The sequence below is a fragment of the Rana temporaria genome, chromosome 9, assembly GCF_905171775.1.
Source record: "Rana temporaria chromosome 9, aRanTem1.1, whole genome shotgun sequence".
Classification (NCBI taxonomy): domain Eukaryota; kingdom Metazoa; phylum Chordata; class Amphibia; order Anura; family Ranidae; genus Rana; species Rana temporaria.
In genome coordinates this window covers 4473218-4544430 of record NC_053497.1, presented here as the reverse complement: position 1 = coordinate 4544430, position 71213 = coordinate 4473218, and the positions used below count along the sequence as shown (strand labels likewise).

The 71213-nt window shown below is 50.2% G+C and overlaps 2 protein-coding genes across 4 annotated transcripts in view; one reads left to right on the top strand and one right to left on the bottom strand.

The window, feature by feature from the left end:
* CCDC22 (coiled-coil domain containing 22) overlaps positions 1-10186 on the top strand; it is a 50807-nt gene extending 40621 nt beyond the window's left edge. For both annotated transcript variants that reach the window (XM_040322709.1, XM_040322710.1), the window contains exons 14-17: positions 1206-1301; positions 3812-3871; positions 6401-6475; positions 9635-10186. In XM_040322709.1, coding sequence (XP_040178643.1) covers positions 1206-1301; positions 3812-3871; positions 6401-6475; positions 9635-9757 — 354 coding nt within the window. In that variant the 3' untranslated portion in view covers positions 9758-10186. The remainder of the gene's footprint in view (positions 1-1205; positions 1302-3811; positions 3872-6400; positions 6476-9634) is intronic.
* A 4188-nt stretch (positions 10187-14374) lies between these two features.
* On the bottom strand, positions 14375-56426 carry FOXP3 (forkhead box P3). 2 transcript variants are annotated; one of them, XM_040322707.1, is made up of 12 exons: positions 56279-56426; positions 55902-56009; positions 52683-52745; positions 46942-47077; positions 45949-46117; positions 43394-43483; positions 40887-40974; positions 38230-38304; positions 30991-31150; positions 23023-23099; positions 17123-17224; positions 14375-14865 (listed from the first exon to the last, which is right to left on the bottom strand). In XM_040322707.1, the coding sequence occupies exons 1-12, from the start codon at positions 56411-56413 to the stop codon at positions 14740-14742; spliced, it is 1329 nt and encodes a 442-aa protein (XP_040178641.1). In that variant the 5' UTR covers positions 56414-56426; the 3' UTR covers positions 14375-14739. The 2 variants fall into 2 exon arrangements, with proteins under 2 accessions (XP_040178641.1, XP_040178642.1); XM_040322708.1 differs by lacking the exon at positions 52683-52745.
* Positions 56427-71213: the final 14787 nt, after the last annotated feature.

Genomic DNA, 71213 nt, shown 5'->3' with positions numbered 1-71213 from the left:
ATTTCGATAACTGGTATATGTATTAGCCACTGACTTGTACTGGTTAACCACTTCCCGACCGCCGCATGTAGCTATACGTCGGCAGAATGGCACGGACAGGCACATCAACGTACCTGTACGTGCCTGCCTAGACGTGGGTCGGGACCCCCCCCCCCCCGCTACACGCGGCGGTCGGGTTCCCTCGGGGAGCGATCCGGGACGACAGCGCGGCTATTTGTTTATAGCCGCTCCGTCGCGATCGCTCCCCGGAGCTGAAGAACGGGGAGAGCCGTATGTAAACACGGCTTCCCCGTGCTTCACTGTGGCGCTGCATCGATCGAGTGATCCCCTTTTATAGGGGAGACTCGATCGATGACGTCATTCCTACAGCCACACCCCCCTACAGTTGTAAACACACACTAAGTGTACACTAAATCCTACAGCGCCACCTGTGGTTAACTCCCAAACTGCAATTGTCATTTTCACAGTAAACAATGCGATTTAAATGCATTTTTTGCTGTGAAAAAGACAATGGTCCCAAAAATGTGTCAAAATTGTCCGAAGTGTCCGCCATAATGTCGCAGTCACGAAAAAAATCGCTGATCGCCGCCATTAGTATTAAAAAAAAAAAAAATAATAATAAAAATGCAATAAAACTATCCCCTGTTTTGTAAACGCTATAAATTTTGCGCAAACCAATCTTTAAACGCTTATTGCGATTTTTATTTTTTTTTTTTTTTTTTTTTTTTACCAAAAATAGGTAGAAGAATACGTATCGGCCTAAACTGAGGAAAAAAAAAATGTGTATATATATGTTTTTGGGGGCTATTTATTATAGCAAAAAGTAAAAAATATTGCATTTTTTTCAAAACTGTCGCTCTATTTTTGTTTATAGCGCAAAAAATAAAAACCGCAGAGGTGATCAAATACCACCAAAAGAAAGCTCTATTTGTGGTGAAAAAAGGACGCCAATTTTGTTTAGGAGCCACGTCGCACGACCGCGCAATTGTCTGTTAAATCGACGCAGTCCCGAACTGTAAAAACACCTTGGGTCTTTAGGCAGCATATTGGTCCGGGGCTTAAGTGGTTAAGAGGCGTGATCTTTTTGTCTGTGTTTTTGCTCTTTTTCAACTGTTTTTACACTTGTTGAGACTGCTCCGATGTTAAGGCCAATGGCAGTAAAAAAATATATAATCGTCATTTTTTTGCATTGCTGTGTTTTTCAGATCCTTTCAGACACGAAAGACCTGCAAAAGGAAATCAACAGTTTAACGGGAAAAGTGGACCGAACGTTTGTGGTCACCGATGAGCTTGTGTTTAAAGTTGAGTTTACATTTAATAGTGCAATGCAATAACTAATGGTTGCCTATAGCAACCAGATTCTGGCTGTCGTCAACTAATAATAATTGGGACAATCGGATGATTTTAGGGTGGTTCTGAAGCCTTAACGTTTTTCACCTTAATGGTTACTAAACCCTTGTGGGGTGTTTTTTTATTTTTATCGGAGTCGCCCCGATCCCCCTCATCAGCGCATAAAGGTTTTTCTCTTCCGTTCATGGACGGACACGGCAGCAATTGACCTTAGGGTTATTATCCTCCCTTTTAGGAGATTGACTAATCTGTTAAGTGTTAAACACTCCACACAGTACCTCCCAGGGGGCGGTTCCCCCGGGTAAATCCCCCACTCTCTGCTCTGCAGCCCCAGTTTTTTTCTGCCTAGCAAGGAGAATGACATGGCTCCTCTGGGCCCATGTGTTCTGGGGATATTTTTGCAATTTTCTTGCTTTTCTTTTTTTTGTTTCCTGCATTTTTGGATCCTGAGATCTACAATCAACTGCTGACTGGGTGACCAGCTGGATCCTCGATCCTTGTAGTCCCCCCAAGTTCGACCATCGAGCGTGTGCCGGCCTTTAGCTACGCGTTGGGCCGTCCCCGATGGGCCCCGTTGCGGGGTGGCCTGTGAGCTATACGCTCCAGGGCACACATATGACCGGGCTCTATGTCCGTGTCAGGGTGTGCCAGGCTGACAGCCATGCCGTAACTGCGCCGACGTTGGTTCTGTCCGGGATGCCTCCAGCCGGTGGTCGCAGGACGGGTAAGTAGCAGTCCCCTTGCTTTGGCAGGGTGGTGCGGCTGGTGAAATCCTGGGGAGGTCGATTGGAGGTCCGCCCTGCTTTCCTCTCTCTCCTTTCCCCACGTTCTGGGTGGCGGAGTCGGCCGTGAGGTTGGGGTTCCGCCTGGGGGGCTCCATCCAGTGGCTGAGTCTGCTTAAGGGGTGCTGTTTTGCTGCCGTGTGTGCGGGGGGGGGGGGGCCTGCCTGGGTGTCCTGGGTGTCACTGCTGTATGTGTGTTTTTTACTGCAATCGCGGCCGCCTTTATTGGAGATCGGCGGCCATTTTCTTGTAGCCCACATGCTCTTTTTGCATGTCGGCGGCCATTTTGGATTGAGTTTTTGCCTCTAGTGGCTAAAAAATTGTCGCAAACGGCTCCAGCACACTTCCTGAGGGACGGCACAGCACAGAGCAGCTCTCTGGGGTAAACAGCAGCAGTACAGGCCTGGTCGGGTGGGGGGTCCCCTGTTCTCTGCTGCGGCCTACAGGGTGGCCTGTGGGTCTTGCCTTGCATTCCAAGGGTGGCAAAAGGGTGGGTCAGCACGGCGTCCAAACCGGATGCTTCTCCCCCAGACACGACAGAGTTAACCCTTAGTGCCCCTGTTCCTGCGGCCTCGGTGGATGCTATGACGGCAGTCCTAGAGGTGTTTGTTGCCAGGATTGAAGCGGTGAGTGGCCAGAGGGGGGGGTAAAAAATGCCCCCGCCTTCTTCTGGGGATGTCTCTGACACAGAATCGGGCCCAGCTACTGCTCCCGGCCCTGGTTTTCCGAGGTGTCAGAGGATGCAGGCCTAGTCCACACGGACAGTGAGGATGACTCTGCTTCAGGGTCAGCGCATGATCGGGCGCTAGTGGGAGCTCTTATCACTGCGGTGCTGGATACTCAGAAAATGGAGGATTCGGCGGAGACATCAGAGATGTCGGTCCCTTTTTGGGTTCCGTAAGCCGCCCCGCACTCAGGGCTGGACTGGGACAAAAATTTGGCCCTGGACCTAATCCAGACTGGCCCACTTTGACAGGTCTCTCCCATGGCGGCCGGACAACTCCTGCACCCCTCCCCCCCCTCGGCCACACAAGCCCCCTCTCCCCCTTCACTAGCCGTTCTACTTTATTAGAGTAGAACGGCTGGTACTGGTACTCTTATAGGCAGTACCAGTGGGGAAGCTAGACATTATTTCACCCGGGCAAAGAATCAGTTCGGTGCCCCCCCCTTATTGGACAAGATTAGGCAGAAGTGAGAAACTCCCAGGCCATAGCTGTTGGGTCAGCTGTCTGTCCCCTCCCCCATGCTCCTCTGGTCCTCCCCCTGCTTCTTTGTTCCCCCCTCGTGAGCGCTGCGGGAAGGGAGAGAGGAGCGGAGGGGGGCGGCGGTCCGCTGTCACTGAAGCCGGCCCACTGAGCCATCGGCCCACCGGGAAACTCCCTGTAGTCCCAATGGCCAGTCCATCCCTGCCCGCACTGCAAAAGTGTTTCCTTGTTTTCTTTATCTGGAAAAAAATGTTGTACAAGGAATGTGATCGGCCGCAAAAGGTGTGTGTGTGTGTGTGTGTGTGTGTGTGTGTGTGTGTGTGTGTGTGTGTGTGTGTGTGTTTTTGTTTTTTTTTTTTTTTTTTTTTTTTACTCTTTCTTATGTTTTGAGTATACAGTGTTGTGTTTGGTCTTTTTATGCAGTATGTGGAATATTGTAACACCTGAAGGTGTGTTTTTTATTTTTTTGCATAGGATGCCAAGAAGGATGAACCGGTTCGAAAGGCCTACAAATACCTGGCTGCCTTACATGAGGTAAGAGACGGGCAATGGAAGGCCGGTATGTGCGATTCTGCACCCCACCCCATAGGTGGGAATGGGGCTATTTGGTTTAAGCCCCCCATCCCCATCCCCCCTCGCTCACACCAGTGCGACTTGTATTGGGATTTAACTGTTCTAAATCGCATGACAAGTCGCACCCCACTGCCGGCAATGGAAGCATTCACCGTGAAAAAATACGTCTCTGGGTCTGACTTTGTAGGCAAGATGGGCGAGAGTATATAGAAAAAATTATATATTTTATTAATAACGAATCGTTCACAAACAAATCGAGTATAGAAAGAGTTAAAAAAAAAAAAAAACGTACATTAACCGCGTTCTTTTTTTCCCACAAATAGAGCTTTCTTTTGGTGGTATTTGATCACCTCTGCGGTTTTTATTTTTTGCGCTATAAACAAAAATAGAGCGACAATTTTGAAAAAAATTCAATATTTTTTTCTTTTTGCTATAATAAATATCCCCCAAAAATATATAAAAAAAAAAATATTTCCTCAGTTTAGGCCGATACGTATTCTTCTACCTATTTTTGTAAAAAAGAATCGCAATAAGCGATTGGTTTGCGCCAAATTTTATAGCGTTTACAAAATAGGGGGATAGTTTTATTGCATTTTCATAAAAAAAAATTTACTACTAATGGCGGCGATCAGCAATTTTTTTTCGTGACTGCGACATTATGGCGGACACTTCGGACAATTTTGACACATTTTTGGGACCATTTTCACAGCAAAAAATGCATTAAAAATGCATTGTTTACTGTGAAAATTGCAGTTTGGGAGTTAACCACAGGGGGCGCTGAAGGGGTTAAGTGTGACCTCATATGTGTTTCTAACTGTAGGGGGGCGGGGCTGTAGGTGTGACGTCATTGATCGTGTGATCCCTTTTATAGGGAAACACAATCAATGACGACGCCACAGTGAAGAACGAGGAAGCTGTGTTTACATACAGCTCTCCCCGTTCTTCAGCTCCGGGACTCCAGCGGCGATCATGTCTGTGGTCACGGAGCTTCGGACCGGGTCGCGTGTACGCGCGACCCCACGGATGGGCTTAAAGGGCCACGTACGTGGATGTGCCATTCTGCCAACGTATATCGGTGTGAAGGGGTCCTTAAGTGGTTAAACGCAGAAAGATACATAAAACTATGATGTGAGCAGAAGGTTGACACCAAATGGACAGCAGTGAGTCGACGCGTTTCGCTATTTCGCTTCGTCAGAACACACTTGGGGATGATCGAAAAGAACAGGTCTCATTATCTATGATCAAACACATTCACCGTGATTTATGAAAAAGGTTCCTGTACTATTTTACTGATTATTTTTATTTATTTTTTCATTGAGACTTGAGTAGACTTTTGTTAACTTAAGGACCGCCTCCTGTAAATATACGTCAGCAGAATGGCACGGCTGGGCAGGTGTACGTCCTGTACATCTACCCAGCCGTGGGTCGCGGGCGTGCGACCCGGTCCGAAGCTGTGGGACCTGGTCGCCGCTGGAGTCCCGCGATCGCTCCCCGGAGCTGAAGAACGGGGAGAGCCGCGTGTAAACACAGCTTCCCCGTGCTTCACTGTGGCGGCGCATCGATCGAGTGATCCCTTTTATAGGGAGACACAATCGATGACGTCAGTCCTACAGCCACACCCCCCTACAGTTGTAAACACACACTAGGTGAAACATAACTCCTTCAGCGCCCCCTTGTGGTTAACTCCCAAACTGCAATTGTCATTTTCACAGTAATCAGTGCATTTTAAATGCATTTTTTGCTGTGAAAATGACGAGGGTCCCAAAGATGTGTCAAAATTGTCCGAAGTGTCCGCCATAATGTCGCAGTCACGAAAAAAATCGCTGATCGCCGCCATTAGTAGAAACAAAAATATTAATAAAAATGCAATAAAACTATCTCCTATTTTGTAAACGCTATAAATTTTGCGCAAACCAACCGAAAAAAACGCTTATTGCAATTTTTTTTTACCAAAAATAGGTAGAAGAATACGTATCGGCCTAAACTGAAGAAAATTTTTTTTTTTATATATGTTTTTGGGGGGATATTTATTATAGCAAAAAGTAAAAAAATGTGTATTTTTTTTTAAATTGCCGCTCTATTTTTGTTTATCGCGCAAAAAATAAAAACCGCAAAGGTGATCAAATACCACCAAAAGAAAGCTCTATTTGTGGGGAAAAAAAGGACGCCAATTTTGTTCGGGAGCCACGTCGCACGACCGCGAAATTGTCAGTTAAAGCGACGCAGTGCCGAATCGCAAAACCTGGCCTGGGCCTTTAGCTGCATTTTGGTCCGGGGCTTAAGTGGTTAATGCATGACAAAATATTCCGGTAGCACGAAGGGTTATCTAATTGGACAGCGGAATCACCTGCATTTTTGGCTCCCTTTGTCTGATTGATCCCTCAAATGGAGCCACCTGTAAGGGCTGATACTTGCTCTGTAAAAATGTTGACTTGAGCTATTGAGCTCTGTAAAAAAACAGGCTTTTTTTTTTTTCCCACCCCTTTTTAGAATTGTGGTCAGCTCATTCAGACCATCGAGGACACTGGAACCATTCTGAGGGAGGTCCGCGACTTGGAGGAGCAGGTAAATTTTGCAAAGAGCGTAGATGATATCTGCACTGACTGGGCCAATCGCAACAAAGCAATCCTGAATGAATAAATTTTTCACTAAAAGGCTTGCTTATAGTAATGAATTAAAAACTGCCTTTAGCAACACCTTTTTTAGTGAAACTACACTGAAGTGGAACCCTCCGTCAGGGTGTTGTCACTGCCTGATGGGTTATGCCTTTTTGCAGCCCACTCCGGTCATGTCATCCAGCTCCCCTGTGTCAGTCAGAAGCTGCTGCAGGGGGGAGGAGAGAGAGCAGACAATAGCTGGGACATGGGAGCCTATGGATGACTTCATCGCTCCAGAATTCCCAGGCGTTGTCGAGCACCCTTTATTCTCCCCTGCAGCTGCTGCTAACTGACACACGTGGCCAGACTGGATGGTAATAGACATGTCTGGTCATGTGATCACGTTTTCAGTTCGCAGACACTGCAGGGGAGAGGAGAGAGTGCAGACAATGGCTGGGACATGGGAGCATATGGGTGACATTGTCGCTTCCGTAAATCTCCCAATTGTTGTCAATCGCCCTCTCTTCTCCCCTGCAGCCGCTGCTAACTGACACATGGGATTATATGATCAGACTGGGTAAAAAATGGGCAAGTCTGGTCACGTAATCCGTGTGTCCAGTCAGTGGCTGCTGCAAGAGGAAAGAGAAGGCACTTGAGAATGGCTGGGAACTCCTGGAGTGGGTATGTCCCAGCCGTGGGCTCTAATGTCCCAGCCATTGTCTGCACTCCCTCCTCTCCCCTGTAGCTGCTACTGACTGACACAGGGGAGCTGGATCACATGACTGGACTAGAGTGGCCTGAGAAAAGTCAAAATACCTATTCTCAGCCCACTCCGGTCAGGTCCAGACAACGGCTGGAACATGGGAGCCTATGGGTGACATCGCCACTCCTGGAAATTCTCAGCTGTTGTTGATTCCCCCCCCCCCCCCCCCCCCCCCCCGCAGCTGCTTCTAATGACAGTCTGGTCACGTGATCCTGTGTCAGTCAGCAGACGCTGCAGGGGAGAGGAGAGAGTGCCAGCAATGGCTGGGACATGGGTGACGACATCACTCCAGGAATTCTCAGCTGTTGTTGATCAGTCCCTCCCCCCCCCCCCCTGCAGCTGCTGCCAACTGACACAGGAGATCAGATGACCAGACTGGGGGTGATAGGCACGTCCGGTCATGTAATGCTGTGTGTCAGTCAGCAGCCGCTGCAGGTGAGAGAGGAGAGAGAGAGAAAGGGCAGACAATGGCTGGGAAATGGGAGCCTATGGGTGACTTCACCACTTCTGGAATTCTCAGCTGTTGTTGATCACACTCTCCTCCGTCTGCTGCTAACTGACAGTCTGGTCACATGACCCTGTGTCAGTCAGCAGCCACTGCAGGGGAGAGAAGAGAGTGCAGACAATGGCTGGGACATGGGAGTCTATGGGACACGGGGGATCACGTGACCAGGCTGTGTGAAAATGGGCAAGTCTGGTGACATGATCCTGTGTCAGTCAGCAGCCGCAGATAATGGCTGGGACATTGGAGCATATGGGCGACATCACCGCTCCCGCAATTCCCAACCATTGTCGTTGAACCTTCTCCTCTCCCCTGCAGCCACTGCTAACTGACACAGGAGATCACATGACCAGACTGGGGGTGATAGGCACGTCCGGTCATGTAATGCTGTGTGTCAGTCAGTCAGCAGCTGCTGAGGAGAGGGAGAGGGCAGACAATGGCTGGGAAATGGGAGCCTATGGGTGACTTCACTACTTCTGAAATTCTCAGCCGTTGTTAAGCACCTTCTCCTCTCCCCTGCAGCCACTGCTAACTGACAGTCTGGTCACGTGATCCTGTGTCAGTCAGCAGCCGCTGTAGGGGAGAGGAGAGGGAGTGCAGACAAGGGCTGGGACATAGGAGCTTATGCGTGATATCGCCGCTCCTGGAATTCCAAGCACTTTCTCCCCTCTCCCCTGCAGCTGCTGCCAACTGACACGGGGGAATCGCGTGACCAGGCTGTGTGAAAATAGCCAAGTCTGGTGACATGATCCTGTGTCAGTCAGCAGCCGCAGACAATGGCTTGGACATTGGAGCATATGGGTGACATCACCACTCCCGCAACTCCCAACCGTTGTCGAGCACCTTCTCCTCTCCCCTGCAGCCACTGCTAAATGACACAGGAGATCACGTGACCAGACTGGGGGTGATGGGCACGTCCGGTCATGTAATGCTGTGCGTCAGTCAGCAGCCGCTGCAGGTGAGAGGAGAGAGAGAGGGCAGACAATGGCTGGGAAATGAGAGCCTATGGGTGACTTCACCACTTCTGGAATTCTCAGCCGTTGTTGTGCACCTTCTCCTCTCCCCTGCAGCCGCTGCTAACTGACACAGTCTGGGCATGTGATCCTGTGTTAGTCATCAGCCACTGCAGAGGAGAAGAAAGAGAGTGCAGACAATGGATTGAACATGGGAGCCTATGGGTGACATCACCACTCCTGGAATTTCTGAGCACGTTCTCCTCTCCCCTGCAGCTGCTGCCAACATACACAGGGGATCACGTGACCAGGCTGTGTGAAAATAGGCAAGTCTGGTGACATGATCCTGTGTCAGTCACGGCGCTCGACAACAACGGCCAGGAACTCCCGGGAGTGGTGAGGTCACCCATAGTCTCCCAGCCATTGCCTGCACTCCCTCCTCTCCCCTGCAGCTGCCACTAACACAGGGCAGCTGTGTCATGTGACCAGACTGAAATGCGCTGATAGGCAAGTATACACACACGTTTTTTTATTCAAGGGTAGTTGGTGTTGAGCAGGAATTCTACTTTAACCCTTTCCTGCTCTGCCCAGATGAATAATATGATCTTTTGTATCCCCTTGGAGTTTGTTTTCTTTCCTGTCCCGGTGACACAGGAAGTAATGGGGGGGGATAGCCCCTGGGGGGGGGGGGGAGCCCCCGAAGTGGGGTCACCTTGATGGACTCCATTCAAATGGAATCCTAGAATTAAAAAGTGCCAACGTTTACGAGTTTGTTGTGCTTTTCAGCTCTGGGCAGTTGCCGCGGAGCATGCTGGGAGCTGTAGCTGGCCCCTCCTCCTGTAGCTTACAAGCCAATTAAGGTGGACCTACGGCTGAGATCTTTTCTTCTTCTTCTTCCCTCTTTCACAGATCGAGACGGAGACGGTTAAGAAGACGTTGAGTAATCTACAGAAGATCTTGGAAGATTACAAGGCCATCAAACAGGAGAACGCGCTGCTGCTGGGCCGCGTGAGGGAGGCCGAGAGCGCCTGACGCTTTTTCTGGCCTTGCATCCAACAACGTGTATCGGCGGTCGTCTGACATAGACGGTGCATTTCCATAATACCATAAGCATATAGGTGACCAGAAGGAGACTTCTCCTCCCCCCCACGTGTTTGCACACATTTCCGCGCTATACAACGTCCAGCCTGCAGAGGGCAGTGCGGAGAAGACTGTCTGCCATATCTGTCCCATCCACCGGGGGGGGGGAGTGGGCGGTCCTGTGGGCCCAGTGTCTTCATGGTTAGCGCAGAGTACATAATGGGGAGGGTCGGAGATATATCCCCGCCCCCTTTTTTTTTTTATTTTTTTTTTATTTTTTCTTGTTCCTTCTTCTCCTGCTTTTACACAGGGAAAAAAAAAAAACAAGCATTTTGTAACATTCATAAATGAAAACATTTCTATAAAGAGATATTAAAGATGTATGTGGAGTGTTTTTTTGGCAGAGCGGTTCCTCGTTCAGCAACGATGCCGCTTTCGCCCCCATTTTCTCGACTCGGGCTTACTAAGCAAGTGCAGGTCACCCTCTCAGTCCATAGAGGGGGGGGGGGGACAGCATTTCATGACTATAGTGACGTTGCCCAAGCTTAGGTTATACTGCCACCTACAGGGGAGTTGGACGCTAAGCCTAACAACTGGAGACCAGTCTCTAGGGGCCCTTAACCACTTAAGCCCCAGACCTTTAGGCAGGTAAAGGACCTTGCCCCTTTTTGCGATTCGGCACTGCGTCGCTTTAACTGACAATTGCGCGGTCGTGCGACGTGGCTCCCAAACAAAATTGACGTCCTTTTTTCCCCACAAATAGAGCTTTCTTTTGGTGGTATTTGATCACCTCTGCGGTTTTTATTTTTTGCGTTATAAACAAAAATAGAGCGACAATTTTGAAAAAAATTCAATATTTTTTACTTTTTGCTATAATAAATATCCCTCAAAAACATATAATTTTTTTTCCCTCAGTTTAGGCCGATACGCATTCTTCTACCTATTTTTGGTAAAAAAAAATCGCAGTAAGCGTTATCGATTGGTTTGCGCCAAATTTATAGCGTTTAAATAGGGGATAGTTTTATTGCATTTTTTTTTTTTCTTCATTTCAATCATTTTGATCTGCTCTCATGTGTCAGCCAGTGGTGGCTGCAGGGGAGAGGAGGGAGCGCTGACAATGGATAGGCCATTGAAACCCATGGGTGATGTTGCGCTCCCAGACATTACAATCTGTTGTCAGAGCACTCTCTCCCATGCAGGGGCTGCTGGCTCCAGTCATGTGCTCTCTCCTCTCCCATGCAGTTGGTGCTGGCTCCAGTGCCATCATGTGATCCGCTCTACTATGTCAGCCAGTGGCGGCTGCAGAGGAGAGAAGGGAGAGCTGACAACGGATGAGCCTTTGAAGCCTATTTTATGCTCCTGGGAATTGCGAGCCATTGTTGAAGTGCTTTCTCCTCTCCCATGCGGTGGGTGCTGGCTCCAGTCTTGGTTGAGAATTTATGGTTTCTACCTGCAGCAGTTTGTTTGGTTTCCTCTAGAATTCCTTAGCCCTATGGTGTCGAGATACTACCGTACTTTCATAGTAAATACAACAGAGAACAAACCTTTCGATGGCCCTGCAAATACCAGTTGATCCTGCCAAAAATGCACTCTGCTCTTGATTCCGGTTGTGGGCTGCCAAACCCACAGCATTTTGTAGAGTGGTGTCAGCCCTGTCAAGTTGTCTATTGATAAACTACTAAATCCCCCACGCAACATAAGTGTGTGTTTGTTCCGTAATCTAAGATGAGAACTACAAGGGCTAATCAGACTTCTTTAGATAACACAGAAACTTCGGGCACAGGACAACTGGCAGGATCAGCAGGTATTTCTCTTTTTGAAGGACACAGAGAGATCATCATTTACAAGACCTGGTGGTGCCTGGCCGGGTCATTCACCTTGTCCAAGTGCTTCTTTTGTAAGCTATCCCTCGGAAGAGGCTTTTGTCAAGAAGAGGGCTCCTCTTTTTTGGAAAGTCTACAATGGGAGATACTGGCCAAGGGGACATTGTCCTGGGATTCATGGATCTGCACGTTCATCAAGACCTCCTCATGTAGAGACTATTCCCCTTGATCCAGGCTCTGACAGCTGGCATAGTTCTCTTGCCAGTTGTCCACTCCGGTAATGTGAAGTTCTAATAAGGCTGGGACATGACATTCTGCCCAATGGAGACTTTGAGACCCCTTCGGTGCCACCTTGGTGATTGATGTAGGCCACAGCCATGGATTTGTCCAACTGGATCCTGACCAGACAACCCTCAAAAAGAGCTGTTTGTTGAGATGGAGACAAATCTCCTGGAGCTCCAGGATTGCTTTTCTCCAAAGTACATCTACCTTGAACTGATGGGTGACCCATCAATCCCACCCACCTGAAGAGGCTGGCCTCCGTAGTGACAATTTGCCAGAAGCAACTTCCTGGACAACAGGAGAAGAGAGCGAATCCACCAAGACATTGACGACTCCTTTGGATGAAACAAACAAATGTGCCGGTCCAGGACCTTTCTCCACTTGTCCAGAACCTCCCGTTGTAGAGGTGCCAAAAAGGCGAGTGACCTTCTTGACTAAAACCTCTACAAAGCGCTAGTCTACAGAGAAGCGCTTGGGCAAGATGAACAGGAGATGAGAACGAATCCACCAAGATAGTGACACCTTCATAGGATGAGACAACCGAAAGTGCTGGTCCAGTGAGCCGAGGACCCTGTTCCACTTGACCAGAATATCTCGTTGTAGAGGTGCCAAAAAGACGCGCGACCTTCTCAACAGCCTCCTTCAAAGGGATAGTCTACATAGAAGTGTTTGGGCAAGTTGGAGAGGAGAGCAAGCTAATAAGATAGCGCAGGGGGCTAATGCTCCTTTGCAGCAGTCTGTGATTGCCTGTGTCCCAAGGGTTGCAGGTTCGATCCTGGCGGGATCGAGATGGTATACATAGAAGAGCTTGGGCAAGGTAAACAGGAGAGGAGAGCGAGTCTACTAAGACCTTGACTTTTTCATCAGACTAGACAAAGTGGCCTTTCATCCTTCCGAGGTCGGTAAAATGAGTACCATTGAGTTGGGTAATAATGACAACCATTATCAGCGCTTAGACACAGCGGCAACGCTGTAATTGGCGCTATACAAGTGTAAACATTATTATTATTAATATTATTATTATTACCAAGACATTAACTCCTCCTTCAGATGAGACAAAGGAATGTGCTGGTCAAGTGAGCCAAGGATCTTGTTCCACTTGGCCAGAATCGCCCGTTGTAGAGGTGCCAAAAAGACGAGTGACCTTCTCGATAGCCTCTTCAAAAGGATAGTCTAGAGAGAAGTGCTTGGGCAAGTTAGAGAGGAGTGCAAGTCCACCAAGACATTGACTCATCTTTCAGATGAGACAAAGGAATATGCCGGTCAAGTGAGCCAAGGATCTTGTTCCACTTGGCCAAATCTGCCCATTTGTAGAGGTGCCAAAATGACGAGTGACCTTTTGGCCAAAAAAAATCTTTAGAGATGGTATACAGAGAAGAGCTTGGGCAAGGTGAACAGGAGAGGAGAAGGAATCCACCAAGATAGTGACACCTTAAAGGATGAGACAACCGAATGTGCCGGTCCAGTAAGCCGAGGACCTTTGTTCCACTTGGCCATAATCGCCCGTTGTAGAGGTGCCAAAAAGACGAGTGACCTTCTCGACAGCCTCTTCAAAAGGATAGTCTAGAGAGAAGTGCTTGGGCAAGTTAGAGAGGAGAGCAAGTCCACCAAGACATTGATTGACTCATCTTTCTGATGAGACAAAGGAATGTGCCGGTCAAGTGAGCCAAGGATCTTGTTCCACTTGGCCAGAATCGCCCGTTGTAGAGGTGCCAAAAAGACGAGTGACCTTCTCGACAGCCTCTTCAAAAGGATAGTCTAGAGAGAAGTGCTTGGGCAAGTTAGAGAGGAGAGCAAGTCCACCAAGACATTGACTCATCTTTCTGATGAGACAAAGGAATGTGCCGGTCAAGTGAGCCAAGGATCTTGTTCCACTTGGCCAAAATCGCCCATTGTAGAGGTGCCAAAACGACGAGTGACCTTTTTGACAAAAAAAAACTCTTCAAAGAGATGGTATACATAGAAGAGCTTGGGCAAGGTAAACAGGAGAGGAGAGCGAGTCTACTAAGACCTTGACTTTTTCATCAGACTAGAAAAATGAATGTGCGGGTCCAGCGCTCCCGCTCCACTTGGCCAGACTCACCCATTGTAGAGGTGCCAAAAAGATGACTAAAGCCTCTTAAAAGTGATAAAATACAGAGAAGCGCTTGGGCAAGGTGAACAGGAGAGGAGAACGAATCCACCACAATTGTAACTCCTTCCTCAAATGAGAATAGTGAACGCGCCAGTTCTTTGTCGGACGAGACAAATGAATGTGCTGGTCCAACGATCTGAGGACCTTGTTCCTCTTGGCCCAAATCTCCCATTGCTGAGGTGCTAAAAATACGAGTGATCTTGATAACCGCCTCCTCAAAGGGATAGTCCACAAAGAAGTGCTTGGGCAGGGTGACCGACCTGGCTGGGTATGACCAGGTCTTGGAAATGAAGATTAGGATGTGTCCTTCAATGAACTTGGAGAAAAGGATTTAATGGTACAAAAATATCATTGTTTTATTATTGGCACTTAGTAAACAGATATAAAAAATGCTTTCACTGGAATATTAAATGGAACAAAAGGAAGCAAATTATTTTATTTTTCAACATCTAACATGAAAGCCTCATTCTGCTCTTCCAGCACCGTGGTGGTGACATTCATTCTGCTCTTCCAGCACCGTGGTGGTGACATTGGTTCCTATAGATGGGGTAAGAAGTCGTATTGGCAGAGGCAGACTCCCAACTCCTCCTATTTTATTAGCAGATCCGGATTTACCCGCCAGCAGCCTTGATAATGTTTTTATATATGTTCAGTCTACGAAGAAATTCCTGTACATCGGAGGAAAAGCAAGCCGCTCAGCGAGATCCCCGTACTGCCCTCTTCCTCTGGAACTCCAACTCGTCCACCATCCACACGGCCCCTTTAATGTTTTCCACTCGTACAAAACACTTGTGGAGGCTGAGGTTGTGTCGCACGGCATTCTGGGGGAGCAAAAAAGGAAAATTAAAACCCAACAAATTGGCCTGAAAGCAAATTGACATTGGTGGTCCAACTGATACATTCGAGACCTCTTATCCCTGACTGTAATACATTTTAGCTTTCAAGCTGAACTCTTAAGGGCCCGTTTTACACGAGTGGTTGAGGGGGGGTGGCAAAACCTTGCGAATGAGCTGTGGTTTTGCTGACCGCCCAACCGCTCCCTCTTTACCTGCAGAGATATCAGCTAGGAATGTACATATACTATGGGAGGAATTCTACCCCCCCCCCCTCCCCGTCACTTTTGGTGGCCTCCTGATCATGATCCATTCAAGGGAATGAGGCTGCTGTGCAACAGTGTGGGATCCAAGGAGTTAAAGCAGGCGGTGAGAAGGCTATACGCCTCCTTATCCTCCGTCAAATGCTCTCTGAAGAGTGATTCAAATGGCCCTCCCTCCCATGGCCATTGATATGGTGTTCCCTCCCTCCCATGGCCGTTGATATGGTGTTCCCTCCCTCCCATGGCCGTTGATATGGTGTTCCCTCCCTCCCATGGCCGTTGATATGGTGTTCCCTCCCTCCCATGGCCGTTGATATGGTGTTCCCTCCCTCCCATGGCCGTTGAAATGGAGTTGCCCACCCTCCCTTGGCCATTAAGATGGGAGTTGCTCCCTCCCATGCCAATTAATATGGAGGGCCCCCCTCCAATTGCTAGTGATATGGAGTTGCCCCTCTGCCATGGCTAATATGGTGTTTCCATCCCTACCATGTCTATTAAGATAGATTTGCCCCCTGGGCCAATAATATGGCATTGCTCCCCCTGCCATGGTCTTTAATATGACTTTCCTCCCTCCCATGGGCATTAATATGGTGTGTGTGTGTGTCCCCCTCCTGCGGTCATTAATATAGAGTTGCTCTATACCATGCCCAGTACTATGGTGTGTTCCCCTTCCATGGCAAGTAAGATGGGAGTTGCCCCCTCCCATAACCATTAAGATGGGAGTTGCCCCCTCCCATGCCAATTAATAAGGAGTGCACCCCTCCAATGACCATTGATATGGAGTTTCCCCTCTCCCATGGCTGGTTTTCATCCCTCCCATGTCTATTAAGATTGGAGTTGCCTGCCACCCCCCCCAGGCCAATAATATGGCATTACCCCCCTGCCATAGCTGGTTTCCATCCCTCCTATGTCTATTAAGATTGGAGTTGCCTGCCACCCCCCCCAGGCCAATAATATGGCATTACCCCCCTGCCATAGCCTTTAATATGACTTTCCTACCTCCCATGGGCATTAATATGGTGTGTCCCCCTCCTGTGGTCATTAATATAGAGTTGCTCTTTCCCATGCCCAGTACTATGGGGTGTTCCCCTCCCATGGCCATTAAGATGAAGTTGCCCCTTCCCATGCCAATTAATAAGGAGTGCCCCTCTCCAGTTGCCATTGATATGGAGTTGCCCCTCTCCCATGGCTGGTTTCCATCCCTTCCATGTCTATTAAGATGAAGTTGCCTGCCCCCCCCCCCGGCCAATAATATGGCATTACCCCCCTGCCATAGCCTTTAATATGACTTTCCTACCTCCCATGAGCATTAATATGGAGTGCCCCCCTCCTGTGGTCATTAATATAGAGTTGCTCTAACCCATGCCCAGTACTATAGGGTGTTTCTATTCCATGGCCATTAAGATGATGTTGCCCCCCCCCCCCCACCTCCCATAGCTATTAATATTGAATCCCCCCCCCCCCATGCTCATTAATATGGAGTGCCTCCCTCCCATGGCAATTAAAATGAAGTTGCCCCTTCCCATGCCAAATAATATGGAGTGCCCCTCTCCAATGGCCATTGATATGGAGTTTCCCCTCTCCCATGGCTGGTTTCCATCCCTCCCATGTCTATTAAGATGGAGTAGCCTGCCGCCCCCCCCCCCCCGGGCCAATAATATGGTATTGCTCCCCTGCCATGGCCTTTAATATGACCTTCCTCCCTCCCATGGGCATTAATATGGAGTTGCTCTATCCCATGCCCAGTACTATGGGGTGTTCCTATTCCATGGCCATTAAGATGATGTTGCCCCCCTCCCATAGCCATTAATATTGAATTTATGGAGTGCCTCCCCTCCCATGGCTATTTTTATTTCGTAAAAAAAATTTTAGGATGTTCCAGCTGAATTCTGTCACTGACCCGAAAATTATTTAAATAGTATTTTTTATTTTTTTTTGTCTTTTAATTAAAGCAAACGTAAGAGGCTTCTGAAACCCATTACCTTCCAAGTCACTTTGTTGAGCCGGAAGAACGCAAAGCGTTTGGTAAACCACTGATAGATCTCGTTCAACGCCAGCTGTTTTTGTGGTGTTTCCAAGATGGCCTAAAAAAAACACCAAAAAAATAAAGGAAACGATTGGGTTATATTAACCGTCCTGAATTAAAGGCCTACCACTGGGGGGAGCCAGACAACAAAACTTCAACCACGCGTTTGTAGCGACTACGGTATATAGAGCGATCGTTCGTTATCTAGGAAGACGATGAAACTGCAGGATCCCTAAAACATTTAGGAGCAGATCCACAGAGAGAGTACGCCGGCGTACTTTCAAATTTCCCGCGTCGTATCTTTAGTTTGAATCCTCAAAACAAAATATGACGGCATCTGGGTTAGATCCGACGGGCGTACGTCTTCGTACGCCTTCGGATCTTAGATGCAATTCTTCGGCGTCCGCTGGGTGGCGTTCCCGTCGTTTTCCGCGTCGAGTATGCAAATTAGGTATTTCCGACGATCCACAAACGTACGAGCGGCCGTCGCATTCTTTTACGTTGTCTCTAGTCGGCTTTTTTCGGCGTATAGTTAAAGCTGCTATCTGGTGGCGTACGCAATGTTAAGTATGGCCGTCGTTCCCGCGTATAATTAAAAAAAAAATTTTGTTTGCGTAAGTCGTCCGTGAATCGGGCTGGACGTAATTTACGTCCACGTCAAAACAATGACGTCCTTGCGACGTCATTTAGCGCAATGCACGGTGGGAAATTTAGGGACGGCGCATGCGCAGTTCGTTCGGCGCGGGGAAGCGCTTCATTTAAATGAAACGCGCCCCCTACTCGCCGCATTTGAATTGCGCGCCATTACGCTGCGAGAGATAGACTACGCCGCCGTAACTTACGGCGTGAATTCTTTGTGGATTCGAAGCTTCACAAAGTAAGTTACAGCGGCGTAGCGTATCTCACATACGCTGCGCCCATGCAATTCTACGAGGATCTGCCCCTTAGTCAGCAGCATTGCAACTTGGGCCCAGATTCTCAAAGGCGTTGCGACGGCGCAACACCATTTGCGCCGTCGTAAGTCCTAATCTGGGCCCGGGTATCTATGCGACTGATTCTTAGAATCAGTTACGCATAGATACCCATTAGATCCGACAGGTGTAAGGCTCTTACGCTGTCAGATCTTAAATGCAATTTTGTTTCCCGCTGCTAGGTGTCGCGGACGTCGTTTTCTCCGTCGCTTATGTAGATTAGTTAATTACGGCGATTCCCGAACGTACGCGCGCTCGACGCAGAGAATTTACGTTGTTTCCGTAGCCTTTCTGACGCTCAAAGTTGCCCCTGGGTCTATGAGGCGCAGCCAAGTATGGCCGTCGTTCCCGCATCGAAATGTCAAAAATCTACGTCGTTTGCGTAAGACGTCCGTGAATGGCGCTGGACGCCATTTACGTTAACGTCTAAGCAAATGACGTCGGTGCGACGTCATTTAGCGCAATGCACGTCGGGTAATTTACCCGACGGAGCATGCGCAGTACGCTCGGCGCGGGAGCGCGCCTAATTTAACTGGTGCCCGCCCCATTTGAATTGGGCGGGCTTGCGCTGAGCGATTTAACGATACACCGCCGCAAGTTTACAGGTAAGTGTTCTGAGAATCAGGCACTAACGCTGTAAACCTGCGGCGGTGTAACGTAAATCACATACGTTACGCCGCCCAGGAGCAACGTAATTGTATGAGAATCTGGGCCTATATCTTTAAATTACATCTAAAGCCAATTTTCTTTTTTCATTTTGAAAAATTCAAAGCTGGGGTGAGCCCTCCTCCCTTTTAGATGGCAAGGTTTGTTTATACTCTGGGAGGTTCAAAACTTAGAATACCTTTTTTTTATTCTCACTTCCACAGGCTTTCTCCCTGCCGTATGACCAAACCACAAAGCCACTTCTCTTTGCCGGGGGTTGTTTGCCTTGTTTCCCCTCCTCCTACAGTCTGCAGCTGGGAAGGGGCGGGTGGGTGTAGGTAGGTGGTCGGATACTACTATGGCCTATGACAGGGGCCTTCAAACTTTTCAAACAAAGGGCCACTTTATTGTCCTTCAGACCTTAGGAGGGCCGGATTATGGCCAGCAGGGGCAGAAAATGTCACGGGCCCAGCATCAGTGGCCCAGATTCAAGAAGCAATTGCGCCCGTGTAACCATGAGTTACACGGCGCAATTGCTTACTTGCTTCGGTGTAACGAGTGCTCCTGATTCAGGAACATCGTAACGCCGACTGCAGCCTAAAATCTGCGCGGCATAAGGCTCTTATGCCTCGCAGATTTTAGGCTGCATTCTTGCGGGGGCCGCTAGGGGGCGCTCCCATTGTGTATCAGCGTGTAGTATGCAAATTGCATACTACCAACTGATTCACAATCTTGCGCGGGCCCCGCGCAAGCCAGGTACGGAGTTTCCGTACGGCTACTTTAGCGCAAGGCTGCCCTTTCTAATAGCAGGGGCAGCCAGTGCTAAAGTATACCCCCGCTCCCGCGTCGCGACGTTCAAATGTTACGTCGTTTGCGTAAGTGCTTCGTGAATGGCGCTGGACGCCATTCACGTTCACTTTGAAGCAAATGACGTCCTTGCGATGTCATTTGCCGCAATGCACGTCGGGAAAGTTTCCCGACGGAGCATGCGCTGTAAGCTCGGGGCGGGAGCGCGCCTAATTTAAATGATTCCCGCCCCCGGCGGGATCATTTAACTTGCGCGCGCTTACGCCGGGCAAATTTGCCGGCGCGCCCTCGCAGTTCACGGAGCTACTGCTCCGTGAATCGAGGGCAGCGCAAAATATTTGCGGGGGCGCAGGGCAAAATCGTTGCTCTGCTCCCCCGCAAATATAGCGCAAGCTATGCTGAATCTGGGCCAGTGAGAATAAATATGGCCTCAGGGTTGGTGGTCAATAGGAGGAGGAGTATTCCACCTATTAGGAGGAATAGTATCCCATCATTGGTGTCCGTGGAAGATATAGTGTCCCATTGTTGGTGTCGGTGGGAGGAATAGTGTCCCATTGTTGGTGTCAGTGGGAGGAATAGTGCCTCATATCAATGGAAGGAATTTTGTCCCAAGGGCCGGAATAAAGCTAGCAAAGGGCCACATCCTGGCCCTCGGGCTGCAGTTTGGAGACCCCTGCTCTATGATATATAAAGGATGCAAGCTCCCCTAGTGGGGGGGGGTACAATAGGTGATAAAAACCTGACAGAGCTTCTAACTCTTCCCCACTCGATCCAAAGACATTTTTTGGTTTAGATACACTTTAAAGTGGAACTCCCAGCTGTTAGTAAATGCCACCGCCACCCCCAAAGCCCCCCCCCCCCCAGGGTAGTTTCCTGCAGTCTTCTAGCAGAGGGCAAGCAAAGCTTGAACATGGACATGGTAAGCAAAGCCTGGGCGTGGAGCGGGGTAAGCAAAGCCTGGGCGTGGAGAGGGCAAGCAAAGCCTGGGCGTGGAGAGGGCAAGCAAAGCCTAGGCGTGTAGCGTGGCAAGCAAAGCCTAGGCGTGTAGCGTGGCAAGCAAAGCCTGGGCGTGGAAAGGGCAAGCAAAGCCTGGGCGTGGAAAGGGCAAGCAAAGCCTGGGCGTGGAAAGGGCAAGCAAAGCCTGGGCGTGGAAAGGGCAAGCAAAGCCTGGGCGTGGAAAGGGCAAGCAAAGCCTGGGCGTGGAGAGGGCAAGCAAAGCCTGGGTTGTGGAGAGGGTAAGCAAAGCCTGGGCGTGGAGAGGGCAAGCCAAGCTTGGACTTGGAGAGGGCAAGTTAAACCTAGGCGTGGAGAGAGAAAGTTAGGCCTGGGCGTGTAGAGGGCAAGTTAAGCCTGGACGTGGAGAGGGCAAGCAAAGCCTGGGCGTGGAGCGGGAAAAGCAAAGCCTGGGCGTGGAGAGGGTAAGCAAAGCCTGGGCGTGGAGAGGGTAAGCAAAGCCTGGGCGTGGAGAGGGAAAGCAAAGCCTGGGCGTGGAGAGGGCAAGCAAAGCCTGGGTTGTGGAGAGGTTAAGCAAAGCCTGGACGTGGAGCGGGGAAAGCAAAGCCTTCGCGTGGAGAGGGCAAGCAAAGCCTGGGCATGGAGCGGGGCAAGCAAAGCCTGGACGTGGAGAGGGCAAGCAAAGCCTGGGCGTGGAGAGGGCAAGCTAAGCCTGGGCGTGGAGAGGGCAAGCTAAGCCTGGGCGTGGAGAGGGCAAGCTAAGCCTGGGCGTGGAGAGGGCAAGCTAAGCCTGGGCGTGGAGAGGGCAAGCTAAGCCTGGGCGTGGAGAGGGCAAGCTAAGCCTGGACGTGGAGAGGGCAAGCTAAGCCTGGGCATGGAGCGGGGCAAGCAAAGCCTAGGCATAGAGGGGGGAAAACAAAGCCTGGGCGTGGAGAGGGTAAGCAAAGCCTGGACGTGGAGAGGGAAAGCAAAGCCTGGACGTGGAGAGGGAAAGCAAAGCCTGGGCGTGGAGAGGGAAAGCAAAGCCTGGGCGTGGAGGGGGCAAGCAAAGCCTGGGCATGGAGAGGGCAAGCAAAGCCTGGGCATGGAGCGGGGTAAGCAAAGCCTGGGCGTGGAGAGGGTAAGCAAAGCCTGGGCGTGGAGAGGGTAAGCAAAGCCTGGACGTGGAGAGGGCAAGCAAAGCCTGGGCGTGGAGAGGGCAAGCAAAGCCTGGGTTGTGGAGAGGGTAAGCAAAGCCTGGGCGTGGAGAGGGCAAGCCAAGCTTGGACTTGGAGAGGGCAAGTTAAACCTAGGCGTGGAGAGAGAAAGTTAGGCCTGGGCGTGTAGAGGGCAAGTTAAGCCTGGACGTGGAGAGGGCAAGCAAAGCCTGGGCGTGGAGAGGGGAAGCAAAGCCTGGGCGTGGAGCGGGGAAAGCAAAGCCTGGGCATGGAGCGGGGCAAGCAAAGCCTAGGCATAGAGAGGGAAAACAAAGCCTGGGCGTGGAGAGGGTAAGCAAAGCCTGGACGTGGAGAGGGCAAGCTAAGCCTGGACGTGGAGAGGGCAAGCTAAGCCTGGACGTGGAGAGGGCAAGCTAAGCCTGGACGTGGAGAGGGCAAGCTAAGCCTGGACGTGGAGAGGGCAAGCTAAGCCTGGACGTGGAGAGGGGAAGCAAAGCCTGGGCATGGAGCGGGGCAAGCAAAGCCTAGGCATAGAGAGGGAAAACAAAGCCTGGGCGTGGAGAGGGTAAGCAAAGCCTGGACGTGGAGAGGGAAAGCAAAGCCTGGGCGTGGAGCGGGGAAAGCAAAGCCTGGACATGTAGAGGGAAAGCAAAGCCTGGGCGTGGAGCGGGGAAAGCAAAGCCTGGGCGTGTAGAGGGCAAGCAAAGCCTGGGCGTGGAGAGGGCAAGCAAAGCCTTGGCGTGGAGAGGGCAAGCTAAGCTCGGACTTGGAGAGGGCAAGGTAAGCCTGGACGTGGAGAGGGGCAAGCAAAGCCTGGGCATGGAGCGGGGCAAGCAAAGCCTGGACGTGTAGAGGGCAAGTTAAGCCTAGGCGTAGAGGGGGAAAGCAAAGCCTGGACATAGAGAGGGCAAGCAAAGCCTGGGCGTGGAGCGGGGCAAGCAAAGCCTGGACGTGGAGAGGGCAAGCAAAGCCTGGGCGTGGAGAGGGCAAGCAAAGCCTGGGCGTGGAGAGGGCAAGCAAAGCCTAGGCGTGGAGAGGGCAAGCAAAGCCTGGGCGTGGAGAGGGCAAGCAAAGCCTGGGCGTAGAGAGGGCAAGCAAAGCCTGGGCGTGGAGAGGGCAAGCAAAGCCTGGGCGTGGAGAGGGCAAGCAAAGCCTGGGCGTGGAGAGGGCAAGCAAAGCCTGGGCGTGGAGAGGGCAAGCAAAGCCTGGGCGTGGAGAGGGCAAGCAAAGCCTGGGCGTGGAGAGGGCAAGCTAAGCTTAGACTTGGAGAGGGCAAGGTAAGCCTGGACTTTGTTATCGCTTGGTGGCCGTAGGTCACTTACCCATCGGATGAGCGCGGCGTAGGTGAACGGCGGCCTGACGTTGTTGGTTTTGTAATATTCGATGCAGGTTGCCATATCTGTGGACAATCACACGGCATTGGGTATTTATTTTAATGTGGGAGATAAAAACATCACCCAAACCCCAAACCGGTTTATTTATCAATTCCGTGGCGTGAAATACGGTTCACCCCCCCAACGGTCAATTCTTGACTTGTCTGAGGCACCGGTAGAGATATCTGCCCCATTCCCTGACCCAGGCCTTAAGCAAAACTTAGACACGGGGGGGGCCCCACCATGCCCATAATGGGTAAAAAAAATTCAAGCAAATAAAAATGGCTGCAGAAAGTTGCACGGATCTAGCACACAGTGACTGAGCAGAGGCAAATTAGGCGGATGCAGGGCCCCTGTGAGTGCGAGGCCTTAGGCGACCGCCTAATTAAAGAGCCGCCTCTGCCCTGACCTTCCTTCAGCTTCTGAAGGCTAATGAGGATAATCAATGCCCATCAGTGCAGCTCCATCAGTGAAACTTATCAGTGCAGCCTCAGTAGTGTACATAAGTGAAGAAGAAAAATTACTCATTTGCTACATTTTAAAACCGAAACTAAAAGCCTAGTGTACACAATGAGATTATCGAACAAATCCTTATCCGGCTGCAATGGTGAGGCTGCGGATGGGCACTGACTAAGCTGCAATGGTGAGGCTGTGGATGGGCACTGATAAGGCTGCATGGATGGGCACTGACCCTTATTTTGCTTCAAAGTTCTTCATTTAAAATTTTTACTTTTTTTTTTTTTTTCCTCTGTGGGCTCCCCTGTAGACTCCTCTGTGGACTCCTCTGTAGGCTCCTCTGTTGGCTCCTCTGTTGACTCCTCTGTAGGCTCCTCTGTGGACTCCTCTGTAGGCTCCTCTGTAGGATCCTCTGTGGGCTCCTGTGTAGACTCCTCTGTAGGCTCCTCTGTAGACTTCTCTGCTTCTCTAAAAAAAAAATCTGGGGTGCCGACTGCCATCTAATTACGGATAACAAAAAGTTCGGCCTGCTCTCTTTGATCGTCAGCCATCTTTCTAATCCAGGATCCGTTTTCCTTTTCTTCTCGAAAATACGTTTGTGAACATTCTTTAGCAATTAGCATATGCAAATGAGCTTATTACATAGGAGAGTCCCATTATCACGGGGGGTACCCCTTGAGCCCCGTGCTTTATATTCACACGGAGTTCAATGTCGGCTAAAGCCATGCCTAGAGAGCCGACCTTAGAGTCTTCCTCTTTGTAATTCAGAGCAGGGGAGTTGGCTCCTCTGTAGACTCCTGTGTAGACTCCTGTGTAGGCTCCTGTGTAGGCTCCTCTGTGGGCTCCTCTGTAGGCTCCTGTGTAGATTCCTCTGTGGGCTCCTGTGTGGGCTCCTGTGTGGGCTCCTGTGTGGGCTTCTATGTGGGCTCCTGTGTAGGCTCCTTCGTAGGCTCCTGTGTGGGCTCCTGTGTAGGCTCCTGTGTAGGCTCCCCTGTAGGCTTCTCTGTAGGCTCCTGTGTAGGCTTCTCTGTAGGCTCCTGTGTAGGCTTCTCTGTAGGCTCCTGTGTGGGCTTCTCTGTAGGCTCTTCTGTAGGCTCCCCTGTAGGCTCCTGTGTAGGCTTCTCTGTAGGCTCCTGTGTAGGCTTCTCTGTAGGCTCCTGTGTGGGCTCCTGTGTGGGCTTCTCTGTAGGCTCTTCTGTAGGCTTCTCTGTAGGCTCTTCTGTAGGCTTCTCTGTAGGCTCTTCTGTAGGCTCCTGTGTAGGCTCTTCTGTAGGCTCCTGTGTAGGCTCCTCTGTAGGCTCCTGTGTTGGCTCCTCTGTAGGCTTCTGTGTAGACTCCTCTGTGGGCTCCTGTGTAGGCTCCCCTGTAGGCTCCTGTGTAGGCTCCTGTGTAGGCTTCTTTGTGGGCTCCTGTGTAGACTCCTGTGTAGGCTCCCCTGTAGGCTCCCCTGTAGGCTCCCCTGTAGGCTCCTCTGTAGGCTCCTCTGTAGGCTTATTTGTGGGCTCCTCTGTAGGCTTCTCTGTAGACTCCTCTGTAGGCTCCTCTGCTTCTCTAAAACAATTTTCTGGGGTGCCGACTGCCATCTAATTACGGATAACAAAAAGTTCGGCCTGCTCTCTTTGATCGTCGGCCATCTTTCTAATCCAGGATACGTTTTCCTTTTCTTCCCGAAAAATACGTTTTGTGAACATTCTTTAGCAATTAGCATATGCAAATGAGCTTATTACATAGGAGAGTCCCATTATCACGGGGGGTACCCCTTGAGCCCCGTGCTTTATATTCACACAGAGTTCAATGTCGGCTAAAGCCATGCCTAGAGAGCCGACCTTAGAGTCTTCCTCTTTGTAATTCAGAGCAGGGGAATCCATTAGCTCAGCCCATTCTGGATAGTTTCACGGTCTATTATTTTAATTGACTGATTCTTACCTATTAAGGGTGCTTCTGCAAAAAAATAATAAAGAGAGAGTACGTTGTTGGTCCCTCCTCTAGCTTTGAATGGGCATGCTCTTTATTCGGGGGGAGTACTCTTCACAATGCCTAATGGTTACTTATTTTGATTGATTTCACTATGTCCGAATGTGACCTTTGCTATCCTGCGTTCTATAGCCAAATGGCGCCATTCATGCCACGGCACTAAATCTGCAGTTGAGACAATTTAGCTCTGTTTACAGGTTATGCAAATAGGGCTTTTCATCGGGAACATCCTTTGAATGAAAAAAAAAAAAAGGCTTATATAAAAACCATTGTGTATCTTTTATAACGTTCAACCGGTCACAAGAGAATTATGGCTGCCTTGGCAACAGGACGAGATGGATTTTTAAATATGTTGAGGTTTTTTGTAGAGTTACTTGCCGTTCTAGCATCCCCCTGCACAGTGGCGTCACTCGGGTTGGTGTCACCCGATGCGGTAAAACATGGTGTCACCCCCCCCCCCTCTGTCTAGGCTGCCCAGCACCAAGCAGGCAGCGCACGGGCTCGGGGCGCACCCCAAACCAGCCCCTGTAAATGATAGTATAGGGCAGTATAGTGGCAGGTTAGGGTAGTATAGAGAGGTATAGTGGCAGGTTGGTGTAGTGGGGTGGTATAGGACAGGTTAAGGTGGTATAGGGAATGTTGGGGTGATATAGGGTAGTTTGGGGTGGTATAGGGCAAGTTGGGGTGTCATAGGGCAAGCTGGGATGGCATGGGAAAGGTTGGGGTGGTACAGGGCAAGTTAGGGTGGCATTGGGGTGGTGTAGGGCAAGTTATGGTGGCATAGGGCAGATTGGGGTGGTACAGGGCAAGTTAGGGTGGCACAGGGCAAGTTTGGGGTGGCACAGGAAAGTTTGGGGTGGCACAGGGCAGGCTGGGGTGGTACAGGGCTGTTTGGGGGGGGTACAGGGAAGGCTGGGTGGTATAGGGCTGTTTGGGGTGGTACAGGGCAGGCTGGGGTGGCACAGGGCAGGCTGGGTGGCACAGGGCAGGCTGGGGTGGTACAGGGCTGTTTGGGGTGGTACAGGGCAGGCTGGGGTGGTACAGGGCAGGCTGGGGTGATACAGGGCAGGCTGGGGTGATACAGGGCAGGCTGGGGTGGTACAGGGCAGGCTGGGGTGGTACAGGGCAGGCTGGGATTGCACAGGGCAGGCTGGGCATGTCAGCTAAAAAAAAAAACGGGATGGTGTCACCCGGTGCGGACCGCACCCCCTAGCAACGCCTCTGCCCCTGCACCTGAATCCCCACATTATAGTCAATGTTTGGGGCCACACAATTGCATTGATGGTTCACAGATCTCTGGACCTACTATTGCAAGAGATGTGCCATGTGGTAGCCTCAGGGGTGGACTTGGAATATTTTTCCTGGGGTGGGGGGCCAACACAACCAACTGACCCTTTCATAGTAAGGACATTGCTGTGGGGTAAAGAAAGAACACCCCTATATCTGAATCCACACCCTTGGTTGGAAATAAGTCAGTATTCAAGGCCTTTACAAATGACAATGCTAGTCCATAGATCTCAGGATGTGCAGTTACAAGAGGTGTGTCCTGTGGTAGCCTCAGGGGTGGACTGGGAACTTTTGGCCTAGGGTTCAAGCACGACCAACCAGCCCTTTCTTGGTAAGGATTTTTCAGTGGGGTAAATCGAGAACATCCCTAAACATAAATTCCTGAGTTGTACCCCTTCCGTTTTTTACTCTTGGTTGTAAAAGTTGAGTCAATGTTTGAGGTTACAAAATTACATTCTTGATCCACAGATCTCTGGACTACTGTGGCAAGAGGGGTGCCCTGTGGTAGCATCAGGGGTGGAATTAAAATGTTTGTCCTTGGGTGGGGGCCAACACAGAAAACCAGCCCTTTCATGGTAAGAACATTGCTGTGAGATAAAAAAATAACATCCTTTTACCTGAATCAACATGTTGTACGTTGCCTTTCTTTTACCCTTGGTTGGAAAAGTTAAAGTCAATAGTCAAGGCCTTTACAAAATGACAGTGCTGGTTCACAGATCCCATGACGTGCAATTATAGGAGGTGTGCCATGCAGTAGCCACAGGGGTAGACTGTGAACTTTTGGTCTGGGGTGGGGGCCAACACAGCCAACTGACCATTTAACGGTAAGGACATTGCTATAGGGTAAAGAAAGAAAGAATATCCATACACCAGAATCCCCACGTTGTACTTCTGCTTCCATTTACCTTGGTTGGAAAAGTTGAGTCAATATTTGAGGCCTTTAGAAAATGACTTTACTGGTCTACATATCTTAGGACATGCAGTTAGAAGCTGTGTGCCATGTGGTAGCCTTAGGGGTGGACTGGGAACTTTTTGGCCTTGGGGGGCAGCCAACCGACCCTTTTATGTAAGGACATCCCTACACTAGAATTCCCACGTTGTACTTCTGCTTCCATTTACTCTTGGTTGAAAAAGTCATTTTTGAGGCCACAAAATTACATTGGCTTGTCCCCAGATTTCTAGACCTAGGCAAGAAGCGTGCCCTGTGATAGCCTCAGGGGTGGACTTGGGATTTTTGTCATAGAGTGGGGACCACAACCAGCCCTTTCATGGTAATAACATTGCTGTGGGGTAAAGAAAGCGCATCCTATACCTGAATCCACGCATTGCACTTCTCCCTTCCTTTTACTATTGGTTGGAAAAGTTGAGTTAGTATTCAAGGCCTTTACAAAATGACATTGCTGGTCTACAGATCTTGGGACACGCTGTTAGAAGAAGTGTGCCCTGTGGTAGCCTCAGGGGTGGACTGAGAACTTTTGGCCTTGGGTGGGGGCCAACACCGCCAACTGACCCTTTCATGGTAAGGAAAGAATATCCTTATATCAGATGTTGTACTTCTGCTCCCATTTATCCTTGGTTGGAAAAGCTGAGTCAATGTTTGAGGCCACACAATTGCATTGCTGGTCCACAGATCTCTGGACCTACTATTGCAAGAGATGTGCCATGTGGTAGCCTCAGGGGTGGACTTGGAATATTTGTCCAGGGGTGGGGGGCCAACACAATAAGCTGACCCTTTCATGGTAAGGACATTGCTGTGGGGTAAAGAAAGAACATCCCTATATCTGAATCCACACCCTTGGTTGGAAATAAGTCAGTATTCAAGGCCTTTACAAATGGCAGTGGTGGTCCACAGATCTCAGGATGTGCAGTTACAAGAGGTGTGTCCTTTGGTAGCCTCAGGGGTGGACTGGGGACAAGCACAGCCAACCAGCCAGGGCTCAAGTCCTGCGGGAACACTTGGGAACGGAGTTCCCACACTTTTTCCCCCAGGACTTGACCCCTGCAACCAGCCCTTTCTTGGTAAGGATATTTCTGTGGGGTAAAGAAAGAATTTTCCTATAGATATATTCCAGAGTTGTACTCCTTCTTACTTTACTCTTGGTTGGAAAAGTTGAGGCTGCAAAATCACATTCCTAGTCCACAGATCTCTGGACCTACTGTGGCAACAGGACTGCCCTGTGGTAGCCTCAGGGGTGGACTTGAAACTTTTGTTATAGGGTAAGAGCAAACATAGACAACTGTCTGTTGTCATAGCAGGTTTAGAAGTCTGTGGACCAGCAATGTCATTTTTTTGATGGCCTCAAATATTTCTTCGGGAATTTGGAAGGAGAAATACAACGTGTGGATTCAGGTATAGGGATGGGGATGTTCTTTCTTTACCCCACAGTATTGCCCTTACCATGAAAGGGCTTGTTGGCTGTTTGTCCCCATGTACGGCCAAATGTTCCCAGTCCATCCATGATGCTACCACAGGGCACCTCTTGTAATAGCACATTCCGAGATCTGTAGACCAGCAATGTCATTTACTAAAGGCCTTGACTCAACTTTTCCAACCCGAGGATAAATGTAAGGAGAAGTACAATGTGTGGATAAAGGTCTAGGGATGTTCTTTATCTACCCCATAGCCTTTGTCATAGCAGGTCCAGAGGTCTGTGGACCAACAATGTCATTTTGTGTTGACCCCAAATATTGTTTCAACTTTTTTGACCAGAAGCAAAAATTAGGAGGTATCTGGGTTACCCAGACCAAACTGGCAGGACTTTCTCCATAGTGTTCTGGGAAGACCTTGAATTCATACATGGTTTGAAGAACGTGTACTTTATCCTATTCTATCAGTAGGCTTTTTGGTTTCTTTGGCCTCCTAAGTCAATGACTGTAATTTTATAGACTCCTTACTCTCCAGGCTCTACTCTCCAAAAGATATAGGGGCAGATCCACAAAGATCTGCCCCGGCGCATCGTATCTGAGATACGCCGCCGTAACTTACTTTTTTTGGTTTGAATCCTGAAAGAATTTGCGCCGTAAGTTACGGTGGCGTAGTGTATCTCTCGCGGCGTAACGGCGCCTAATTCAAATTGGCGAGTAGGGGGGCGTGTTTCATTTAAATGAAGAGCGTCCCTGCGCCGAACGAACTGCACATGCGCCGTCCCTAAATTTCCCGCCGTGCATTGTGCTAAATGACGTCGCAAGGACGTCATTGTTTTGACGTGGACGTAAATTACGTCCAGCCCGATTCAAGGACGACTTACGCAAACGAAAATTTTTTTTTTTTTAAATTATACGCGGGAACGACGGCCATACTTAACATTGAGTACGCCACCAAACAGCAGCTTTAACTATACGCCGGAAAAAGCCGACTAGAGACGACATAAAAGAATGCGACGGCCGCTCGTACGTTTGTGAAAATAGCTAATTTGCATACGGCGGGAACGCCACCCAGCGGACACCAAAAAATTGCATCTTAGATCCGAAGGCGTACGAAGCCGGACGCCTGTCGGATCTAACCCAGATGCCGTTGTATCTTGGTTTGAGGATTCAAAACAAAGATACGACGCGGGAAATTTGAAAGTACGCCGGCGTATCAGTAGATACGCCGGCGTACTTGCTTTGTGGATCTGCCCCACGGTCTACATCTCTTGCACCGATGATTGCTAGCAAGCCAGAAACAGTTATACACAAGTTGGAATAAATGGCTCTTAGGTTTTAGGTTGCAGCCACACTACACACCCTCAGTTCTGGAGGCACAGTTGGCCAATGGTCTTCATGGCACCAATAGCAGTCCTTCAAAAAATAATATACCCCTTAATTTTTGGATATATGATTATAAGTGCCCAGGGATTGAAGCCAATATACATACAACCTTTAGCAGCCTAAAGCCTCATACACACGATCAGACTTTTCCGTGGATTTTTGTCTGAAGGGCGTTGGTCGTGAACTTGGTATGCATACAAACGGCAGGACTTTTTCAGCCAACTTTCATCAAATCACATGTTTTTTCTGCTCTTTACCTTTACCCTTTGGACAACTTCTGCTCTTGTTATCTGATCTTTAGCATTGGTTCTGAGCATGCGTGTTTGTACTTTGGACTAACGATCGGATTTTTCTCCATCGGACATTTGTTGCCGGAAAGTTTAGCCCTAGAAATGTGGCCCTGGTCGTAACAAAAGTCATAAAAAAACCTCAATAAGTAAAGAAACAAACCATGCAATATGTTGACGCTGCCGCCCTCCCAGAGCTGTCTTCTCAGTGCTAGGACAGTGTCGGGGAAGCCTTCCGGTAATGGGACTGTGAGATCCAGACCAGGCCAGGTAGAGACTCCAGAATAATAGGACTGGTGGAAGATGCTACGTTCTCTCTGCTTCTGTAAGAAAAGTATAGAGGACAGGTGATGGCCTACTAAACATCAGGCAGATATCTATATACAAGCCTTGCACATAGATACTAACGGTATTGGAAGAAGAAAACTCTACATGGCCAGAAGTACAGTATGTGGACCCCCCCCCCCCATCCAAACGATAGATTTCATAAGCTTCCAACTAGTGTTGCTCACGAATATTCGTATTGCGAATATTCGGCTCGAATATGGCATATTCGAGTATTCGCGATATATTTCGAAATTTCGCGGTGAATATTCGCTATTCCGAATATTCAAATTTTTTTCAATTTTATTTTTAGAACAGATCACATCCTAGAGATCTCCATCGACTTCTAAAAGCATTGCTGGTATGATTAGAGACCCTGGGCCGAGTAGCTGAAGCGATCATTTTATCTTGCCGAAAAATCGCAATGCGATTATTCGGCAATCGGAATATCGCGCGATTATTTTCTCCGCCCTTCTTTTGCATCAGAGCCAATCAAAGTGCTCCTACCGCAGTTGTCGAAATTCCGCAATAAATATCGCATTCGCATTTTGCGAAATTTCGATAAAATATCACGAATATTCTGAGCCAATCAGAGTGCTCCTACCGCAGTTGTCGAAATTTCGCAATTATTTTCGCAATAGCGAAATTTCGCAAACATTTCATTTCGATAAAATATCACGAATATTCAAATTTAGCGAATATTTTATGGCATTCCGCAATAAATATCGCATTCGCATTTTGCGAAATTTCGATAAAATATCACGAATATTCTGAGCCAATCAGAGGGCTCCTACCGCAGTTGTCGAAATTTCGCAATTATTTTCGCAATAGCGAAATTTCGCAAACATTTCATTTCGATAAAATATCACGAATATTCAAATTTAGCGAATATTTCTCGAATATTCGGCTATATATTCGTGATATATCGCGAAATCGAATATGGCGTATTCCGCTCAACACTAGTTCCAACGAAGGGTCCTGTTAATACTCCATCATACAAAGACATTGTAGACAATTATGTTCTTCCAACCTTGTGGTACCAGTTTGGTGAAGACCCTTTTCTTTCCCAGCATGACTGTGCCCCCCCAGTGTACAAAGCCAACTCCATAAAGACATTGGGGCAGATTCAGGTAGATTTGCGCCCTCTTACGGAGGCGCAGCGTACCGTTTTTACGCTACGCCTCCGTAAATTACGTGCGCTACGCTTCATTCACGAAGCAGTAGCTCCATAATTTGAGGGGGCGCTCCGTAAAACTGGCCGGCGTAAGCGCGCGTAATTTAAATGATCCCGTAGGGGGCGTGGATCATTTAAATTAGCCGCTTTCCCGCGCCGAAACGTAGTGCGCGTGCTCCGTCGGGAAACTTTCCCGACGTGCATTGCGGCAAATGACGTCGCAAGGACGTCATTTGCTTTAACGTGAACGTAAATGGCGTCCAGCGCCATTCACGATTCATTTACGCAAACAACGTCATTTTCAAACATCGCGACGCGGGAACGACGGGTATACTTGGCATTGGCTGCTCCTGCTAATAGCATGAGCAGCCTTACGCAGAAACCGACGAACGCAAACGACGTAAAATGCGAACGCCGGGCGCGCGTACGGTTGTGAATCGGCGTGAGTATGCAATTTGCATACTCTACGCTGACCACTACGGGAACGCCACCTAGCGGCCAGCGTAAGAATGCAGCCTACGATACGACGGCATAAGAGCCTTATGATAGTAATTTCTTAGGCTGCAGTCGGCGTATCGAGCTTTCTGAATACAGAAAAGTCGATACGCCGGCGCAAATTAGCAATTACGCTGCGTATCTATGGATACGCAGGCGTAATTGCTACCTGAATCTAGCCCATTGTAGACAATTATGTTCTTCCAACCTTGTGGTAACAGTTTGGTGAAGACCCTTTTCTTTCCCACCATGACTGTACCCCCCTGTGTACAAAGCCAGCTCCATAAAGACATGGGGCTGGATTCAGAAAGATCAGCGGATCTTTCTGCTGGCGTAACGTACCTCAGATACGTTATGCCGCCGTAAATTTGGGCGCAAGTTCCGTATTCAGAAAGAACTTGCGCCCTAAGTTACGGCGGCGTAAGGTATGTGGGCCAGCGTAAGCCTGCCTAATTCAAATGGGGATGTTGTGGGCTTGTTTTATTTAACATGACCCCGCGTATTTTACGTTTTTTTGTGAACGGCGCATGCGCCGTTCGTGAAAAAATCCCAGTGCGCATGCTCAAAATTCCGCCGCAAATCGTCAATGGACGTGAACGTAACTTACGTACAGCCATATTCGCGAACGGCTTACGCAAACGACGTAAAAATTTCAAAATTCGACGCGGGAACGACGTCCATACTTAACATTGCGTACGCCTCATAAGAGCAGGAGCAACCTTACGCTGAAAAAGCCTGACGTAAACGGCGTAACAAAATAGCGCCGGGCGTACGTACGTTTTGTGAATCGGCATATCTACCTAATTAGCATATTCCTTGCGTAAATCGACGGAACCGCCACCTAGCGGCCAGCGTAAATAATGCAGCCTAAGATACGACGGTGTAAGACACTTTCGCCAGTCGGATCTTAGGGAAATCTATGCGTAACTGATTCTATGAATCAGGCGCATAGATACGACGCCGCAACTCGGAGATACGACGGCGTATCTGGAGCTACGCCGTCGTATCTCCTACCTGAATCCGGCCCACGGTGTGACCAGTTTGGTGTGGAGGAACTCGGGTGTCTTGCAGAGAGCCCTAATGGTGAGCCAGGTGTTTTTTTGCCAACCAACGTGGGGCTCAAAACGTGAGGCAGGTCATCTCATCCAACATCGGTACCCGACATCACAAATGGGGACAAATTCCCACAGAAACCCTCCAAAATAGTGTGGGAAATCTTCCTAGAAAAGTGGAGGATCTTATAGCCGCAAAGAGTGTAACTTCATAGCAATGGCCTTGGAGGCGGGAAGGAGCAACTTCATATTAAAGCGGAGTTCCACCCACTTTTACAACTCTTCAGCATCCCTCACTAAACTGTGCACTGTAAACAAATTACCGGTAGATATTTTTTAATTTTTTTTCTCAACACCTACTGTATATCTGCTGTATTCATTTTTCACTTCCTCCTCCCTGGCCGTGGCCCATCGCATCATTTCCTGTTTGCAATGCCTCCTGGGAAGGGGCGGTAACTTCCTCTGACACTGCCGTTGCTATGGAAACCTGACCTGAAACCTATTACACTGCTTGTGCTGCACTGAGATGTGCAAGGATGAGATCCAGGAAGAAATAGAGTCTGGCTTCAGATGCCCACACTTAAGATGGCCACGGCCTGCTGTAAGTTTATAAAATAACAAACTACTGCTATAAACTGACAAAACGGACCTTAGTTTACAGACTAACTTTGCTAGAATACATTGAGCTTGTGTATTATAGGGGTATTTTTTATTTAAAAAAAGTATAATTTTGGTCGGAACACCGCTTTAATGGCAATGGTGAACAAAATTGGAGTATAGCCTCATATAAGAAGTGAGTAATCGTATTAGTAACGTACCATCATCCAAGTTAGCGTGGAAAAAGAATAGTTGCTGAAGCTAGACTCGAGGACATGCCAACCCAAATGTTTGTGGACTATCTCGGTACTGATAAAGAACAATAGATGTTGTTGGATTAAAAAGTTTTTTTACGTCCATAGCAACCAGTCCATAGAAACCAGTCCATATCAACCCTCCATAGCAACCAGTCCATAGAAACCAGTCCATATCAACCCTCCATAGCAACCAGTCCATAGCAACTAGTCCATATCAACCCTCCATAGCAACCAGTCCATAGAAACCAGTCCATATCAACCCTCCATAGCAACCAGTCCATAGCAACCAGTCCATATCAACCCTCCATAGCAACCAGTTTTTGATGGGGCAAATAGGATGGTGCAGTTTTGATGGGGTAGTTTTTGATGGAGCAGTTTTTGATGGGGGGTAGTTTTTGAGGGAGCAGTTTTTGATGGGGCAATGGATCGACACACTGTTGGATCACATTTACATCTCCAGGGGCACTGTCTCCAGTCAGGAGTATTGGTGGAGGCAAGACCACGCCGCACAATTTCCCCAGAAATTGTATCTTTTCTAGTTACAGATAAAAAAATGCAAAACAATCATACAGATCAAAGATTGGGCGAAGTCTCTACTAGTTTCGCGGGTGTAGAGACTTCGCCCAATCTTTGATCTGTATGATTGTTTTGCATTTTTTATCTGTAATAAATCTTTTTAATCCAACAACTTCTATTGTTCTTTATCAGTACCGAGATAGTCCACAAACATTTGGGTGGGCATGTCCCCTCAAGTCTAGCTTCAGCAACTATTCTTTTGCCCCCCACCCTTCCCCTTTTGGCAATGGTGTTGAAATGGGATGTCCAATAAGTTCATATATTTGAAAGATTTAAGGTACACAAACCATAGGATGGACTATGGGTGTCCTGAAGTACTGCGGTGCCACGTCCTAGATAGTATCAAAAAGGTTTGTTGTTTGAGGAAGGAATGGACTGTCTAGGCACCAGTGGTTAACACAGAATAGATTTTTATTGATACAATCCCAAACACACGGGTGATTGAACCAACATTACAGTACATGTAGTAAAAAAATACACATTAAAAACATAGGATTATCACAGAATAATTCTATGATACTCAAAACACTAAGGATAAAATTCCCCAAAACCAATAGAGGTCCACTAGGGACAGCAACGTAGGTTGATGACCAACGTATTTGTTAGTAGACGTATTTTTGCATGAGCTCTACATGTTTCGCAGTTGAGTGCTTCTTCAGGAGCTATAAGTTTTCTAAGAAGGAAAAAAGAAGGAAAAAATAGTAGACTATTATTGGTTTACAATTTAATGTATTATTAGACATTTTGTAGATAGCAAAAAAATGGTATCCAATGTGCAACAAAGCACTATAACAAGACCAAACATGCATCAATGACCAGGGTTGCCACAGCGCCACCAAGGGGACAGCACGAAGAGGGACCACATGCAGGAACTGTAGGGACATACCATGTAATCTTAATACTGATGGAGTAGATGGATCCATGCAGGAAACCAAGACCACCATTGTAGACGTGTTCCAGGTTACTGGAGGTGCCATATAGTAGAAAAGGAAAGTAGCAGTAGCAATGGAGACAGGAATAGAGGATAAAAATAGCTCCCATAAACACCGATAGTTGGTAAAGAGGCCTGTGGGTACAAACAGTATAAAGAGTGGCCAAGGCCAGAGAGTAATAAACCTACCATCCATGATAATGGATAGGGTTAATTTTAAATTTAAATGCGATGAAACAAACTGGATCAGGAGGTAAAATGTCCAGGCATCAAGGACGGTTTAAGTAGATAAATCTAGTGGGGCCATTAAATTATACTGTTTATACACACAGGCCTCTTTACCAACTATCGGTGTTTATGGGAGCTATTTTATCCTCTATTCCTGTCTCCATTGCTACTGCTACTTTCCTTTTCTACTATATGGCACCTCCAGTAACCTGGAACACGTCTACAATGGTGGTCTTGGTTTCCTGCATGGATCCATCTACTCCATCAGTATTAAGATTACATGGTATGTCCCTACAGTTCCTGCATGTGGTCCCTCTTCGTGCTGTCCCCTTGGTGGCGCTGTGGCAACCCTGGTCATTGATGCATGTTTGGTCTTGTTATAGTGCTTTATTGAACATTGGATACCATTTTTTTGCTATCTACAAAATGTCTAATAATACATTAAATTGTAAACCAATAATAGTCTACTATTTTTTCCTTCTTAGAAAACGTATAGCTCCTGAAGAAGCACTCAACTGCGAAACATGTAGAGCTCATGCAAAAATACGTCTACTAACAAATACGTTGGTCATCAACCTACGTTGCTGTCCCTAGTGGACCTCTATTGGTTTTGGGGAATTTTATCCTTAGTGTTTTGAGTATCATAGAATTATTCTGTGATAATCCTATGTTTTTAATGTGTATTTTTTTACTACATGTACTGTAATGTTGGTTCAATCACCCGTGTGTTTGGGATTGTATCAATAAAAATCTATTCTGTGTTAACCACTGGTGCCTAGAAAGTCCATTCCAATAAGTTCATATAGGTGTGATGGGTGGAGGAAATCTAATGTCTTTTTGGCAGAGTTCTGACCTCAACCCTACTGGACACCTTTGGGGTGAATTGGAACATTGATGGTGGGCCAGGTCTTCTCATCAAACATCAGTACCCGTCCTCGCAACTGGGCACAAATTCCCTTAGATGCCCTTCCAAAATCAAACATGCCGATCAGAAAAGTGAGAGTGAGATAAGATTGAAACTTCTCATTTTGAATACTAGTTTTGGGTTTGGGGCTCTAAAGACTGAAGTCATTGGATCAGCATTACTACCCGGGAACCAGTAAGGAAAGGTCTCCGAAGGAAGTTTCCATCAGGGCCGGCCTTCGGTGTTCAGGCGCCCTGTGCAAGCTAATCCTGTGGCGCCCCCCCATCTTCACCCCTCACCCCCTGGTCACCTAAACCTACACATAGAGGAAAAAAATGCCACCGCGGGTGTAAAACAATCGCGGAGGGGGGTGCCCCCCCTTAGTACGCCTCTGGGTGGCCGCAGGGCGCCCCTGTTGCCCATGGCGCCCTCCCCAAAGGCCGGCCCTGGTTTCCATGCATCCTCATTTTGAAAGAACTGTGTGGCTTTTCCATAGGAGCCAGTAGCATAACTATTGCCATAGCAGCCCATGCTATGGGGCCTGCAGATGAGAGGGTTGGGGGGGGGGGGGGTCTCTATTAGGGAAACCCTCGCGAAAAAATTAGCTCTGCAGTTTAGAAGATCTGATGTTGGGCACACAGGAGCAATCATCAGGATCCTTGCTGTGCCCAGGGGCCACAGAGAGGTCACAGCTACCTCATCACATTTCTTCTATAGGGCCCCGTGATCCGTAGTTGCGCTCTTTGTCGGGTCTAATTAGATTCTTTCTTTCATGCAATGGAAACGTAAAAAAAGGGAGAATAGTCTGTCCCTACAGGAACGTTTTCATTGGCTGGGAACGCTACAAGATGTCCAAATACTTACTGATAGATGAGCCGTGCCAAGTTTTCCCGTCATCAAGCTCTGCATCTCATGGAGCCTCTGCTTCTCCAAAGCAAGCTGCAATGATATGAGGTCAGTTATATACATTGTATTCCTTGCATGCCCAATTGTTATTGGCTGATACATAATATAGAGTAATATACACTATATTGTCAAAAGTATTGGGACGCCTGCCTTTACACACACGTGAACTTTAACCACTTCCGGACCGCCATATGTACATATACGTCGGCAGAATGGCACGGACAGGCACATTGGCGTACCTGTACGTCCCTGCCTAGACGTGGGTCGGGCCCCCCCCCCCCGGTACATGCGGCGGTTCCCGTGGCTTCAGGAGTGATCCGGGACGAGGGCGCGGCTATTCGTTTCTCGAGTCGTATGTAAACACAGCTTCCCCGTGCTTCACTGTGGCGGCTGCATCGATCGTGTGATCCCTTTTATAGGGAGACTCGATCGATGACGTCAGTCCTACAGCCACACCCCCCTACAGTTGTAAACACACACTAGGTGAACCCTAACTCCTACAGCGCCCCCTGTGGTTAACTCCCAAACTGCAACTGTCATTTTCACAATAAACAATGCAATTTAAATGCATTTTTTGCTGTGAAAATGACAATGGTCCCAAAAATGTGTCAAAATTGTCCGAAGTGTCCGCCGTAATGTCGCAGTCACGAAAAAAATCGCTGATCGCCGCCATTAGTAGTAAAAAAAAAAATAATAATAAAACTATCCCCTATTTTGTAAACGCTATAAATTTTGCGCAAACCAATCTCTAAACGCTTATTGCGATTTTTTTTTAACCAAAAATAGGTAGAAGAATACGTATCGGCCTAAACTGAGGGAAAAAAATGTTATATATGTTTTTGGGGGATATTTATTATAGCAAAAAGTAAAAAAGATTGCATTTTTTTTTCAAAATTGTCGCTCTATTTTTGTTTATAGCGCAAAAACTAAAAACCGCAGAGGTGATCAAATACCACCAAAATAAAGCTCTATTTGTGGGGAAAAAATTACGCCAATTTTGTTTGGGAGCCACGTCGCACGACCGCGCAATTGTCTGTTAAAGCGACGCAGTGCCAAATTGTAAAAACCCCTTGGGTCATTTAGCAGCATATTGGTCCGGTCCTTAAGTGGTTAATGTCATCCCAGTCTTCTAGCCAGATTCAGAAAGACTGGCTTAACTTGGTGCAGGCGTAGCGTATCGCATATACGCTACGCCGCCGTAAGTCAGAGAGACAAGTGCTGTATTCACAAAGCACTTGCCTCCTAAGTTACGGCGGCGTAGCGTAAATGGGGCCGGCCTAAGCGCGACTAATTCAAATGAGGAACAGGAGGGCGTGTTTTATGTTAATGAATCGCGACCCGACGTGATTAACGTTTTTAACGAACGGCGCATGCGCCGTCCGTGGACATATCCCAGTGTGCGTTGCTCCAAAGTACGCCGCAAGGACTTATTGGTTTTCGACGTGAACGTAAATTACGTTCAGGCCAGTCACGTTCCTCCACCCCAAACTCGCACATTTGGCAGTTGTGCTAGGAGCGTTGACTTGGGAGGGTTCGTTTTTGGAGGAGAGAGGGGGAGTTGTGTTAGAAAAGGTGATGTGGGGGGGGGGGGGGGAATTTGTGGTAGGAGGGGAAATATTTTTTGAGGGGATTTGTGCTAGTAGGGATGATTGGGGGGTTGTGCTAGGAGGGGAAATTTGGGGAGTGGGGGGGGATTTGTGATAGGATAGGGGATTGGAGACGGGGAATTTGTGCTAGGAGGGGAAATATTTTCTGAGGCGATTTGTGCTAGAAGGGATGATTGGGGAGGGGAGGGGTATTTGTTGTAGGACAGGGGATTGGAGGAGAGAATTTGTGCTGGGAGGGGAAATATTTTTTGAGGGGATTTGTGCTAGTAGGGATGATTGGAGGGGGTGGATTTCTGCTCAGAGGGGAAATTTGGGGGGGGGGGGATTTGTTATAGGACAGGGGATTGGAGGTGGGAATTTGTGCTAGGAGGGAAAATATTTTATGTGGGGATTTGTGCTAGTAGGGATGATTGGGGGTATTTGTGCTAGGAGGGATGATTGGTGGGGGGATTTGTTATAGCACAGGGGATTGGAGGAGGGGATTTGTGCTAGTAGGGATAATTGGGGGGTATTTGTGCTAGTAGGGATGATTGGGGTGGTATTTGTGCTAGTAGGGATGATTGGGGGGTATTTGTGCTAGTAGGGATGATTGGGGGTATTTGTGCTAGGAGGGTGGATTGAAGGAGGGGATTTGTGCTAGTAGGGATGATTGGGGGGTATTTGTGCTAGGAGGGATGATTGGGGGGGGGGGGGGTTTGTTATAGCACAGGGGATTGGAGGAGGAGAATATTTTTTATTGGGGAGGGGGGGGGTTTGTGCTGGGGGGGCATATGAGGAGGGAGAGGCTTTGAGCTGGGGGTGGGGGGGGCTGAGGCAAAGATCTTGCTGGGATGGGAATTTTCAGTAGGGTGGTGGATTTGTACTGATTTGAGGGGGAATTTATGCTTAGAGGGGTAAGCTTGGAGATTGATTTTTCTTTGGGGGGTGGGATTTGGCCCGTCCGCCTCTACATGACCCTGCCCCCGGCATTGGTAGCACCCATCTCCTGTGAGGAACATTCTCTCTCACCTGTTCTTCTAGGCTGAGGACCACCTCTCGTTGTAGGAGGCACTGCACGGTGCTTTTGTCATCTGGGTGGTGGTCACTGTACAAATGTCTAGATATTATAAAAAAAAAAAAAAACAATGAAAAACATACTTCAGTCTCCCAAATAAAGTTTAAGAGTATTCAAGGGAAGAACTACAATCCCTCAACAACCTCCCTGGCTCTACTTAGGTGCCTCATGTGGGACTACGGCTCCAATGGACACCAAAGGGGGCACCTGAGCAGATTCTCTCCCAAGCTGCGCCCTGTGTGGCCATTCACACACAGAGTGTGGCTCGGCCCCGCCCCCGCACTCTCCTCGTTGGGGCTCAGTGGCTGTGATTGACGGCAGCGTGAGCCAATGACAGGAGCCTGATGTGTGAGCCAATGAGGAGAGAGAGACCCGGGAGGGACACTGCTTTCATGCATATCGCTGGATCGTGCACGCTACTTAGTTCAATGTTATCCCACTAGAGCACGTGCACGAGAAACCTCCAGATGGTCATCTACATCTAGTGACTGATGTGCACACTACTTTGTTCAATGCCATCCCACTAGAGCCTGCGCACAAGAAACCTCCAGATGGTCATCTACATCTAGTGGCCAACCTACACACCACTTAGTTCAATGGTATCCCCTTCAGATGGTCATCTACATCTTGCGACTGATGTGCACACTAGTTAGTTCTAAGTTATCCCTCTAGAGCACGTGCACACGAGGAACCTCCAGTTGGTCATCTACATCTAGCGGCCGACCTACACACCACTTAGTTCAATGGTATCCCCTCCAAATGGTCATCTACATCTTGCAACTGATGTGCACACTAGTTCGCTCTAAGTTATCCCTCTAGAGCACGTGCACGAGAAACCTCCGGTTGGTCATCTACATCTAGCGGCCAACCTACACACCACTTAGTTCAATGGTATCCCCTTCAGATGATCATCTACATCTTGCGACTGATGTGCACACTAGTTAGTTCTAAGTTATCCCTCTAGAGCACGTGCACGAGAAACCTCCAGATGGTCATCACCATCCAGCAGCCAACATGCACACTACTTAGTTCAATGTCATCCCACTAGAGCACGTGCACAAGAAACCTCCAGTTGGTCATCTACATCTAGCGGCTGATGTGCACACTACTTTGTTCAATGCCATCCCACTAGAGCACGTGCACACGAGGAACCTCCAGTTGGTCATCTACATCTAGCAGCCAACGTGCCCGCAACTTTGTTCAATGCCATCCCACTAGAGCACGTGGTATCCCCTCCAGATGGTCATCTACATCTTGCGACTGATTTGCACACTACTTAGTTCTAAGTTATCCCTCTGGAGCAGTGGTCATCAACCCTGTCCTCAGGGACCACTAACAGGCCAGGTTTGCAAGATAACTGAAATACATCACAGGTGAAATCATTTGCTGCTCAGTGATTGCAGTATCCTAGTCTGCACATCTCCCCCAAGGTAATACATAAAATCTGGCCTGTTAGTGGGCCCTGAGGACAGGGTTGATGACCACTGCTTTAGAGCACGTGCACGAAAAACCTCCAGATGGTCATCAACATCTAGCGGGTGATGTGCACACTACTTACCTCAATGTCATCCCACTAGAGCATGCACACGAGAAACCTCCAGTTGGTCATCTACATCTAGCAGCCAAAATGCCCACAACTTTGTTCAATGTCATCCCACTAGAGCACGTGCACATGAGAAACCTCCAAATGGTCATCTACATCTAGCGGCCGACCTACACACCACTTAGTTCAATGGTATCACCTCCAGATGGTCGTCTACATCTTGCGACTGATATGCACACTACTTAGTTCTAAGTTATCCCTCTTGCGCACGTGCACAAGAAACCTCCAGATAGTCATCAACATCTAGTGGCCGACATGCACACTACTTAGTTCTAAATTATCCCTCTTGCGCACGTGCACGAGAAACCTTCAGATGGTCACCTACATCTAGTGGCCAACATGCACACTACTTAGTTCAATGGTATCTCACTAGAGCACACGCATGGGACACCTCCAGATGGTCATCTCCATCTAGTGCCTGATGTGCACACTACTGAGTTCAATGGTATCTCACTAGAGCACACGCATGGGACACCTCCAGATGGTCATCTCCATCTAGTGCCTGATGTGCACACTACTGAGTTCAATGGTATCTCACTAGAGCACACGCATGGGACACCACCAGATGGTCATCTCTATCTAGCGCCCAACGTGCACACTACTTAGTTCAATGGTATCCCACTAGAGCACACGCATGGGAAACCTCCAGATGGTCATCTCCATCTAGCGCCCAATGTGCACACTACTTAGTTCAATGTCATCCCACTAGGGTGCACGCACGCGAAACCTCAAGAAATCTGCGAAGAGGGGGAGGGGCAAGGTTTTCGACTGCCTAGGGGCCTCCACAAAGTTTAATCCAGCACTGCACTTGACCTAGAACCCTAATTTGATTCAGAAGCTCCATTACGAACATCTCACCTGAGGAAGTGTCTGTGATCTGCAAAGGTCTTCTCACAGCATGGAGACTTGCACCCACTGGCGTACTGGACAGGATGGACCAGCTCAGGGCTTTGGAGGAGAAAATTTAACAGGAATTAGCAAAAGATACATTGTGGTGGATGAAGTAAACCTGTTCCGAACACGGAGGGATTTAAACAGAGCAAAAGATGAAAAAATGGAACATTGCCTCTGAAAACCTATTGACAGCATATCTTAACCCAGAAACAACAATGTAGCATATTAATTCCCTGAACCTTACATCGCATGGCCATGGATAAGGGGGTACCACTGGTTCTCCTTTCCGGGGTCCGGGCCAGCAGGGGGGCCCAGGCAGCTGGATGGGTCTGATGTAATTACTAGAACCAATCCTCTGTATTGCTCTCTCTGTAGCAGCTGAAAGCTGGTTTCTTCTCTACCTCCCTTTGGCTTTCAGCTGCTGCAGAGGGAGCCATACAGGGGATCGGTTCCAGCAATTGCCCTTCACACCCATAACTACCGCTGTGCACCATTCAATTTCCCCTGCTGTCCAAGCCCCCCCTGTGTGCTCCTCCTATCCAGGGCCGGCCTTAGGTGTTCAGGCGCCCTGTGTGAGATAATCCTGTGGCACCCCCCCCCATCTTCACCCCTCGCCCCCTGGTCACCTAAACATACACAAAGAGAAAAAAAATATTTGTAACAAATAATAATTGTTTTAATTCAACTTTACATTACGCAGCACCCTGCATCTCTGGACCCCTTTACATTATGCAGCACCCTGCGCCTCTGGACCCCTTTACATTACACAGCACCTTGCATCAGTGGACCCCTTTACATTACACAGAACCCTGCAGCTCTGGACCCCCTGCATGTTACACAGACCCCCCTTCAGTGCAGACCCCCCTTTAGTGTATCCACCCCTTCAATGTAGCCCCCCGTTCAACGTAGCCCCCCTTCAGAGTAGCCCCCCCATTCAGTGTCGCCTCCCCCCGTTCAGTGTAGCCCCCCTCGTTCAGTGCAGCCCCCCCGTTCAGTGACTATATCCAGTGATAGAAATTGGCTGTATGCAGCAATGGTCATTGGTCATATATGGTGATGGAATTTGGCTGGAAATTGGCCACACCCAGTGATGGACATGTGCCATATCCAGTCATGGAAATTTAATGGAAATTGGCTGTATCCAGCAATGGATATTGGCCATATCTAGTGAGAGAAATTGGCTGTAAATTGGTTCTATCTAGTGATGGACATTGGCCATATCAAGTGGTAGAAATTGTCTGCAAATTGGCCTTATCCAGTGTTGGAAATTGGCTGATAATGGGCTGTATCCAGTGATGGAATTTGACTGGAAATTGGCCACGTCCAGTGATGGAAAATGGTTGTATTCAGTCATGGAAATTGGTCACATCCAGTAACAGACATTTGCCATATCCAGTCATGGAAATTGGCTGTATCCAGCAGTGGAGATTGGCCATATCCAGTGATGGACATTTGCCATATGCAATGAGATAAATTGTCTGGAAATTGGCCAAATCCAGTAATGGAAATTGTCTGGAAATTGGCCAAATCCAGTGATGGAAATTATCTGGAAATTGGTCACATCTAGTGAGGGAAATTGTCTCCAAATTGGCCACATCTAGTGAGGGAAGTTGGCTTAAAATTGGTTCTATCCAGTGATGGACATTGGCCATATCAAGTGGTAGAAATTGTTTGGAAATTGGCCACATCCAGTGTTGTAAACTGGCTGATTATTGGCCTTATCCAGTGATGGACATTGGCCATATTCAGTAATAGAAATTGGCCACATCCAGTGATGGAAATTGCCCACATCCATTAACGGACATTTTCCATATCCAGTCATGGAAATTGAATGGAAATTGGCTGTATCCAGCACTGGAGATTGGCCTTATCCAGTGACGGACATTTGCCACATCCAGTAAGAAAAATTGTCTGAAAATCGGTCAAATCCAGTGAGGGAAATTATCTGGAAATTGGTCACATCCAGTGAGGGGAATTGTCTCTAAATTTGCCACAACTAGTGAGGAAAGTTGGCTGTAAATTGGTTCTAACCAGTGACTGACATTGGCCATATCAAGTGGTAGAAATTGTCTGGAAATTGGCCTTATCCAGTGATGGACATTGGCCGTATTCAGTAATGGAATTTGGCTGGAAATTTGCCACATCCAGTGATGGAAATTATCTGGAAATTGTCTGGAAATTGGTAACATCTAGTGAGGGAAATTGTCTCTGAATTGGCCACATCTAGTGAGGGAAGTTGGCTGGAAATTGGTTGTATCCAGTGATGGACATTGGCCATATCAAGTGGTAGAATTGGCTGGAAATTGGCCACATCCAGTGTTGGAAATTGGCTGATAATTGGCCTTATCCAGTGATGGACATTGGCCGTATTCAGTAATAGAAATTGGCTGGAAATTGGCCAAATTCAGTGATGGAAAATGGCTGTATTCAGTGACGGACATTGGCCATATCCAGTGATAGAAACGGTCTGGAAATGAGCTAAACATTATATGCCATACACACAGGAAAGATCTACTGACCCATCCTTGTCCTGTCCCTCATTTGAGACGGTCTTCTGCACATGGTTGTTGTTTTTGGGATGTTCCTGTAGATAGGAAGGCGCCGTGCTTTTCTTATTTCCACCCCCCTCTTCATTTTTTGGAGAGCTGGATTCATGTTGGACCCATCCCATGCTTCCGGGCTTCATTCCTGTAATAGGATTATCCATTTTAGAACATGTTAGACACAGTGCATGGGGGGGAGAGTCAAGGGTGGATCAAAGATTCCACTTCGGGTGTGTCACTTGTGATTCCAATCAATGTCATATAACTGAATCTTACCTGAGGGCTCAGCTCAGTGAATTCAGACACCCAACGTGTTGGTAACATCTGCATTGCTCAGTAATAAATCATCCTTTTAAAGAAACCGGTCTTGAAAAAGCACGAAGGTTGGCAACGATTGGGCTCACTTCAGGACAAGAGGGGCCATCGGGGAGAAGCTGCCCCAGGCACAGTGTTTTTATGTGGGGGGCCTCCTCATCACATGTGTGCCCTGCCTTCTAGTGCTATTAACAGACATGCTGAACATAAGTTTGTATGTTCCTTATAACCATGGCCACCTTACTATGTTCTTAAACGATTTGTATTAAAATAAGTGGTAATGATATGCTGTAACCTCTAGCAACCAGTCAGTAAGTGGTAATGATATTCTGTAACCTCTAGCAACCAGTCAGTAAGTGGTAATGATATGCAGCCTGTAACCTCTGGCAACCAATCGCAATCACTGCCTGATCTGATACAGTAAACAGATTTTAAGTCTAGCTGATATTTATTGTATGTCTCAGAGCAGGTGGAGACCAAAGTTGTATGGGGGGGGGGGGCAAGATTTTTTTTTTGCCCAGGGTCCAATCAACATTAAAGACGACCCTGGGGTCAGGGAAGGAAAAATGTAAACAGATGAGCTGGTGAACTGAAAGAATGTTGACATTTCGTGTGATGACCATGAAAGGTCCTCTTCACCACAATGCAACCTACCTTGTCCAGCCGGGTGCTGCTTGTATTTGGCCACCAATGGGAAGAGCCTTGTTGGCGGCATGCTGAGTATGGAGGAGGAGGAGGCAGCGGGTGGCAAGTGAAGGACGGAAGACTGAGAGCCATTGTCTCTGGTGAGCTGTAATAAGAAGAACATAAAAGATGATGGTCACTCTTCCCGCTTCCTCTGGATTCCATTCTATCGAGACAAGGGCTGACCTCTAATTGGCCGTAATCCATGACGTGGCGGGTTCAGGCCGACTGCCAGCCAACCAGGAGCTCAGAGGGTAAGTGATGTCATGAATAACCCAAATCCCTCAGGAACGTGCCGGCAATATGGTGGATCTATCTATAGTTAAAATGGAAAGTAGAACCCCACTTTAAGAATCCATTTACCTACACGGAATGCTGCCCACTGGCGAGATAAAGGGGCATGCTGGAAATTGATCACACCCTCCCCCTCCCCCCCATCACTGCACACTGTTCCCAGGAGCAGAGGTGGCTCTCTAATTAGGCGGTCGCCTTAAGCCTCGCCCCCCACAGGGGCCTTGCGACCGCCTAATTTGCCTAAAGAGTTGGTTAGAGAAAATTTGATAAAATGTGAATTCATTGTTCATAGAATTTTATACAGTTCATTTTTTATCGCTTGAATTATTTTTCCCATTATGGGAGTGGGTGGGGCCTCATGTCTCAAATTTGCCTAGAGCCGCCTCTGCCCAGGAGTCCTAGGATCCCATGGGGTTTTCTGCCTATTAATGGGTCCCGTCACCTCCTCAGCCCATGGTGTGCAGGCAGTGAGGAGATAATGTGCTGTGACCTCTAGCAACCAATCAGTAAGCGGTAATGATGTGCAGTAACCTCTAGCAACCAATCAGTGAACAGTATTGATGTGCAGTAATCTCTAGCAACCAACCAGTGAGCGGTTGCCCCCCCCCCCCCTCCTGTAGTCATAAAAAAAAAGTGTGTATGTTATTGTGGCCAGCCTAGTCAGATAACCGGACATTGGGCGCAAGCTATCTGAATAACGGCAGCTGGTTGGCTGTGCGGAAGTACCTATCAGAGCCAGCGGCTCTGAGTACAGCCCTTCAGCTCCCGGATGTCTTATCCTCGGAACGTAGGGTGGCTACGTCCCTTGGATAAGACTGACGGCCGTCTCAGCCAATCAGGTTCACTGATTCTGGTTATCAGTAACCTGATTGGCTGAAGCGTCATCGAAGGCGGCAGAAGACATCGAGGGACCGTGGAAGGAGAATGGCGAACCCCAGAAAGGTAAGTGCCGGGCGGGGGGGGGGGGGGCAATCTGACTGGCAGCATTTTACAGGGCACAGTGGGGACAATTGATGTGGGCACAGTGGGGACAATTGATGTGGGGACAATTGATGTGGGGACAATTGATGTGGGCACAGTGGGGACAATTGATGTGGGCACAGTGGGGACAATTGATGTGGGGACAATTGATGTGGGCACAGTGGGGACAATTGATGTGGGGACAATTGATGTGGGCACAGTGGGGACAATTGATGTGGGCACAGTGGGGACAATTGATGTGGGGACAATTGATGTGGGCACAGTGGGGACAATTGATGTGGGCACAGTGGGGACAATTGATGTGGGCACAGTGGGGACAATTGATGTGGGGACAATTGATGTGGGCACAGTGGGGACAATTGATGTGGGCACAGTGGGGACAATTGATGTAGGCACAGTGGGGACAATTGATGTGGGCACAGTGGGGACAATTGATGTGGGCACAGTGGGGACAATTGATGTGGGCACAGTGGCTACAATTGATGTGGGCACAGTGGGGACAATTGATGTGGGCACAGTGGGGACAATTGGTGTGGGCACAGTGGGGACAATTGGTGTGGGCACAGTGGGGACAATTGATGTGGGCACAGTGGGGACAATTGATGTGGGCACAGTGGCTACAATTGATGGCATGGCACAGTGGCTGCGTTTGATGGCACAGTGGTCCCCTTACAGGTGTAATGCCTGCCCCCCCCCCCCCCCTGATGGTGGTCCTACTTGTGGCCCATCCTTGGACTTGAGTTGAACATGGCCTGGCCCAGGAGGAATGAAAAGGACATTCAGCCAATAGGAATTCTGCTTTAGCAGAGATCACGTGATCACATGTCTTTGGTTCTATAGACAGCACTGGAGGGAGCCTGCTGCAGCCTTTTCTCCTGGAAAGGTATTTTAGCCTCCTGTTGCTCTTTCTTTGCTGGTCCCGATGAGGCTGTTGCACTTTGTATGACAAGCAAAAACAAACCATGATAAGAGATGATTTTGGCGTGCTCTGTAGGAGGAGGTCTCCCCGCGGTGCGCCGTCATAATTGACGCGTCGATGATTGGCAGGAATCACAAGGGAGGCTGTGAGACATCAGACGCCGCAATTATCTCTTTTCGGGAAAAAGGAGAAGGAAATTGTTACACGATGCTTCACATGTCCTGATGATTATCGTGGAGTCAGACACCGCCCACCTCATTGTTTCCGGAATATACTTTGTCAGTCGGGAACTTTTTGTGATCTTTAATATTTCACCGGCGGTTGTGTGCAGGCGCGCCGTTGAAGAATGGATTATCTTAAAGGGCCCCCCTTCTATTTCATTGCAGGATTGTGTCATGTGCTGAGTACCGGGGGGGGGGTGGATATAGAGCCGCGGGAGTATCCAATCCACATAGGAATTCAGAGGTTGACTCCGCCCCCGCGGAATTCACCTGGAACTAAAATGTCACTTTAGGGCAGTGTAACGGAAGGGCCCGCGGGACCCAGAAGCTCCCCGATGCCTCTTATGTGTAGATCACCCTGTGTCTCTAATAGGGGCACAGGGTGAATGAGAACCCCACTATGGTCTGGGCTAGTCAGATTTAATTGTATATATTATATATATATATATATATATATTGTGTGTTGGCTGTAGTGTACTATAAAGCTTACTGTGATTGCATTCTATTGTCTGTTGTGATGTAAATGAATCTAGGATGGCTTCTGAGGATCTGTCATTGTGGCTTGTGCTAATTGACACTGTATTGTGTGAGGGAGTCCTGTGATAAATGGGTATTGCAATTTAACAGACAGTCTAAAGGTCATGTGTCTGAGACATCAGCTGTAGTTAATTAGCTCATGTAAATTATGTCAGAGCTGGAGCCAGAATGTCTGACTAAAAGATGTGTATTGGAGCTCGTTGGCAACCATTGTGTGATGATGTGGGTGGAGTTGGGTCATTGTTCATTTGGACTGCAGTATCCTAACTGTATATAAAAGCCTGATTTTCTCAATAAAGGGTCCATTCGTGTGGAACCTCAAACAAAGCTGTGTGTCTCTCGTTATTGGAGTTCGTTTGTCTGACTGTGGACTGTGAACTTTGGGGTTCCGTTACAGGCAGAGTCTTCACGTTTTCAGTATGAAGGCCAAATTGTATAGTTTACATATATTCAGGGGCCCAAAAAAATCTCCATTAGAGTCCCCTCCCTTTGTCAGGGCTGACCTTTCACAGTCACATTCCCCAGTTGGTTCTGGGTAGAATCGAACCTGGGACCTCTCCATTTTCAGGTCTGGCTCTTTGTCTCTGAGCCACTGCTCAGTGCTATTCTGTGTGCTGTCCGTTGGAGCCTGGTTCTGAACCTGTACTTCTGTGGACCAATCAGTGACCAGTGCGGCCTATTTAAGCCAGCCCCTTCCCCTTTGCTAATTGCTGGTTCGTTGTCAGCTTTACCCTGTGAGAGAACCTTGAAACCTGAATACCCTGACCTGTTTGACCCAGATTGGACCTTGACTATTCTCTGCCGTCTCCTACACTTGACCCCTGCCTGCTTATCGGATTTGCTGTTGTCTCCTGCCCCTTGACCTTGGCTTGCTCTCACGGACTTCCTCTGATCTCTCCAACTCCTGACCCACGGCCTGTGACCCGGATTTGCCTTGTTTCCTGTTGGTCCCTTCTGGACTTACCTGCCTGTTCCTGCCTGATCAACGACTGTCTCCAGTCCTCTGCACCTGCCCTGTTTTCGTCAGCTGCACCAAGTCTGCCTACCAGTTCCCGGCACCGGTGCCTCCTTGTGCCGTCCCTCCTCTGTTCTAACTCCAGGGAGTGGTCTGCACAGGGTCGCAAAGGTGAGCCGCCCTCAGCATCTCGGCCTCGGTGAGTACTTACCTTAATGGTCCTGACACCCTTACATCAGGTTCCCCAATAGAGTTCCCCTTTACATCAGACTCCCCACCCCTATAAAATGTCCTCCTAACATCAGGATACCCATCAAATTTCCCCATTACATCAGGGCCCCCATCAGAGTCCCCCCTTTTATCAGTGCCCCATAAAATGTCCTTCTTGCATCAGGATACCCATCAAATTTCCCCATTACATTCAGATCCCCATCAGAGTATTTTTCTGCCAGGGCCCCCATCAGAGTCCCCTCTTACAACCCCATCGAATTCCCTCCTTACATTGGGTTCCCCATCAGAGTCCCCCCCTTACATCAGGGCCCCCCTAAAATTTCCTCCTCATAGGGTCCCCATCAGAGTCCCCCATTACATCAGGGTCCCCATCGGTGTCCCCCAATACATCAGGGTCCTCATCAGTCCCCCGCCACATCAGGGTCCCCATTAAATTTCCCTATTACATCAGATTCCCTGTTATATCAGGATCCCTATCAGAGTTCCCCTTTTACATCAGAGTCCCCCCTTACATCAGGGCCCCCCATAAAATGTCCTCCTTACATCAGGATCCCCATCAAATTCTCTCCTTACATTAGGGCCCCCATTACATCAGGGTCCCCATCAGTCCCTCCCCCCCCCACATCAGGGTCCCCATCAAAATTACCCACTATATCAGATTCCCACCTTACATCAGGGTTCCCCATCAGAGTCCCCCCATTACATCAAGGTCCTCATCAGAGTATTTTTCTGCCAGGGCCCCTATCGGAGCCCCCCCTTACATCAGGAACCCCTATAAAATTTCCTCCTTACATCATGGTCCCAATCAAATTCTCTCCTTATATTGGGGTCCCCATCAGAGTCCCCCATTACATCAGGGTCCCCATCAGCCCCCCCCCCCACATTAGGGTCCCCATCACATTTCCCAATACATCAGATTCCCCCCTTACATCAGGGTTCCCCTATCAGAGTCCCCCTTTACATCAGGACCCCCATAAAATGACCTTCTTACATCAGGGTCCCCATCAAATTCTCTCCTTACATTAGGGTCCCCATCAGAATCCCCCATTACATCATGGTCCCCATCAGTCCCTCCCCCCCATATCAGGGTCCCCATCAAATTTCCCCATTACATCAAATTACCCCCTTACACCAGGGTCCCTATCAAATTCCCTGCTTACATCAGGGTCCCCATCAAAGTCCCCCCTTACATGAGGGCCCCCATTAATTTTCCTCCTTTCATCAGGATCTCCATCACTTTTCCTCCTTACATCAGAGTCCTCCTTACTTCGGGGCCCCCATAAAATGTCCTCCTTACATCAGTGTCCCCATCAGAGTATGTTTCTGCCAGGGTCTCCATCAGAGTCCCCCCTTACACAGTACAGGTGCAGGTTGGGGGGGGGGGGCAGGGGGAACAAGGGCCCCGGGCATCACACTGAGAGGGGCGCCACTGTAACCTCCACTGCCTGACATGTCGGTTCACCGCGCGGATTGGCACGGACCCAGGGAAATAACATTTATAGATCCCCTTTAGAGCATAGAGATCCCCCTTTAGAACAGGCCAGAGTCCCCATAGATCCCCCTTTAGTCTTACCTTTTCACCTATATTCCCCATGATACCAGGTTTTCCTGCACCACCAGGTACTCCAGGCTCTCCCTGCAAAGAATATATATATTAAGCCAACTTGACCCTCTTTACAGCAGGCTAGGGTCCCCATAAATCCCCCTTTAGAACAGGCCAGGGTCCCCATAGACCCCTCTTTAGAGCAGGTCAGGGTCCCCATAGACCCCTCTTTAGAGCAGGCCAGGGTCCCAATCGACCCCCCTTTAGAGCAGGCCAAAGTCCCCATAGACCCCCCTATAAAGCAGGCCAGGATCCCCATTGATCCCCCTTTAAATCAGGGTTCCCATAGATCCCCCTTTAGAGCAGGGTTCCCATTAGGGTTTGCCACCTTTTCTTCAAGTCAAACCCGAACACTTTATCATCGCACAGCAATTTTCCTCTTGGTGGGCGCAGGAACGGGCCCTGCTGTGAAATATTACGGCAAAAGTTGTAATTACACGCCGCTGTTAAACAGGGGCAGAAAAATTGGGCCTTAGGCACTGGTGGTGGTGCCACAACACTGCGACCCCTTACAGATACTCTAGTTGAGTGCAGGAACGGGCCCTGCTGTGAAATATTACGGCAAAAAATTTAATTACACGCCGCTGTTAAACAGGGGTAGAAAAATTGGGCCTTAGGCACTGGTGGTGGTGCCCTGAAACAAAACTGTTCTTAGCAGCTATCAGCATGAACATTGAGGAGGAATAGGATAACAGGATAGTCACTCAGCATCAGCATAGGCAGCCTTCAAGGGATCTCACATTCATAGAAAAATTAATCGGTTACATCAGCATCAGGTGCTTGGTAGCTGGTGATCCAAGACTGATTCATTTTTATGAAGGTGAGCCGATCAACAGGGTCTGTGGACAGGCGCACTCTGTGATCGGTTACAAAGCCTCCAGCAGCACTGAATGTGCGTTCCGAAAGAACGCTGGATGCAGGACAGGCCAGTAGCTCAATTGCATATTGTACAAGCTCTGGCCAGTGATCCATCCTCAAGACCCAGTAAGCCAGAGGATTTTCGGTGGGGAAGGTGTCCAAGTCTGCTCTTGCCCCTAGGTATTCCCGCACCATGTAAATCAGACGCTGGCGATGGTTGCTGGAACCAATCAGACCTTGGAGCTGATGACTAAAGAATTGTCTGAACGCATCGGTCAGACGGCCACCTTCTCCACCGCTCCTTCTGTGACTCACCGAAGCCTCAGCAACACGTTGTCCAGGACCAGGATTTGGTAACCTCCCAGTCTCTGGGAACGCTTTGCACAAACCTTTCTGCAAGGCCTCCCGAAAATGTTTCATCCTCTGCTCCCTCTGCAACGGCAAGATAAGGTCCGCAACCTTACCCTTGTAACGTGGGTCAAGAAGGGTTGCCAGCCAGTAATGATCCCTCTCCTTGATACAACGAATCTGAGGGTCCTTACTCAGGCTTTGCAGGATCAGGGAGGCCATGCAGCGTAGGTTTGCTGAGGCATTCGATCCGGAGTCCTCTGGGTCACTAAGGATGACATGATCCGCAGCCACCTCCTCCCAGCCACGTACAAGTCCATGGGTTTCTGGGGACTGAAAACGATTCCTTGAAAACTGCTGTTGATGCTGAGTGCTAGACTCCACCTCCATGCTGACACAATCCTCATCCTCCTCCTCTTCCTGTGTGATCGGCGGGCCCGCAGGAATACTGTCTGGATAAAGGGAGCCTTGAGAGGTAAGGAAGTCCTCCTCTTCCTCCCTCTGTTCTGGATACAGTGGGCCGGATTCAGGTAGGAGATACGACGGCGTACAGGGGACGGACTTCTGATGTGAAAGGGGAGGGACTTCTGATGTGAAAAGGGAGGAACTTCTGATGTGAAAGGGGGGACTTCTGATGTGAAAAGGGGGGACTTCTGATGTGGAAGGGAGGGAGTTCTGATGTGGAAGGGAGGGACTTCTGATGTGGAAGGGAGGGTCTTCTAATGTGAAAGGGAGGGACTTCTGATGTAAAAGAGGGGACTTTTGATGTAAAGGGGGGAACTTCTGATATGTAAGGGAGGGACTTCTGATGTGAAAGGGAGGGTCTTCTGATGTGAGAGGGAGGGACTTCTGATGTAAAAGGAGGGACTTCTGATGTAAAAGGAGGGACTTCTGATGTGAAAGGGAGGGACTTCTGATGTGAAAGGGAGGGGCTTCTGATGCAAAACTAAGTCTTTGCTCTGGCTGATAGAAGCCTAGATTCACAGAGAGCGGGCGCACATTACGCCGCCGTAGCGCAAATAATATACGCTACGCCAACGCAGCGCAGAGAGGCAAGCATGGAATTCACAAAGCCAGTGCTCCCAAAACTGCCCTGGGTTTCGAAGGCGTACGCCGGCGTAGGTGGAAGTGGGCGTGAGTCATGCAAATGAGGCGTGACCTCATGCAAATGATGGTCCCGAGCGCCAGACAGATACGTATCAGGAACTGCGCATGCGTCGGGACGTGGACGCATCCCTCTGCACATGCTCACAACCACGTCGAAACAACTGCCTAAACTACGCCGGATCAATGCCTACGGCGTGAACGTAACCTACGCCCAGCCAGACACACGTCAAACGTAAACTCCGTAAAATACGTCGGCTTGTGTTTCCTGGTGCAGCCTTTTACATGTCTGCTGTCGGGTTGCACCTCCTTTATGGGGCTTAACTTCACGCCAGACGTACAACTTACGCGCACATCGCGTAGCCTGCGTCGGGCGCACGTACGTTCGCGAATCGCCGTATTTCCCTCATTTACATATTTGAATAGAAAATCAATGGGAGCGCCACATGCGTCCAGCGTAAATGTGCGCCCACGCTACGCCGGTGTAGGCAAGTTACGTCGGCGGGATGAAGCCTATTTTTAGGCGCATCTTAGTTTGTGGGTCCGGCGCACAGATACGACGGCGCACATTTCCACTTACGTCGGCGCATCTTGTTCCACGTCGGCGTAAGTGCTTTGTGAATCCGGGCCAGAATGTCTAGCATCGCCACTGGGGGGCGGAGTTTAAAGCGGAGGCCATAGGCCACCCCCACTGACTTAAATTCTTAGCCGAATAAAATCTTGTGGCGGGCCGGATCTGGCCCCCGGGCCGTAGTCTGCAGACCCCCCTTGCTTTAGGGTGAACAGACCCTTCAAGTGAAAGTACAGAGAGAATCTTACTCTAACAATGACTGAGCGGGTTTTTCAGGTGAAAATATTACTTTTTTTTTTGCTACTTACCGGATGGATGAGCACCGCCTGCTTGCTGTCATGGAGGAGGGCCCGCAGGTAAGCGGAGGAGGAGCTGAAGGAAGTTGGATTCACCATGACGTAGGGATGTGGGTGTGGCTGTCAAGACAGAATTCCATCAATAATTTGTGATCCTCCCTCCAGACCCGCCTACTCCAGTCTTGCACAGTTGTACAGGCTATGTACAGTACCCTACTAGCCCCTCCCACCAACCATGATCTGGTTGGTGGGAGGAGTTTTAAGAAAAAAAATAACGAAACAAATTAATAAACCATCATTAGCATGTTGACGAGGGGAGGAACCACTGGGGCAGATTAAAATGTCACACTTTGAATAAGCTTTATTGATAACCCGGAACATAACAATACCTGATGCATGTGTGGAGTGACTCCGGCACTCCTGCGGTTCCATTGGCTGATTTGCCCCTTTCCTTTCCCGTCGGGCGGACTGTCGCTTTCCGCAGATGAAGCCGGAGCCGCCTTGCTGGTCTGAGGGCTGGGCATCTGCTCCTCTTAGTGACCTATAGAAAAAAATAAAAAGAGAAGGGGAGCCTCAATAAATGTACCTCAGCTCCGGGGCTGTCTTTAAAGCATGGGGCAAAAGGGGAAGCTGCCCCGGGGCCCAGTCATTGTTTTGGGACCCAAAGCAGCTGCCCCATTGAGCCCACAAAATAGTTGATAAGTGGATTCGGGAGGGGCCCAAGAAAATGTTTGCCCGGGGTCCAATCACTATTAAAGACGGTCCTGCTCAGCTCCATTGGTCCAGCAGGATCCCGAAAGATTATTACATTTTATTATTGGGACCAGTACACAAAGCGAGGTCCATAAAGACATGGGATGAGCGAGTTTGGGGGGTGCAGGAACCTGACTGGCCTGGGCAGAGTCCTGACCTCAACCCGACAGAACACCTTTGGGATTAATTAGAGCGGAGACGGGGACAACTCAATATTGAACCCTATGTCCCAATACTTTTGACAAAAGTCGATACAGAGGATATAGGGCCACCTTCCTCCTGCTGGTGGTCCTACTAGTGATATAAAGATCGATATAAAGGAATCAGGACCTCTTTCCTCCTGCTGGTGATCCCTCTAGTGACACCCTCCTAAACCTTGTGGACGTCCTTCCCAGAAGAGGTGAAGCTGTTATAGCTGCAAAGGGGCGGGGCCAACTCAATATTGAACCCTACAGACTAAGACTGGGATGCCAATAAAGATCATGTGCGTGTAAAGGCAAATGTCCCAATACTTTTGGTAATATAGTGTATATAGACTCCGCTAAGTGAAGAGATCTTCAATATCATATTGTCACTGGTTGTACTCCAACGCATTTCAACTCATAAAGAGTCTTCATCAGGGGGGTAAGCAATACTGAAACCTACGGACTAAGACTGGGATGCCATTAAAGTTCATGTGCGTGTAAAGGCTGGCGTCCCAATACTATTGGTAATATACTATATTATACTAATATAGTTGTATATAGACTCCACCATGTGGAGATATCTTCAATATCACTGCTGCCGCAAATTGAGAAGCGGGGGGAGTGTCGCCAGTTGAGAAGCGGGGGGGCCTTGGGTGCTGACGGGGAAAAAAAAAGGGGGATGCCATCCAGGGTCCTGGGGACCATCGGGCCCCTTAGAGGTGGGGGGGGGGCTTTGGGTGCTGATGAAAAAAAAGAAAACAAAAAAAGGGGGGATGTCATCCAGGCCCCTGGGGACCACAGGGCCCCTTAGAGGTGGGGGGGGGGGGCTTTGGGTGCTGACGAAAAATAAAAAATAAAAAAATAAAATTTAAAAAAAGGGGGATGCCATCCGGGCCCCTTAGAGGTCAGGGGGCTTTGGGTGCTGAAGAACAAAAAAAAAAGGGGGATGCCATCCGGGGCCCTGGGGATCACCGGGCCCCTTAGAGGTCGGGGGGGGGGGCTTTGGTTGCTTACGAAAAATAAAAGATAAAAAAATTTAAATAAAAAAAAGGGGATGCCATCTGGGGCCCTGGGGACCACCAGGCCCCTTAGAGGTTGAGGGGGGCTTTGGGTGCTCACGTAAAAAAAAAAAAAAAAAGGGGGATGTCATACGGGGGCCATGGGGACCACCGGACCCCTTAGAGGACAGGGGGGCTTTGGGTGCTGACGAAAAAAAGAGGGCATGTCATCTGGGGCCCTGGGGACCACCGGGCCCCTTAGAGGTTAGGGGGGCTTTGGGTGCTGACGAAAAAAAGAGGGGATGTCATCCGGGGCCCTGGGGACCACCGGGCCCCTTAAAGGTCAGGGGGCTTTGGGTGCTGAAGAACAAAAAAAAAAGGGATGCCATCCGGGGCCCTGGGGACCACCAGGCCCCTTAGAGGTCGGGGGGGCTTTGGTTGCTTACGAAAAATAAAAGATAAAAAAATGTAAAAAAGAGGTGATGTCATCAGGGGCCCTGGGGACCATCTGGCCCTTCCCTTAGAGGTGGGGTGGACTTTGGGTGCTGACAAAAAAAAGGGGGGATGCCATTCAGGGCCCTGGGGACCACCTGGCCCCTTAGAGGTCAGGGGGAGCTTTGGGTGCTTACGAAAAAAAAAAAAATATAAAAAAAAAAAGGGGATGCCATCCGGGGCCCTGGGGACCACCGGGCCCATTTGTGGTCGGGGGGGGGGGGGGCTTTGAGTGCTTACGAAAATAAAAATAAAAAAATTAAATAAAAAAAGGGGATGCCATTCGGGGCCCTGGGGACCAGCGGGCCCCTTAGAGGTCGGGGGGGGGCTTTGGGTGCTTATGAAAGAAAAAAAAAGGGAATGCCATTCGGGGCCCTGGGGACCACCTGGCCCCTTCCCCTAAGACTTTGGGTGCTGACAAAAAAAAGGGGGGATGCCATTCAGGGCCCTGGGGACCACCGGGCCCCTTAGAGGTCAGGGGGCTTTGGGTGCTGACGGAAAAAAAAAGAAGGGGGATGCCATCCGGGCCCCTTACAGGTGTACTGCCTGTACCCCCTGAAGGCAGGCGTCCCAATACTTTTGGTAATATAGTGTGTATATATCTATCTATATATATCAAATATATTTGTGCTCGGGGTAACATATCTTACCCCAGCCGTCGTGGATAAAGCCCCCCGTGGCCCCCCAGACATGTGTGTCTTCTTCTACACAGACCTCTAAAAATAAATTTCTCACGGAAAGTCCCCCTCCCCCACCGAAAGATTTCCATTGACACTCCATCACCTGTAGTTCTCGGATTGGAATCTATGAAGCCATCTGCCGCTCTGCCGGAGATCCGCACTCTACAGGAAACAAAGAACCCACGTAGGACGGCGCCTGTATCTGATGCTTCCTTTCCGGCGTCTCTCTTCGTACTTGGCGAACGCCTAACCCACTTTCCTTTGATTCGTATCTTTATCGATCTGTAACCTTCAGCGAGGAGAACATTCCGCCGGGTTCAAAAATCTGAAAATTACCCGTTATGAGAAAAGCCCGGGACTCAAACCCCGTAAGTGTAGACAGGGGGCGCCCATTCTACAGGGGGCGCCCATTCTACAAGGGGCGCCCATTCTACAGGGGGAGCCCATTCTACAGGGGGAGCCCATTCTACAGGGGGAGCCCATTCTACAGGGGGAGCCAATTCTACAGGGGGAGCCCATTCTACAGGGGGGGCCCATTCTACAGGGGGAGCCAATTCTACAGGGGGCGCCCATTCTACAGGGGGGGCCCATTCTACAGGGGGAGCCAATTCTACAGGGAGCGCCCATTCTACAGGGGGAGCCCATTCTACAGGGGGCGCCCATTCTACAGGGGGAGCCCATTCTACAGGGGGGCCCATTCTACAGGGGCGCCCATTCTACAGGGGGCGCCCATTCTACAGGGGGAGCCAATTCTACAGGGGGCGCCCATTCTACAGGGGGAGCCAATTCTACAGGGAGCGCCCATTCTACAGGGGGAGCCCATTCTACAGGGGGCGCCCATTCTACAGGGGCGCCCATTCTACAGGGGATGCCCATTCTACAGGGGGAGCCCATTCTACAGGGGGCGCCCATTCTACAGGGGCGCCCATTCTACAGGGGGAGCCCATTCTACAGGGGGCACCCATTCTACGGGGGGAGCCCATTCTACAGGGGGGGCGCCCATTATACAGGGGGGCACCCATTCTACAGGGGGCGCCCATTCTACAGGGGGAGCCCATTCTACAGGGGGCGCCCATTCTACAGGGGGGGCCCATTCTACAGGGGGAGCCCATTCTACAGGGGGCGCCCATTCTACAGGGGGGGCCCATTCTACAGGGGGCGCCCATTCTACAGGGGGGGCCCATTCTACAGGGGGCGCCCATTCTACAGGGGGAGCCCATTCTACAGGGGGCGCCCATTCTACAGGGGGCGCCCATTCTACAGGGGGTGCCCATTCTACAGGGGGGGCCCATTCTACAGGGGGCGCCCATTCTACAGGGGGGGCCCATTCTACAGGGGGCGCCCATTCTACAGGGGGAGCCCATTCTACAGGGGGCGCCCATTCTACAGGGGGGGCCCATTCTACAGGGGAAGCCCATTTTACAGGGGGGCCCATTCTACAGGGGGAGCCCATTCTACGGGGGGAGCCCATTCTACAGGGGGTGTCCATTCTACAGGGGGAGCCCATTCTACGGGGGGAGCCCATTCTACAGGGGGTGTCCATTCTACAGGGGGCGCCCATTCTACAGGGGAGCCCATTCTACAGGGGCGCCCATTCTACAAGGGGCGCCCATTCTACAGGGGGCGCCCATTTTACAGGGGGAGCCCATTCTACAGGGGGCGCCCATTCTACAGGGGGAGCCCATTCTACAGGGGGAGCCCATTCTACAGGGGGCGCCTATTCTACAGGGGGCGCCCATTCTACAGGGGGGCGCCCATTCTACAGGGGGAGCCCATTCTACAGGGGGCGCCTATTCTACAGGGGGAGCCCATTCTACAGGGGGAACCCATTCTACAGGGGGAGCCCATTCTACAGGGGGAGCCCATTCTACAGGGGGCGCCCATTCTACAGGGGAGCCCATTCTACAGGGGCGCCCATTCTACAGGGGAGCCCATTCTACAGGGGCGCCCATTCTACAAGGGGCGCCCATTCTACAGGGGGCGCCCATTTTACAGGGGGAGCCCATTCTACAGGGGGCGCCCATTCTACAGGGGGAGCCCATTCTACAGGGGGAGCCCATTCTACAGGGGGCGCCTATTCTACAGGGGGCGCCCATTCTACAGGGGGGCGCCCATTCTACAGGGGGAGCCCATTCTACAGGGGGCGCCTATTCTACAGGGGGAGCCCATTCTACAGGGGGAACCCATTCTACAGGGGGAGCCCATTCTACAGGGGGAGCCCATTCTACAGGGGGCGCCCATTCTACAGGGTGCGCCCATTCTACAGGGGGGGCCCATTCTACAGGGGGCGCCCATTCTACAGGGGGAGCCCATTCTACAGGGGGCGCCAATTCTACAGGGGGAGCCCATTCTACAGGGGGCGCCCATTCTACAGGGGGAGCCCATTCTACAGGGGGCGCCCATTCTACAGGGGCGCCCATTCTACAGGGGGAGCCCATTCTACAGGGGGCGCCCATTCTACAGGGGGCGCCCATTCTACAGGGGGGACGCTCATTCTACAGGGGGAGCCCATTTTACAGGGGGGCCCATTCTACAGGGAGCGCCCATTCTACAGGGGGAGCCCATTCTACGGGGGGCGCCCATTCTACAGGGGGCGCTTCTACAGGGGGACGCCCATTCTGATGGGGAACCTGATGTATGGGGCACTGTGGTGGGGAATCTTATGTATGGGGGCACTGTGATGGGGAACCTGATGTAAGGGGACACTGTGATGGGGAACCTGGTGTATGGGGACACTGTGATGGGGAAACCTGATTATGGGAACACTGTGATGGGGAATCTGATGTATGGGGACACTGTGATGGGGAACCTGATGTATGGGGACACTGTGATGGGGAACCTGATGTATGGGGGCACTGTGATGGAGAACCTGATGTATGGGGACACTTTGATGGGGAAACCTGATTATGGGAACACTGTGATGGGGACACCTGATGTAAGGGGCACTGTGATGGGGAACCTGATGTATGGGGGCACTGTAATGGGGGAACCTGATGTATGGGGACACTGTGATGGGGGAACCTGATGTATGGGGACACTGTAATGGGGGAACCTGATGTATGGGGACACTGATGGGGAACCTGATGTATGGGGGCACTGTGATGGGGACACCTGATTATGGGGGCACTGTGGTGAGGAACCTGATGTATGGGGGCACTGTGGTGGGGAATCTGATGTAAGGGGACACTGTAATGGGGGGAACCTGATGTAAGGGGACACTGTAATGGGGGAACCTGATGTATGGGGACACTGTAATGGGGGAACCTGATGTATGGGAACACTGTGATATGGGAACTTGATGTATGGGGACACTGTGATGGGGAACCTGATGTAAGGGGGCACTGTGATGGGGAACCTGATGTATGGGGGCACTGTGATGGGGAACCTGATGTAAGGGGGCACTGTGATGGGGAACCTGATGTATGGGGGCACTGTGATGGGGATACCTGATGTAAGGGGGCACTGTGATGGGGAACCTGATGCAGGCTGGTAGGGGCCCCAATGCATTACTTTGCCCAGAGGCCCATAATGCAATTAGGATGGCACTGGCGGGGGGGGGGGGGGGCACTGGATATTGATCATCTACCAACAGAAATTAAGTCCTTAGTGGAGCCAAACAGCTTTCATAGCTCTCCACAAAGTGGGGGGGTCCTTAAAAATGGAGCCCAACCAAAGTTGAGTATATAGGGGACGAGAGGATGAGGGGACGATGGGCCAAGGGGACAATTGGACGAGGCGAGGGGACAATGGGAAGAGGGGACGATGGGACAAGGGGACGAGGGGATGATGGGACGATGGGACGATGGGACAAGGTAAGGATGGGACGAGGGAACGAGAGGATGATGGGATGAGGAGACGATGGGACGGAGAGGATGATGGGACAAGGGGACAATGGGATGAGGGAACGAGAGGATGATGGGATGAGGGGACGAGAGGATGATGGGATGAGGGGATGATGGGATGAGGGGACGAGAGGATGATGGGATGAGGGGACGAGAGGATGATGGGATGAGGGGATGATGGGATGAGGGGACGAGAGGATGATGGGACGAGAGGATGATGGGACCAGAGGATGAAGGGACGAGAGGACAAGGGGAAGATGGAACGATGGGCCAAGAGGACGAGGGAACGAGTGGATGATGGGATGAGAGAAAAAGAGTGGATGATGGGTTGAGGGGATGAGAGGACAAGAGGATGATGGGACGAGGGAACAAGGGGACGAGGGGAAGAGGGGACGAGGGGAAGAGGGGACGAGGGAACAAGGGGACGAGGGGAAGATGGGATGATGGGACGAGAGGATGATGGGATGATAGGACGAGGGAATGAGAGGATGATGGGACGAGAGAAAAAGAGTGGATGATGGGTTGAGGGGACGAGGGAACAAGGGGACGAGGGGAAGATGGGATGATAGGACGAGGGGTAGATGGGAAGATGGGACGAGGGAACAAGGGGACGAGGGGAAGATGGGATGAGGGGATGATGGGACAAGGGGACAAGGGGAAGATGGGAAGATGGAACAAGGGGACAAGGGGACGAGGGAACAAGGGGACGAGGGGAAGATGGGATGAGGGGATGATGGGACAAGGGGACAAGGGGAAGATGGGAAGATGGAACAAGGGGACAAGGGGACGAGGGAACAAGGGGACGAGGGGAAGATGGGACGAGGGAACAAGGGGACGAGGGGATGATGAGATGATAGGACGAGGGGAATATGGGGCGAGGGAACAAGGGGACGAAGGGACGAGGGAACAAGGGGACGAGGGCACAAGGGGACGAGGGGAAGATGAGGCGAGGGAACAAGGGGACGGGGGGACGATGGGAATACTCTCATACGTAAAGGTTCTGCATCAGAAGGTGGCCTCATCCCCCCTGTAAGATCGGTTGAGCACAGAAGACAGTCCCCTCATCCCCCCTGTAAGATCGGTTGAGCACAGAAGACAGTCCCCTCATCCCCCCTGTAAGATCGGTTGAGCACAGAAGACAGTCCCCTCATCCCCCCTGTAAGATCGGTTGAGCACAGAAGACAGTCCCCTCATCCCCCCTGTAAGATCGGTTGAGCACAGAAGACAGTCCCCTCATCCCCCCTGTAAGATCGGTTGAGCACAGAAGACAGTCCCCTCATCACCCATGTACGATCGGTTGAGCACAGAAGACAGTCCCCTCATCACCCATGTACGATCGGTTGAGCACAGAAGACAGTCCCCTCATCACCCATGTACGATCGGTTGAGCACAGAAGACAGTCCCCTCATCACCCATGTACGATCGGTTGAGCACAGAAGACAGTGGACAGCGAGGGAAAGGTAAAAGTTTGAAGTTCCACTCTTGCTGGATTTGAGGTGAAGTCGGATTGTGATAAAAGTTCATCTCTATATTTCATTTCTCAGCCTTTCACTGTTAGCCGGTTGGAGGTAAGTCCAGAAGCGGACACTAGGTGGCAGCCGTGGATCAGACATTGGGGTGGATTCAGGTAGCTATTACGGCGGCGTATCTCCAGACCGCCGTAATTTCAAATCTGCGCCGGCGTATCGTTAGGCCGATTCTCAAAGGCAGATACGCTCCAAAAATAGGCTTCCTCCACCGACGTAACTTGAATGCGGCGGCGTAGAATTGTGTGCAATATTACGTTGGCCGCTAGGGGGGGCGCTTCCGTTGTTTTCGGCGTAGAATATGCAAATTACCTAGATACGCCGATTCACAAACGTACGTACGGCCGGCGCAATTTATTTACGTTGTTTACGTTAGGCTTGTTCGACGTAAGGTTGCTCCTGCTATTAGGAGGCGCAGCCAATGTTAAGTACGGACGTCGTTCCCGCTTCGAAATTTGAATTTTTTACGTCGTTTGCGTAAGTCGTTCGTGAATAGGGCTGGACGTAATTTACATTCACGTCGAAACCAATTGCGGCGTACTCGGGAGCAATGCACGCTGGGATATGTACACGGACGGCGCATGCGCCGTTCGTACAAAACGTTAATCACGTCAGGTCATCATCGATTTACATAAAACACGCCCCCTCATCCTCATTTGAATTCCGCGGGGTTACGCCGGCCCCATTTACGCTACGCCGCCGCAACTTACGGAGCAAGTGCTTTGTGAATACTGCACTTGCTCCTGTAAGTTGCGGCGGCGTAGCGTAAATACGATACGCTGCGCCGCCGTAACATCAAGAGCAGCTACCTGAATCTAGCCCATTGTGCGGATGGCCGAGGCGGATCTGCGGCTCCAGAAATGAGCGGCGGGCGGCTCCACTCCCCTCCATGGAAGTTTCCCTTTTCTTATATTATTTCTTCCATGCTTTGCTTTTGCCTTTTTTTTGCCTCTACTTTACAATTACAAAAAAAATGCCACGACATCGGGGGGAGGGAACGCGAGCTCTGCTAATAAAATACAAAAAAAATTCTCCAGGACCCCCGGGGACGGGGGGCCCCCACCCTCTCCCTTAGAAGATGTGTCGGTAGGCCCGCCCCCCTCTCCTACTTTCGTAAATGGACGCTCCCGGAGCCTCTCGGGATATCCACGCCCCGTTTCCCGAGAGGCTCCCGAAAGAGCCAACGTCATACTTTGCATACTCAATGCATTCAGGCCTTTAGACGTGGTGAAGACGACTTGCTAAAGTGCAAACGGAGCATCAGAATGGGGAAGAAAAAGGCGGAAATGTCCATAAAGACATTGGATGAGCGAGTTCAGGGTGGAGGAATTTGACCGGCCTGCACAGAGTCCTGACCTCAACCCAATAGAACACCTTTGGGATGAATTCGAGTGGAGACTGCGAGCCAGGCCTTCTCGTCCAACATCAGTGCCTGACCTCACGAATGTGCTTCTGGAAGAATGGTCAAACATTCCCATAGACACCCTCCTAAACCTTGTGGACGGCCTTCCCAGAAGAGTTGAAGCTGTTATAGCTGCAAAGGGCGGAGCCAACTCAATATTGAACCCTCCGGACTAAGACTGGGAGGCCATTAAAGTCATTAAAGGCAGGCGTCCCAATACTTTTGGTAACATAGTGTATATAGACTCCACCACATGGAGATCTCTTCAATATCAATCTGTCAATGGTTGGACTTCAACGCATTTCAACTCATAAAGAGTCTTCATCAGGGGGATAAGCAATATTGAACCCTACAGACAAATAGGTAGATTCAGGTAGAGTTAGGCCGGCTTATCAGTAGATAAGCCGACCTAACCCAGAATCTGCGCCGACCTAAGTTTAAGCGTATGCTCAAACAGAGATACGCTTAAACATATCTAAGATAAGACGGCTTGCGCTTAGGTTGCAATCTTAGGTTGCAATTTTATCGGATGGCCGCTAGGTGGCGCTTCCATTGCGGTCGGCGTAGAATATGTAAATGAGTTGATACGCCGATTCACGAACGTACGCCCGGCCGCCGCAGTCGATTTACGCACTCCTTGATGTAAGGGGGGGGCTCTGATGGGCACTCCTTGATGTAAGGGGGGGGGGGGCTCTGATGGGCACTCCTTGATGTAAGGGGGGGCTCTGATGGGCACTCCTTGATGTAAGGGGGGCTCTGATGGGCACTCCTTGATGTAAGGGGGGGGGGGGCTCTGATGGGCACTCCTTGATGTAAGGGGGGGGGCTTTGATGGGCACTCCTTGATGTAAGAGGGGGGCTCTGATGCGCATTTCTTGATGTAAGGGGGGGCTCTGATGGGCACTCCTTGATGTAAGGGGGGGGGGGGCTCTGATGGGCACTCCTTGATGTAAGGGGGGCTCTGATGGGCACTCCTTGATGTAAGGGGGGGCTCTGATGGGCACTCCTTGATGTAAGGGGGGGCTCTGATGGGCACTCCTTGATGTGGAGTGCCTCTTAAACCCATTTAGTTGAAGCCCCGGCACTGTTGCGGTGCCCCCCGGGGGGGGGAGACCTTTGCCTGGCACCCCGCAGCCGATGCCATGTCCTCTAGTTGGGTAGATTAGAGGGGGGGGGACAGCTGTCCGGTATCGCTGCGCCTTGTTTGTTTTCTTTCGGCTGAAGCGACTCTGATGGGGGATCAGCTGCTGCACCTGTTTTTTTGGAATGGGATTACCAGCTCAGAGCGCGGCATGCAGCGGGGGAGGGGGGGGCGTCTGCCCCCCCCCCCCCCCCCCCCATCGATTGAAGGCTTGCCAAGCTGTTCTTCACACAGAATATATGCCTTGTGGCAAACCACCAACAGGCAGTGCACTTCAAAACCCAGCCTGAAATCAGATAGGGGGGTTATATGTCAGACACTGGGGGGGGGGGCGCCGTCGCTTCCTCCGCCGCCGCTGGGTGTCTGACTTCACCAGGGAAAGCACCAAAATCTGCCGAGAACCGACAAAAAAAAACACGAATTTCTCTAAAACAAACAGCGAGGAGAATCTCACCGACTGCGACAAAATTCTGCAACCGCCACAGCCAATCAGGCTTCGTTTTCATCGGCTTGATACAGCGCCTGGAAAAAGTATTCATACCCCTTGACATTTTCCACATCTTCTCATGTTACATCCAAAAACCTAAATGTATTTTATTGGGTCTTTATGTGAGAGACACAAAGTGTCACATAATTGTGAAGTGGAAGGAAAATGATACAAATAAATGTGTGAAAAGTGTGGGGGGGGGGCATTTGTATGGCGCCCCCTTTACTCCGATACCCCTAACTACAATCTAGAGGAACCAATGGCCTTCAGAAGTCACCTAATTAGTAAATAGAGTCCACCTGTGTGTCATTTAATCTCAGTATAAATACAGCTGTTCTGTGAAGCCCTCAGAGTATTGTTGCCAGGGGCATTATTTGTGCTAGGAGGGGAATTTGTTTTGTGGGGGTGGGGGGGGGGTTTATTCTAGGGTGGAGGATTGGGGAAGAAGAGTTTGTGCAGTATTTGGAGTGGGAGGGGGGAAGAGGATTTGCGTTTGTAAGGGGAATTGTGCTGGGAGCAAATGCCGGGTGAGAGGATTTGAGCTGGGGGGAGGGGATTTTTGCTGACACATAATGCTCATAATGCTCATAAATCTTTGGGGGGTGCAATTCGGTATGTTCACCCTGGGCTCTAGATGACCTTGTCCTGGCATTGCTTGCTAGTCATGTCCTATTCCTGGGGGCTGCGTCAGGGTCTGTCCGTCTCCCGGGGGCTGCGCCAAGGTCTGTCCGTCTTCTGGGGACTACGCCGAGGTCTGTCCGTCTCCCGGGGGCTACGCCGAGGTCTGTCCACCTCCCGGGGCTATGCCGAGATCTGTCCACCTCCCGAGGGCTATGCCGAGATCTGTCCACCTCCCGGGGCTATGCCAAGATCTGTCCACCTCCCGGGGCTATGCCGAGATCTGTCCACCTCCCGAGGGCTATGCCGAGATCTGTCCACCTCCCGGGGCTATGCCGAGATCTGTCCACCTCCCGGGGTTATGCCGAGATCTGTCCACCTCCCGGGGGCTGCACCGAGGTGTGTCCATCTCCTGGGGACTATGCCGAGATCTGTCCACCTCCCGAGGCTATGCCGAAATCTGTCCACCTCCCGGGGCTATGCCAAGATCTGTCCACCTCCCGGGGCTATGCCGAGATCTGTCCACCTCCCGAGGGCTATGCCGAGATCTGTCCACCTCCCGGGGCTATGCCGAGATCTGTCCACCTCCCGGGGTTATGCCGAGATCTGTCCACCTCCCAGGGGCTGCACCGAGGTGTGTCCATCTCCTGGGGGCTATGCCGAGATCTGTCCACCTCCCGAGGCTATGCCGAAATCTGTCCACCTCCCGGGGCTATGCCGAGATCTGTCCAACTCCCGGGGCTATGCCGAGATCTGTCCACCTCCCGGGGCTATGCCGAGATCTGTCCACCTCCCGGGGGCTGAGTCGAGGTGTGTCCACCTCCCAGGGGCTACGCCGAGGTCTGTTCATCTCCAGGGGGCTATGCCAAGGTCTGTCCACCTCCCGGGGCTATGCCGAAATCTGTTCACCTCCCGGGGGCTGTGCCGAGGTGTGTCCGTCTCCCGGGGGCTACGCCAAGGTCTGTTCATCTCCAGGGGGCTATGCCGAGGTCTCTTAGTCTCCCGGGGCTGCGGCAAGGTCTTTCCACCTCCCGGGGGCTGTGCCGAGGTCTGTTCATCTCCAGGGGGCTATGCCAAGGTCTGTTCATCTCCAGGGGGCTATGCCGAGGTCTGTTAGTCTCCCTGAGGCTGCGCCGAGTTCTGTCCACCTCCCGGGGGCTGCGCCGAGGTCTGTCCACCTCCCGGGGGCTGCGCCGAGGTGTGTCCGTCTCCTGAGGGCTGCGCTGAGGCCTGTCTTTCTCCCGAGGGCTATGCCATGGCCTGTCTGTCTCCCGAGGGCTGTGCCGAGATCTGTTCACCTCCCGGGCTATGCCAAGATCTGTCCACCTCCCGGGGCTATGCCGAGGTCTGTTCACCTCCCCGGGCTGCGCCGAGGTGTGTCTGTCTCCCGGAGGCTATGCCAAGGTTTGTTCATCTCCAGGGGGCTACGCCGAGATCTGTCCACCTCCCGGGGGCTGCGCCGAGGTGTGTCCACCTCCCGGGGGCTACGCCAAGGTCTGTTCATCTCCAGGGGGCTATGCCAAGGTCTGTCCACCTCCCGGGGCTATGCCGAGATCTGTTCACCTCCCGGGGGCTGTGCCGAGGTGTGTCCGTCTCCCGGGGGCTACGCCAAGGTCTGTTCATCTCCAGGGGGCTATGCCGAGGTCTGTTAGTCTCCCGGGGCTGCGCCAAGGTCTTTCCACCTCCCGGGGGCTGCGCCGAGGTGTGTCTGTCTCCCCGGGGCTGCGACGAGGTGTGTCTGTCTCCCGGGGGCTACGCCAAGGTCTGTTCGCCTCCAGGGGGCTATGCCGAGGTCTGTTAGTCTCTGTCCCCCTCCCGGGGGCTGCGCTGAGGCCTGTCTGTCTCCCGAGGGTTGTGCCGAGGTCTGTTCATCTCCAGGGGGCTATGCCGAGGTCTGTTAGTCTCTGTCCCCCTCCCGGGGGCTGCGCCAGGGTGTGTCCGTCTCCCCGTGGCTGCAGCGAGGTCTGTCCACCTGCCGGGGGCTGCGCCGAGGTGTGTCCGTCTCCCGGGGGCTGTGCTGAGGCCTGTCTGTCTCCCGAGGGTTGTGCCGAGGTCTGTTCATCTCCAGGGGGCTATGCCGAGGTCTGTCTGTCTCCCAGGAGCTGCATTTTCCTTGAGGATGTACAGTGTCTCACAAAAGTAAGTACACCCCTCAGTCACATTTTTGTAAATATTTTCTTGTATCTTGTAACTTCTTGTACAAGTGTACAGCTTGTATAACGGTGTAAATTTGTTGTCCCCTCAAAATAACTCAATACACAGCCATTATTGTCTAAACCGCTGGCATCAAAAGTCAGTACACCCCTAAGTGAAAATGTCCAAATTGGGCCCAATTAGCCATTTTCCCTCCCCGGAGTCATGTGACTGGTTAGTGTTACAAGGCCTCAGGAGTGAATGGGGAGCAGGTGTGTTAAATTTGGTGTTATCGCTCTCACTCTCTCATACTGGTCACTGGAAGGACAACATGGCCCCTCATGGCAAAGAACTTTCTGAGGATCTGATATAAAGAATTGTATCTCTACATAAAGATGGCCGAGGATATAAGAAGATCGCCAAGACCCTGAAACTGATCTGCAGCGCGGGGGCCAAGACCACCCAACGGTATAACAGGAAGGGTTCCCCTCCCCCCGCCTCCCCATGGTCCACCAAAGAAGTTGAGGTCACGTGCTCAGCGTCATATCCAGAGGTTGTCTTTGGGAAATAGACGTATGAGTGCTGCCAGCATTGCGGAAGGGATGTGGGGGGGGTCAGCCTGTCAGTGCTCAGACCATACGCCGCACACTGCATCAAATTGGTCTGCATGGCTGTCGTCCCAGAAGGAAGCCTCTTCTAAAGATGATGCACAAGAAAGAGCCGCAAACAGTTTTCTGAAGACAAGCAGACTAAGGACACGGATTACTGGAAACATGTCCTGTGGTCTGATGAGACCAAGATAAAGGTATTTGGTGTCAGATGGTGTCAGGCGTGTGTGGGGGGGAGGGGCCAGGTGAGGAGGACAAAGACAAGTGTGTCTTGTCTACAGTCAGGCACGGTGGGGGGAGGGTCATGGTCTGGTGCTGCCAGCACTGGGGGAGCTACAGATCATTGAGGGGACCATGAGTGCCAACATGTACTGTGACATACTGAAGCAGAGCATGATCCCCTCCCTTCAGAGACTGGGCTGCAGGGTAGTATTCCAACATGATAACCACCCCAAACACA

What these genes read in the sequence shown, in the direction of transcription:
- FOXP3 (XM_040322707.1), bottom strand. Translation starts at nt 56,413, where the DNA reads ATGCCCAGCCCTCAGACCAGCAAGGCGGCTCCGGCTTCATCTGCGGAA. An exon ending in AGGCGGTGCTCATCCATCCG is followed by an intron (nt 52,746 to 55,901) that starts GTAAGTAGCAAA and finishes TATTCTTTGCAG; the next exon opens with GGAGAGCCTGGAGTACCTGG. An exon ending in ACGCCGCGCTCATCCGATGG is followed by an intron (nt 17,225 to 23,022) that starts GTAAGTGACCTA and finishes TGTTTTTTTTAG; the next exon opens with GCCATCTTGGAAACACCACA.